Source organism: Salvia miltiorrhiza, chromosome 2 (genome assembly GCF_028751815.1).
Source record: "Salvia miltiorrhiza cultivar Shanhuang (shh) chromosome 2, IMPLAD_Smil_shh, whole genome shotgun sequence".
In the NCBI taxonomy this organism is placed as follows: Eukaryota; Viridiplantae; Streptophyta; class Magnoliopsida; order Lamiales; family Lamiaceae; genus Salvia; species Salvia miltiorrhiza.
In genome coordinates, this window is record NC_080388.1 from 28,562,234 (window position 1) to 28,634,322 (window position 72,089).

At 36.6% G+C, this 72,089-nt stretch overlaps 6 protein-coding genes, 1 long non-coding RNA gene and 1 other non-coding gene across 8 annotated transcripts; 4 read left to right on the forward strand and 4 right to left on the reverse strand.

Moving 5' to 3' along the window:
- Positions 1-107: 107 nt before the first annotated feature.
- Positions 108-4,028, reverse strand: LOC131007746 (uncharacterized). Its single transcript, XM_057934650.1, has 2 exons — positions 2,245-4,028; positions 108-778 (listed from the first exon to the last, which is right to left on the reverse strand). The coding sequence occupies exons 1-2, from the start codon at positions 2,683-2,685 to the stop codon at positions 419-421; spliced, it is 801 nt and encodes a 266-aa protein (XP_057790633.1). The 5' UTR covers positions 2,686-4,028; the 3' UTR covers positions 108-418.
- A 5,712-nt stretch (positions 4,029-9,740) lies between these two features.
- On the reverse strand, positions 9,741-10,913 carry LOC131008237 (uncharacterized). The gene has a single exon (XM_057935129.1). The coding sequence runs from the start codon at positions 10,911-10,913 to the stop codon at positions 9,741-9,743; it is 1,173 nt and encodes a 390-aa protein (XP_057791112.1).
- Positions 10,914-36,314: 25,401 nt separating this feature from the next.
- Positions 36,315-36,792, reverse strand: LOC131007747 (uncharacterized). Its single transcript, XR_009096251.1, has 2 exons — positions 36,681-36,792; positions 36,315-36,550 (listed from the first exon to the last, which is right to left on the reverse strand). It is a non-coding gene; the product is annotated as an uncharacterized LOC131007747 (long non-coding RNA).
- A 1,050-nt stretch (positions 36,793-37,842) lies between these two features.
- On the forward strand, positions 37,843-38,673 carry LOC131013378 (dynein light chain 1, cytoplasmic). The gene is made up of 2 exons (XM_057941444.1): positions 37,843-38,157; positions 38,273-38,673. The coding sequence occupies exons 1-2, from the start codon at positions 38,020-38,022 to the stop codon at positions 38,474-38,476; spliced, it is 342 nt and encodes a 113-aa protein (XP_057797427.1). The 5' UTR covers positions 37,843-38,019; the 3' UTR covers positions 38,477-38,673.
- A 473-nt stretch (positions 38,674-39,146) lies between these two features.
- On the forward strand, positions 39,147-39,219 carry TRNAF-GAA (transfer RNA phenylalanine (anticodon GAA)). The gene has a single exon. It is a non-coding gene; the product is annotated as a tRNA-Phe (tRNA).
- Positions 39,220-41,267: 2,048 nt separating this feature from the next.
- On the forward strand, positions 41,268-42,193 carry LOC131008238 (uncharacterized). Its single transcript, XM_057935130.1, has 2 exons — positions 41,268-41,538; positions 41,802-42,193. Exons 1-2 carry the CDS (start codon positions 41,268-41,270, stop codon positions 42,191-42,193), a joined length of 663 nt encoding a protein of 220 aa, XP_057791113.1.
- Positions 42,194-44,422: 2,229 nt separating this feature from the next.
- On the forward strand, positions 44,423-45,592 carry LOC131007823 (chlorophyll a-b binding protein 13, chloroplastic). The gene is made up of 3 exons (XM_057934738.1): positions 44,423-44,691; positions 44,768-44,929; positions 45,009-45,592. The coding sequence occupies exons 1-3, from the start codon at positions 44,575-44,577 to the stop codon at positions 45,516-45,518; spliced, it is 789 nt and encodes a 262-aa protein (XP_057790721.1). The 5' UTR covers positions 44,423-44,574; the 3' UTR covers positions 45,519-45,592.
- Positions 45,593-45,672: 80 nt separating this feature from the next.
- On the reverse strand, positions 45,673-55,330 carry LOC131007822 (myosin-2-like). The gene is made up of 25 exons (XM_057934737.1): positions 55,075-55,330; positions 54,409-54,941; positions 53,630-53,731; positions 53,404-53,547; positions 53,161-53,311; positions 53,029-53,056; positions 52,675-52,852; positions 52,503-52,566; positions 52,359-52,372; positions 52,185-52,269; positions 51,660-51,763; positions 51,267-51,405; positions 50,832-50,950; positions 50,523-50,675; positions 50,331-50,420; positions 49,975-50,052; positions 49,515-49,673; positions 48,663-48,863; positions 48,211-48,416; positions 47,994-48,129; positions 47,707-47,836; positions 47,328-47,441; positions 47,149-47,252; positions 46,714-46,917; positions 45,673-46,335 (listed from the first exon to the last, which is right to left on the reverse strand). Exons 2-25 carry the CDS (start codon positions 54,817-54,819, stop codon positions 45,859-45,861), a joined length of 3,591 nt encoding a protein of 1,196 aa, XP_057790720.1. The 5' UTR covers positions 54,820-54,941; positions 55,075-55,330; the 3' UTR covers positions 45,673-45,858.
- Positions 55,331-72,089: the final 16,759 nt, after the last annotated feature.

The following is a 72,089-nucleotide window of genomic DNA, read 5'->3' on the forward strand; positions in this document are numbered from 1 at the left end:
AGACAAGGCAGGTATACTTTTTAGGGGACCAAATAAAAAGATCGTGCCTAAAAGTTAGAACAATCCAAACTTGAGTAAAATGAACTCTTCTAAAAGATCATTACACATGCTAAACTTCTTATTTATAGAAAGAAGAAGGTAAAGAAGAATTAGAAAACAATAGAATGAAAAAATCAATGTAATCTAACCACCATTCACGCACACCCTATACAAACAGCACCCAAATAACTTGGCCACAATCCAATCATAGATGTCTTCGCAAAATACAATACGAGCGCTCCTAATCCACGCACACACACATACCTGCGTGTGCACGTCGAGAGTACACACTGTATTTCATCATATGTAGCATCTACGAGACCTTTACAGTCGATAATCTCTCGTACTCAACAAGCCGTAGGCGACAAAAAAGAAAATCTTAAAGCTTCTCCGGCAACTTAAAGCTCTGCGAGCCAAGAATGCGATGAGAGGGAGTCTCAAGGAAGACGGCGAGTCCACATTTGGCAGCATTGAAGCCTTCCCATAGAGGAAAATTGAGGGTCCCTGAGAGAGTTTTCTTGGCGGATATGTCTTTGACGGAGCAGAGCTTCTCGAGGCGTCGGACAACGTAGTCATTGGCGAGGACGCGGCCCTTGTTGACGCCGCCGGAGCAGTCGGTGACCAAGCCCGAATCATAGAGAGCAACCATCACATTCACACCATCATGATCCACATTTGATCGCAGAGCTCCTGTTAGTGTTACTTGCAATGACTCCGGCGTTGGCTTCTCGAAACGAGCCTGTTTTGGTTAGCATTGCCATCATCAACTTTCAAGAACCAATCAAATACAAACATTTGTGTCACAAATATGTACTCAAATAATTGAATTTTTTTGTCAACCATATTCAAATACAAACAATTTTGTTTGTTTGTTGTCATTCTAACTAGCTAAAAGTCAAAAACAACTTCTTCTTATTTATTTCTCAGTTTACTATTCCCCTTAAGCAAGAATTATGGTCTCTTTTTTAAGTGATTAGGCCAAATTTAAAAGCATGAGTACTAGTTAGCAAGATCAAGATGCGTGACTCATGTGATGCACCTGTCTTGACATGCGTGCATCACATGATCACTTTTCATTTAAATAGTCTAATTATGCTCACTCCACATTACTAATTTACTGTATTTGACAATTAAGGATACAAATACAACACAATATTTACATAAAAGATATCCTATGATCTAGTATATAAATCCATTTGTATATCCATGATTTTTGGAGATTGTTTCTACGCTACCAGAAGACATGTATCTTGAAATTTCACAATTTCTATGTACGTATTACTTTGCCTTGAATACACAGATAAAGATTTAACAAACATAATTAAATGTCGACATTAAATTAATATTAATAATGTTGTGTAGCTCATAGTCATATGCGGTGCCACGGTTAGAATCTCGTTGTCAAAAAGTTGGCCAACCCAACAACCAATTTTAAGTTGTTGGCTTTGTCTCCTACCGCAGACCACCCACCAACATAAACCAACGGAGTTGTACATTAATTGTATTAGGAAAAATACAGTCCTTCATTAAAATATTCATGTGATGATTTAGGGGACGTATATTTTAAAAGATTAGTATTGATAGATAGAAATACTAAGGCTAATTCTTTGTTTATTTTGATAAATTGATACTTTTTTATATCCCAAGGCCTTGATTTTTATGGTAGATAGGAGAAATTCTACTATTGAGGATAAAAATATTCAATCATGTATCTTATCAATCATACAAAAAAAAAAAAGTCCCTTGAGACACTATTATTATCCTTTAATATTATTGTTAGGAAAAATTAGGTATCGGTGCGGGATATTGAGCACCAAAATATGTGTGGAATGCTGCTAATGCAGCATATACTTAGATTATCATAATATTGTTATGTTGAAACACCAAAACTCATGTAAACCCGTTTGAGAGATCAAGATTAGTCAAACATACCAAAAATCTAGACTTAAGTCCATATCTAATGCTTGACACATTATAGTATTTGGATCTAAATCATAACATGTCATTAATATTCCATCTTACACAAGCTACACTACCCCTAATCAAAATTCATAATAATCATCAATATTAATGGGATTCTTAACATGTTCAATTAATTATGCAATTGGCCAACCATCGCTAGCTTTTCATGGAGTTGAGATAGCTAGAAAAGCATGAGATCCAATTAATTAAAGGATGATAGTCAGATGAGATTGGAATGGTGACCTGGAAGGAAGGAGCAGGGAAAGTGGGAGCAGAGGCGATGCAGGAGAGCATGGCGTCTTCATCATTGGCGATACACTGGGCGTGGCCCTGAACCACGATCTGAGGGGTGAACATGGTGTCGAGTTGCAGGGCCTCCACGTACGCCTTCTGCCGCACCGTCCATTGGCTGGATCCGAAGGGGTCCTTCCACCCCATATAATCCCAGATGTCCACGTGATACCCCAACAGTATCAACGGCGCCTCCACCGGGAAATCGCCCCTCCCCAGTCGCGAGAACAGCAGCTCCGCCTCCGGCGAGCTCGCGCACCCCTGCGACGAGAACAGCTCCACCACCACCGGCCCGCCTTCTCCACGCTGCTCCTCCGCCGTCACCTTATCGGTCTCGCGGTGGGGGTCGCCGGAGGGTCGCCGCCTGAAACAGCTCAAGAGACGGGGCGCCATTATGTGTAATGTCGTCCCCGATCCAAGGAGATGTCAAACTTTTTTGGTTTTGTTTTTGGATTGGTGGTTTGGGTTTTTGGGGGAGGAGTGTATGAGGAAGAGAGAGAGGGGTGGAGAGAGAAAAGTGGAGAATCGAATCGTTTTGGTTACGTAAAACTTCGCGGAGGTATATTAGATTTAGACAACAACTAATATCTTATTCTTTTCCCCTTCGTTTATAAATTTATCATTAAAAAAAAGATATATTTACAAAAATAAATTTCATTATTTCTTATTCTTTGGATAATATTATTCCTTAATTTTTCGTATAATAATATTATCTCATTTTAAAGTGAAAATCAAGAATGAAAAATAAATTTAAAGGGAGAATTTTTTGTTATTTCTCCTTTTTTTATAATAAATTTATCAATCAAAGATATACTATGAATTTTAATAAATAATTAAAACGTATATTTAAAGTAGAGAAATTGATCAATTAAAGTTAATTTATTAAATAATTTGTATGTGGAATTATTTATAAATACAGTATTAAGTGTAAATTATTTTTATATGTTTGATTCAACATATAAAAATAGAACATCGTATTTGTTGTGAACGCACTAGCCCATGTTTGATTACGCGTAATTGGAGATTGGAAATGAATTCAATTAATTGAATTCATAATTTATTGTTTGGTTTTTGTGATGAGTTAATCATTACTCTTACTTAAGGATAATCAAATCATCCAATTTATTATCCCTCAAAATAGATGAGAAAAATAAAATAAAAAATTCTTAATAGTAATTCCTTTATATTGTTAAATCAAACACTCAATAAAAATAGGTCTAAATGCTGCTAAATATCTCAACTATGACCAATTTTGCGTCTTGTGTATATTTAAAATTTTCTGCCCCAATATACTTCAAGTATGTTATTAAGTTGTTTTTGCATCTGGCAAAGAATTTCAATGAACTAATACATACACATAACAATTTAATTTCTGATGTGAACTAAAATTTAAATGATGTGGAAAATCTGAATAAATTGAAATTGTTTTTAAATGACATGTACCCAATGATGTCGTTTTGCTTCGACCAAAACGATGTAGTTTCTCCTCTAGTCCTTCCCACGTGTCCTTGTACGGCTCCTTCTTCATCTTTCTCTGTGTGAATACTGTTTGAGTTTTTAGCAATTGATACTCTTCTGCTATAGAAGCCGAAGTAGCCGTGTAGCTCTCGTGGGTGGAAACCACACCACCCCCAGATTCTGCAGTCGCTAAACCCTCTTATCCTTCACATCACCCTTTCTTTCTCTATCTAGATTTTTCTTACTGATTTGTAAAATCAAGGCTACTACAATCGAAAAAGATGGACAAATTGGGTCATGCCCGCAGTCTTAAGAGCAGTGGTACAGGGATGTTAATAATGATGAGTCGAATGAGTTTGGATTAGGGCTCAATTCTGAAGCCATTTTCCACAACATTAAAAGCAGCGTTGTATCGTGATCTCTATTAATCCTAGCGGTGGTTCTCGTTGCCCCTTGATCAGCTCGATTATCCTTACAGCCTCCCATGCGTCACCGGTACGATGCGGATTTGACTAATAGGATTGAGAATTTGTTGATTCTACTCTATGATTTGACGACGGAGGGCTTGCTCCAGAAAAGGGACAAGGGTTCGTCCTTGGCGTCTCCATGTATGTGATTATATTTATGCCCTGAGCTTCAGTGCGATTGAGGAGATGTACGGTGCCGCCGTTCGCGACGGTAACTTGGTAATCGCGTCGCTGGGCGGCGACACGGTGGTTGCCCTAATTACAAATTAAGGGCATATGAACCCACCCTAGTTACAACTAAATACTTTAAATTAAGATAAAACGGCAATATTTTATTTTAAAGTAAACGCCGTTGTTGAGTATATCAGCCGATGGTGACACGTCAACTTTTTCGGCTTCCAAGTCAGCTTCAATTTTAAGGTAATTTAATGAAGAGTGCAAAAATAGCTTAATAACATAATTGAGGTATATTGGAGCAGAAAATTTTAAATAAATACAAAATGCAAAAATTATTTTAATTGAGGTATTTAGCGACATTTAGGCTATAAAAATAATAGTTATTGTTATTGTTCCTTCCTTTTATTTAATTCTATCATCTTTTCAATTCTCAACTTGAACCAAATAAACACTAAAATAATAATTAAAAAATCGTAGTTTTCGAATACGAGTACTTCTTTTTATACAAAATACATAATTTCTTAGTATCAATCATCAACTTCAGATTGAATTGACATTTTCTGAAACTAAATGGGATTAGAGATATTTTATCCCATTAATTCAATTATTATTGGGATACCTCTCGACCCTTCTCTGACGTCCAGAATGATTATTACTGAAGGAAATTCCCTTTCTTCTGAACAATTTCGGGCGGTACCCTTTAGGTTCAACTCTGGCATGACCTTTCTCTTAAAGCGAGTAGTGGGGGGTATTCGGGATCTCGGGTCTGTCGAGGAACTCGAACTCCGAGCCCCAAATATCATCCTCATCAATTATTGTTCCTTTCTTTTATTTAATTCTATCCTCTTTTCAATTCTCGACTTGAACCAAATAAACACTAAAATAATAACTAAAAAATTACTTTTCGAATACGAGTACTTCTTTTTATACAAAATACATAATTTCTTAGTATTAATCATCAACTTCATATTGAATTAGCATTTTCTAAAACTAAATGAGATTAGAGATATTTTATCCCAGTAATTCAATTATTTTAATCTATTCAAATTAATTCGACTGTATCAAACTAATTAGCATCCTTTTTTCGAGCTAGCTAATTAATTGACATCCATATGTACTGATGAGGACTAGAATACTCATCAGCGCTGTGCTTGGCAATACAAGAACATTTTACTTGATTATTATTATTGTTATTATTATCAAAGGAACTAACGAGCGCATGTCTAATTAAAAAGACTTGCTAACAAATGAGTATGAAGAGTCAATCAGCCTTGACCAAAGTGCAGAGCTGCGCAGCCAGAGCGGCGCAGACTAGAGCAGTGCAGCAAAGCTGCGTGGCCAGAGCAGAGCAGCGAAGTCCAGAGCTGCGCAGCCAGAACTTGGCAGCGTAGACAAAGAAACGGACTTGGCAGCGTAGACGAAGAAACGGACTTGGCAGCGTAGACGAAGAAACGAACTTGGCAGCGTAGACGAAGAAACGGACTTGGCAGCGTAGACGAAGAAACGGACTTGGCAGTGTAGACGAAGAAACGAACTTGGCAGCGCAGACGAAGGGACCTAGCGGTGCAGACTTGCCTGCGCAGCTCAAGGAACTACTCAACACGGGCAACGAAGGACAGCGCAGATGGGTCAAATCAAGACTAAAGTGTATTAAGGCCTTAAAGGGCCTAAACGCAATTATTAGAATTCATGGGCCTAAGGCCTTTAGGGCTCACTTTCACATCTATAAATAGAAGGTTAGCATTAGCATTGAGGGTCATGATTTATTTCTGAGCAACACTTGTAATATGTAAATACTCTCTCAAAGTATAGTGAAACCAACGAAGAACTCCCGTGGACGTAGATCATTTATGATCGAACCACGTACATCTTGTCTCGTTTATCGTTTCTTAATTAGGGTAAGATTTTATGCTTCACCATGTACAATCATGATTAATTTTTTCGTAAAAAGCTAACCATTCATCTTAAGATTCTGAACTAACACAATTATTATTATTATTATTATTATTATTATTATTATTATTATTATTATTATTATTATTATTATTATTACTATTATTATTATTATTATTATTATTATTATTATTATTATTATTTTGTCCATTAGATTTAAAGATGATGTAAATGTGGACACAACTCAATAATTTTCCCTTTAAATATTAATCACTCTATAATTAAATTGATATAAAGATTATTATTATATTATATTTCCTTCGTCTCATAAAAAAATATCATATTTTTTATTTTTGTTGGTCACATGAAAAAATATCATTTCTATTATAAAATATGACTTCTCTTTTCAACATGATACTCCCTTATGTGATGAAGGGGGTATTATGTTTATGCCGTCATTCCTTGCGGTGTTTACTAATTTACCTTACTTTTATCGCATCTTTTTTTTTTTTTTTTTTTGAGAAACAGAGGAAAATACCATTAACCTTAAGGAGGAAAGTTTACATCAGGCGGCAAACCAAAAGAAGAGCAAACAGGCAAAGCATGTGAAAAGGCATAAGAAGCTAAACAATGAGCAACAGAATTCCCCTCACGAGGAGTCCAACTAAAGACAACTTGACCAGACGTATCCTTAAGCTCAAAAATCTGACTAAGAATATCCCCCAAGGGGGAAAGATCATCCTCCTGTCGTTGAAGAGTCCAGTAAAGCTGTTGATTGTCCATCTCAAAGATGATGTCTGAAGCATTTCTCTCTCTGCACAGATGAAAACTCTCAAGCAAAGCCAACGCTTCCCCTTCAATGACTGAGAACGCACCAGGAAAAAAACCATATCGGCACCCAAGCACTTGCCCCTCCTTATCCCTCATAACAGCACCAATACCCACTCCTTTGCACGCAATCACGGATGCATCAGACGACACCTTGATCTGGCCTTCTCTGGTGCACTCCACACGAAGAGCTTGAGGGATTCTAGAGGAAGAACAGATAGGAGAACACCACAACGCTCGGGTTGCAATACCAAGGCTGTCATAGTGCGACAGTTCTTTCTGCTGAAATAACACCAAATTTCGAGCATACCAGATGGACCAAGCGATGGTAGCGAACTGAGCATGAACCTCTCTGAGGGGATTGGCTCTGATCCTCTCAAACCAATCAAGCAAACTACATCTATCATTCTGATCCATAGGTTGCAGTCGAAGGGGAGACACCTGCCACAACATCCCAGCCCAACTACAGTCGCGAAGAGCATGCTCAATAGATTCTTCGTGTTCACCACAACGTCCACAGACCACATCCACATTAATAGAACGGCTTCGCAGAGCTTGCTTCGTAGGAAGAGCGTTTGCCATGCAGCGCCACATGAACATCTTCACTTTAGGTATAACATCCAGATTCCAAATCCACTTCCAAAGCTTGCCATGAGAGGTCGAACAGGAAGCTTCAGTGCGTCGTTTAAGATCCATCGCCAGCCAATAACCCGATTTAACCGTATACTTGTTCGCTTTACCCCACGGCCAAAATGGCTTGTCACCAACATGGGGATTCACTCGTATTTGAGCCATCACTTTCCACTTATCAGTTGGAGTAAGAATCTCATCCAGCTTTGAAATCTCCCAACCATGGTCCTCGTCTTTTAACAGATCCTGTACCCTCACGTGTTTGAATTCAGAACTCACCGCCGCTGTGTCAAACTTCCCATTTCCATTCGGAAGCCAATGATCGATTCCAACTCTAATACGATCACCATTACCCAATTTCCAGGCAATACCTTTCGCAATTAAATCCCTGCCCACTAGTATGTTTTTCCATGCAAAAGAAGGAGTATGTGCATCACCAGCCAAGAGCAAGTCAGATCTTGGGAAATATCTTGCCTTAAGAGATCGAGCGAGAAGAGAGCCATCATGGAGAAGAAGACGCCAAGCTTGCTTTGCTAGCATTGCTTGATTAAACAGATGAATATCCCTGAAACCCATGCCTCCCTCACTTTTTGCTAAACACAGCTTTTGCCAGCTCCTCCAATGAATACGCCTTTCATCATTTTTCTGTCCCCAAAAGAAACTTGCCGCTATACTATTAAGGCGTTGGCAAATTTGGTCTGGAAGAGCAAAACAACTCATCATATAAGAAGGTATAGACTGTAGAACCGATTTGATAAGAACCGTTTTGCCCGCTCCAGACAAGAACCTCCTCTTCCAGTTCTTTGATTTTTTCCGAGTTCTATCCACCAACATCTGGAAAATCTCCCCTTTTGATCGGCCAATCATGCTCGGAATGCCAAGATAAGTAGAGTTATGAGGAGTCCGGTTCACCCCCATATAATCCGCCAGCTCAACTTTCACATCCTCAGGAACTCCTCTGCTAAAAGAGATGGATGATTTCTCGAAATTGACTAATTGGCCAGACACCTCCTCATAAGCTTTAATTACAGCCTTGACAGTTCCCACTTCCTCTTTGTTTCCACGGCCAAAAATAATACAATCGTCAGCGAATAGAAGGTGGCTCACTCTCGGGGCCGTACGACATAACCGGGCACCATGGAGTAACCGTTGTGTCTCCGCTCTCCTTAGAAGACCAGATAAGGCTTCCGCACAGAACAGGAACAAAAAAGGGGAAATAGGATCTCCTTGTCTCAAGCCCCGGCTCGGCGTAAAAGAATCACCTGGAAAGCCATTAACGAGAACACGAAACGTAACAGAAGAAACACAACGCACGATTAAATCCACAAAAGGGGCGCAGAAACCCAGCTGCAACATGATAGCTTTTAAAAAACACCACTCAACACGATCATAGGCTTTAGCCATATCCAACTTAAAAGCAAAGGTCCCATGATCCTTAGCTTTATTCAACTTCATCATATGAAAAATCTCAAAGGCAAGAAGAGCATTATCAGTTAATAAGGCGACCCGGAACAAAAGCAGACTGACTATCACTGATAATGGAAGGAAGACACAACTTGAGACGATTTGTGATGACTTTAGAGACAATTTTATACACCACATTACAAAGACTAATGGGGCGATAATCCGAAGGAGACACACACTTTTTCTTTTTGGGTATAAGACAGATAAAAGTAGAGTTAAGAGGGCCAGGTGAGACACCATTATTAAGAATATTCAGAAGCATAGGCACAAGATCAGGACAAAGAGAATTCCAGAAGGAAGTATAGAAAAGAACGGGCATACCATCGGGTCCTGGGGCCTTAAGAGGGTGCATCTGTTTGAGAACGTGGATAATCTCCGCCTGAGTGTAAGGAAGCATGATCTCTCTGTTCATCTCAGAAGTAACGACAGGATCGATGGACCGGAGAACATCATCAGGGTTATGAGGATGACCCGAAGTGAAGAGCTGCTGAAAATGAGACCTGAACACCTGATCCATCTCCTCAAAGCGTCTCACTCTAGTACCATCCACTCCCTGAACTTCCTTGATATGGTTTCTTTTTTCCTCCCTCCGGCTACTTTGTGGAAGAAGCCAGTGTTTCTGTCCCCCTCATTCAGCCAATCAGCCCTCGACCTCTGTTTCCACATGATTTCCTCTTGTTTTAAAAGCGTATCCAATTCATTCTCGAGAGCCCTCTGTTCATCCTTTGACCATGCATCAGTGCTTGGCTTCTGAAGATTAGCCAATTCTTTTCTAATCTCGTTGCATCTTATCTTAACATTCCCGAAAGTATTATGCTCCCAGATTTTGAGTTCCTTCCCCATACTTTCCAGCTTGATCTTAATGTCCTCCACCGAGCCGCCCTGGCCACCTGCCATCCATAAGCTTTCGCAAAAGGGTTTACACCTTTCATCCTTGAGCCACATAGCTTCGAAACGGAAGGGTTTAGATCTGTTTTGCGTCACATCCTGTCCACTCTCCAGATAAAGAAAGATCGGGCAGTGGTCGCTCGATTTTCTGAGAAGGTGAGTGACTTCAAACCCTGGGAAACGATGAATCCATTGATTACTCCCAAAGACACGATCAAGTCGCTCCATGATGTTATCAGCACCTTTTTGATTGTTATTCCAAGTAAAAGGATCCCCCGAGAAACCAAGGTCTACGAGGCCACAAACGTCAACAGTTTCGCGGAACCTCTCCAAACGGGCGTCAGATTTAACATTGCCGCCCTTTTTCTCAAAATGGTACATGGTCTCGTTGAAGTCTCCACCACAGATCCACTCATCAGAAACTTGTGAACTAAGAGATCGCATAAGCTCCCACGTTAGCTTATGTTCCTCAGTATTGCTCCAACCATAGATTCCACATAAATCCCAACCGCTATGCACCCCATCCTCCACCGTCGCAAGAATGTGGTTAGCAGAAGAGGATTTCACAGCCAAATTCAAGTCATCAGCCCAAATCAAACAAAGACCTCCTCGTCTACCCCCAGACGAGCAAACACACTCCACAGCATGGAAATTCACAAAGCCAATCTTCAACAGAACAGGTGACCAATCCGACAGAATAAGTTTAGTTTCCATCAAGAAGATCACATCGGGCTTCTTATGTTTGACCAGCCAAACCAGTTGACGAATTGTCGCAGGGTTCCCAAGCCCTCGACAATTCCAAAATAGCGAATTCATTGTGCCCGGCGGGATTGCTCAGAGGCAATCTCCGCCGTTAATGCAGTAGAAGGAGCATCATCATCAAGCATAGTCCCTTTAAGTCGTTTCTGGACAAGCTCGATGACCTCAGGTTTCACCATAGAATCGTCACTTATCTCCTTGTCTAAGTGACGTTTCTTCAGAGCAGAAAAGGGTTTAGTATTATTGGGATTAGGATGGCTGGAGATATATGGGGATCGGGCTTGGTGTTTCCACTTTTTGCTTTTGGGGTTGTTATGGGAAATGCCCGGGGAAGATGGGTTACCGGGGTTAAGGTTAGGCTGTGTTTGGTATTGGGGTTGTAGGTTTAAGAGCTTGATAATTTCGGACGTTGGAGTGAAGGGAGCTGTGGCAAGTTGGGTTGGGACCAGGTCAGCTTTGGAAAGCGAGACAGGAGTGTTTTTAGGCTCATTTTGTTCGGAGGGCCTCTTGATAATGTATTGATCAGAGGGTAAGGGTGGTTTTAGAGTATGGGCTGAAGCGGTTCCTTGGTGTGGCTGGTCGGGGAAGGGTTTGGTGGTGGGCTGGGCAGAGGGTGGGGTCGGATTCTGGTTATGCAGAGAGGTGGGGACTTTTGTTCCTTCATGGCTGGGAGGATTATATGAGAGAGGGGGCGGCCGGGGTTTGTGAGTTTTGTTTAGTTTGGAGAGGGCAGATAGAGACCAATCATCGGTTGAACACAGGTTTTGGGGTGGTATATTAGGGGATTTAGACGTTCTTGGGCCATCTGATGAGGAGGAACGAATACGTTTTAGAGGGGAAGCCTTGAGATTGGGTCCGTAGAGGAGTTCTTCGAACTGCTTCCCATTTCCATCATCATCAGTTTCCTTCTCGCAGGCACGGGTGTGGTGATCCATCATACCACACCGAAAGCAAAAGATAGGGAGATTTTCATATTTCAACGGGATCCAGAGACGTTGGCCTTCGAACGCAATCGTAATTCCTCTCAACAGTGGCTTCATGATATCAATCTTCAATTTGAATCTCACAAAACATCCAGCATAATCATTATCAGTATCCAACTCCTCTACCTCTCCAATCTGGTTGGCAATTTGTCTGACAGTAGTGGGACTCGTACATTTCATTGGGAGATCGTAAGCTCGAATCCAAAAGCTACCAGTGGTGATTTTGATGTTTGAAGGTTGGATTGATCCGTCCAATTGAGCAATCGCGAAGAGGTGACCATCAAAATGCCACGGTTGCCGTTTGAGGACCCAATTCCTGTCATCATCCGACTCGAAGGTAAAGAGGAAAATATTCTTCCGCCATTCCCGTGCAGTGAATCCACTCTTGGTTTTCCATGCTTTTTTCATAATTTCCAAAAGGTGAAAACCATTGGGCGCCTTGACATGGATTAACTTGCCCACCAAACAGAAATCCTGATTGTTTCCTGCTTCACTTCCTCCCTCACTGCCATTCGGAATTTCGATAATAGCCGTCTCACGATCAGTTCGCTCTTCTTCCCCGGGAACAAAGCCATAACCCTGAGATGATTCATACCTGTCCATACCTGCACATCACAAGAGAGCAAACACAGAAAAACACACCAGCGAAACTCAGAAAGAGAAAACCAAGACCCAAACGGTGCGACCCAGAAACGGAACGGGAAGAAACAGCCGAGAGGGAACAGGAGAACCGAGACCCAAACTCACAAGGAGGACAAAACCCTAGAAAAACCTAGAGGACGAAACCCTAGACGCCTAGGGGACTAATCGGCTATGTATAGTGGCTTTTTATCGCATCTTTTACTTGTGCTATAGTTTGGCATCGAGTTTTGAAGAAAAGAAAATCGAATCGATTTTCTATATGTTGAATAATGAGTGTCTCAATTAAACTTTTATTATAGAGTTATTTTTTATTATTATTATTTAAAAGTTACAAACATAAATCCCTCTTAACTTTCGAGACACTGATTATGTGTAGAAGAGAAACGTACTACTGAGAACTTAAGCAGGAGAGTCCCGTGTTCGCGCGTTGACCAAACGGTAAGGGATTAATGCTTAAAGCTAATAATTTTGTCACGACCGGACTTAATTAAAGATAATTAAGCCGAGAAATCGTGACTAAGGGAGGGAGATTAGAAGCGGGGATAGAAAAGGGGTGAGAAAATGATAGGGGATCAAACTTAACTTATTGTTAATGAAGGAAAGAACATGACTTTATAAGATAATTGGAGTTTAATCATAGAGACTCAAATAAGCTTGTAAGTTCGGATGAATCCAACTTAACCTAAAGACATAGTACTTGAGAGTACGCAGCGGAATAAGGTTCTGATTACATGTATGAAGACATGTATCCAAGAGTTCATTCATTTAACTTATGACAAAAGCTCCGCTCATCACTTCATCTTCATCAACCACTGCTCAACCTGCACATTTAGAAATATATGCAGGGCTGAGTACGAGAGTACTCAGTGGGCACGTATGCCTAAGTATAAACATAAACATGCTTCGTGAAACTATAAATTGCCATGCCATCATAAACAGTACAGCAAGGGAGTTTTAGCTAAAAGGCCCAAGCTTACTAAATTCATTTGCGATTCTTAAAGTTCGACTGCAGTCTAAGTTCTCTTGTAATCTATCATATCTGGAACTGTGTGCCGGAGAGGTGGCCACCTCTCACGGTCACTTGACCGGCCAACCCGCTAGATGACTCACGGTCACTGGTGTACACTAGCCCTGGCAGGATAGCTATCAACTGCTCAAGACCCGAATTCGATTACATAACTGGCAAAGCCACATCAGATAGATATCATACTAAAATTTAAACATTTATGGCAAGACAACAATTGAAATAATTTTCAGTTCAATGATTTGTAACGAAATAACTTGTTCAAAGGTAGCATTAAACTCGTTTGATAGATATATAAAACTGAAATTAACAGTTAAATCATCTCATGCATTCATTCGTATAAGAGGCCTACGACACGCAGGGGATCTCTATATACGTATAGTAAAAGTAATGCCCACCTGATAAGCAAAGCTTTGCTACAGATTAGTGACTCCTTGACGAGCTCTTATTCTTGCGCTCGACCTTTAATCCGAGAAAATAACGTAAGACTTTAAATCGAGGAAAATTCTCAATTAAATGAGAATGCGTAATTTAACTATGCATGAATCTCGTATGCATGAACTATTATTCTGAGATAATAATAAGGGAATTTCTACTGTTAATCCAGACTATCGGATTTTAAACAAAAGCTAAGTCTCGTCTCATGAAGCCGAATAATTAACTAAAATTAATCTGTTCTCTTCAGGATGTTCTAATCCGCCAATTAAATAAACCCCGCTCCTCGTAGTCGATAGAAAATAAATAAATACTTCGACTTACTCGCTTTATAACCTCTTAAAACTCAATCGGGCTTAATAAATATGAACGGAATTAATAATATAAGTTCAAATAATTAAAAGGCTCAACATAAGGCAGCCTAATAATTAAATGAAAGTGGCATGAAAGGAATAATAAAAAGCCCAACTGAAATAATCATCCAGCCCATTCTACTTAATTAAAAAAAAAATGGCCCAATTAAAAGAAATAGCCCAATTTGAATAAGCATAACCAAAGGCCCAAAGAATTTAAAATACAACAAGGCCCAGCTTTTCCCATGTTCGGTCCTCTCTCTCTCTCATTTCAGTCGAGCCTTGTTCTCTCAAAGCAGTCGAGAACTCTCGCCTTCTCAAATCAGTCGACAACTTCTCTCTCTCTCCTTCATAATCAGTCGCGATCTCCACCGCCGCCGCATCTTTCTCCGGCTGTTCGAGCTGCCAGCGTCCCATCGTCGACCACGCCGCCTCCTTTCCCTAAAGTCCCTCTTCTCCTCTCCACAAGCAGAGCCCTAATTCTCCCTGAAATCGAAATCGCCGCCGCCGCTGTAACTTCCGGCGAACAGCCGGGTCTCGCTCGACCTCCTGCGTCGGGCTCTTCTTCCCAATCCGCTGAAGGAAAGCAGAAGCCCTAATCTCCCCCGCGGATTTTGAACCGCCTCCCTCAGCTCGGCGCCGCGGCGTTCTGTGAACCCGGTGAATTTCAGTCGCCGTCCAGTTCTCTGTCTACCAATCGGCGAACCGACGTCGTTTCGTCCTCTCCTCTGAGCCATTCACATCCCGACTCAGATGTCACGGCGGGCAGGGAGTGGAGCCCTGTTTCTTTTCCGCCTCTGCCGCCATGGTTCTGCCGCCATCTCCCCCGTCCATTTCAATCGGCGGTTCAGCGTCGTTGCTCCATTCGCGATGCTGCTGTTGCTCTGTAACACGATTTCCGCCGAGGCAGTAGAGCTGCCGCCGTCATCGTCGTCGTCGTCTTGGCTCAACTGAACAGGCAGTCGATCTTATTCATAAAGCTAAGTTATCTAGTCTCGTTTGTTTCTATTACGCGAGTGTTGACGAGTATGCAAACTGAATATTGAAACATCAATGTTGGGACTAGGTGTATCCCTTTTCTATAGTCTGTGAAATCTAATTTCATATGCATAAACTGATCATGCTTGAGGATGTGATATGCGTATGTTGAGAGGGTGGCTGAGATAGTGTAAATACCTCATCTATTTGAGCTTGGTTGACTGATGTGTTTTCTTTTCGAGTTTTGTGGGGATTTACTGAAAGTCTGAAATAAACCATAGATGTTGTTGGCCAAATAATGCAGGCTGAAACTATGGAGGTGATGGAGGAAAAACTTAATTCAGGCTTACCTCTTCGAAGCTCGGTAGCCACCAGACCAACTTTCTCCCTTTTGATTGTTGATGCGTGAATGAAGAACTAGGGGAATTTTGTTGGCTGACCAAATATAAGGGAGAAGGAGTTGTTGAGTTCTACATCTCCTATGACATGCTTGAAAGAGGGCAGCAGGTGTAGGGTGGCTCACTTGACAGCTTGCTTGTCTCCACACGCATGCTTTTCCTTTTCTTTTCTGATTGACAGCTTGCTGCCGTAATAATAGAAATGTAGGGAGTAGGCTAGGAATTGAGTGATGTTTGTAATAGATATTGTAGAGTTGCGGCTGATTGTAAAGTTTGAAAAGTTGTGGTGTGACTAATAAAATCCTTCGGTATCTTGATAAAGCGGTATCTGATATTAATCCCGTGTCTTGCTAATATAGCGTATCTGTAATACTAATCCCAGGTTTTGTTAATAATACTAAATACTCTAATAATTCTCGTATTTCGATAGTTGACTTTTCGTCTATTAATATCGTGACTCGTAGAATCAATCTAAATTAAATCTGTAGATTTAATTCACTTCACAATTCGGAGTAAACTCACGACTCAAGTAATAAAGTTAAATAAATAGAAATAATATTTCTATTGCAAATAAAATAATAACTTGACTTCGCTAAGTCAATTATCATTCTGAAATAAATCATTGACTACTCAATAATTCAATCGTGGTCATCTCAGGTAATGACATCTAATTCAGAACTCTGAGCTGAATTAACTGAATATTAGTCACTGGATTAAATCAACTGAAAGATGTAAAAATAAATATTGCATTTATTGCTCTTAATCATAAAATAAAATAGCGGGCTACTACATACTACCCCTCTTAACAAAAATTTCGTCCCGAAATTTGCATATCATTGCAAAAAGGTTCTGGGTACTCTCTCATCTTGATTTCTGTCAGACTATCTCAATCATCTCATTCATCGTGTCTGGTCCTAAAATTCTCCTTACACCTACTTTATCTCAGTAGAGTGGTGATCTATATTTTCTTCCATGCATTGCCTCATAAGGCGCCATATTGATTGTTGTCTGATAACTATTATTGTAGGCAAACTCAATCAATGACATCACTGTTCATCACTTTCACCTTTTGCCTTCTACTACTTTTAACGTGTCTTCGAGAGTCTGAATTATTCTCTCAACCATCTATATGTTTGTGGGCAAAAGGTGGTACTGAAATTTAACCTTGTGCCTAATTTCTTCTACAAGTTCATACAGAATCTAGATGTAAACTTCGAATCTCAGTCCAAAGTGATTGACACGAGCATACCGTGGAACGCACAATTTCTCAAACATATAATTGTCCTAATTTGTCTGATCTGTATGTGATCGGTATTGATATAAAACGAGCTCATTTCGCAAGTCGCTCCACTATTACCCAGATGACAGCACTCCCACTTTTCGACTTCGTAAACTAGTCACGACATCTGTTGCAAAGTGCTCTAACTCCCATTATGAGATCTCCAATGGTTGTAATTTTCCATATGGTCTATGGTGCAAAGCCTTCACTCGTTGGCATGCTAGGCATCTCTCAACAAGTGTAGCTATATCTTTCCATCGGAATTCTTCTTTCAAGTCTTTGTACATTTTATGCTTCTCGGGTGGCCAGTATATGGCGTGTCATGAGCTTCGCTCATTATCTCATCTCTGAATTGTTCATCGTGTGAACACACACAATCTTTCCTTAAACACCACAACATTACCTGATGCTTTGTAGCAACCTCTAGGTGTGCCTGATCTTATTGCTATACGTAAATTCCCAAGGTCTCATCATTTGTTTGCGCTTCTAAAATCTTTCTTTCCAAATCGAGCGTTACTACCATCGTTGCGATAATCCCTTCTACAGATTCTGGTGGTTAAACAACTTCTAAACTTATTCTACAAAAATCCTTCATGAGTCCCTCATCCCGAGTGAGGAGAGATCCCAACTTAAATTGAGTCTTATGACTCAAGGCATCAACTACCATGTTAGCTTTATCTGGGTGGTAGTTATTAGCACCGCCATCGTCTTTCTCTAGTTCGAGCCATCTCATCTATCTCATGTTAAGATTCATTTGCTCGAAAAAAAATATTTCAAACTTTTATGGTTTGTGAACATCTCACCTCTAAATCCATATAGGTGGTGTCTCTACTACAACTAGTTCTAGATCATGAGTTGGATAGTTCAATTCATGTGGTCTAAGCTTTCATGATGCGTATGCTATCACTCTTCCTTCTTGTTTTAACACGCAATCGAGTACTTTCTTGGACGTGTATACATAATCCACCTATTCTTTGTCAGTCGTTGGAACAGCTAACGCTGGTGCAATGGTTAACTTCTCCTTGAGCTCTTAAAATCTTTTCTCACATCCTTCTGTCCAAGAAAATTTGATTCACTTCTTGAGTAGTTGCGTCGTTAGTCATTCTATTTTAAAAAAAAAATCCTTATACGAACCTCCTATACTAACTTGCTAATCCCAAGAAACTCTTGATCTTCTTAGGGTTAGTAGGCGATCTCTATTTGTGTACAACTTGTATGTTGTCAGGACCCACTTTGATCCCTTCTCATGAGATAATATGTCCCAAAAAATGTGACTTCATTGAGCCAAAATTCGCATTCGTTGGACTTGGCATAGAGACGCTATGTTCTCAACGTTTTTAAGACAATTCTCAAGTGTTTCTCATGGTCTTTCTTGTTTTTCGAGTAGATCAAGACATCATCTCTGAAAATTATGACAAATTTGTCTAAGGATAGATGAAACACTCGGTTCATGAGATCTATGAATACGACTGGTGCATTAGTCAATCCGAATGACACCACTACGAACTCATAATGGCTATATCTAATTCGGAAGGCCATTTTAGGTACATCCTCTGACCAAATCTTTAGTTGATGATACCCAATCCTTAGGTCTATCTTTAAGAATACAGTCATTCCTCTGACCTGATCGAAAAGGTCATTTATCCTTGACAGGGGTACTTGTTCTTAAATGTCTCCTTGTTCAACTCTTTATAGTCTATACACATTCTCAATGTGCCAATCTTCCTCTTTCGACAAGAACGGTTGCACATCGGCGAGATCTTCAGGAACCATCAAGAAATTCTCATTCGATTGTCACGTCTCTAATGCTTTTCTCGGTTCCTTGTTCTCCATGAAAATACACAAGGTAGTCCGAATATTCTTTCCTTATCATCTTTATTGCGTCGAGGGTGGAGATGATTGCCTCCCTCTTGCTCATGTTGATTCCATGGGAAAGTGTCAGTTCATTTTCAAGGGGTCAAAAAGAAATTTGTCTTTTGTTGCAAATGATGGTAGTTTGGTTCACAGCTAGCTAATCCACTCCTAAGATTACACCAATGTCTCCTATTGGTATAACATACGAGTTATTCACCATAGCTTTGAGTGAATTTATGCTCAGCTTTAAGCTCAAGCACACATGTGCTATTGTTGTTGTTGTTGTTGTTGTTGACGTGGTTACTACTCTTGGTGTGGTTGGGGCAAAACATGGATTGCTTGCCGATACGGATCCTGGACAAGCAAGTTCAGCATAGATCATTCCCTTGTTCCTTATTCAGACAACGGTTTGCATAATGCCCTTCTGGCTACTGTGTAACAACCTTCACTTCCACTCTTTCATTATTGCAGCATCTCCCATGGTTCTTGTTACAATTTGGGCAGGGCAGGATTCTTTGTTGGTTATCTCCTATCTGTCTAGAAGTACCCTTTTGGCTTTTGTAGCCTTGTTGCTGGGATGATTGCCCCTGCCATGTTTTTTTTTTTTTTCGTTTGACAATTGTTACTATTGTCCCTTTTTTCTTTTTCCTCAAATGTTCTGAGTTTGTGCCTGTGGAGGTGTTGGCATAGGCATCGTTACTGGTCTTTCTATCGACATCGATGCCCTAACGTTTAATGCTCTTCTAAACGCAGTGTAAGACAATCCACCATGGCTTGCCAAAGCCATCCTAATCTCGTGCCTCAGAGCGGCACAAAGTTTTTCAGCCCTTTTTTTTTTTCCATGTCTACTTGCTCTGGCGCATATCTCGACATATCACAGAACATCCTATCGTACTGAGTAACGATCATTATTCCCTACTTTAGATTGTACAATCTACTTTTCTTCTTCTTGCGATAGCTTTGGGGTATATACTTATCATATATTTCTGTTTAGAATGATCCCGCGTAAAATTTTCTAATTGTTCAACTGTCATCATTTTTCTCTGTGCTTTCCTTCCTGGTATGTAAAACGCAAATGAAATTGAAAATGCACTCAATAGCTCTTACCCAAGTCTCAGCTTTTGCTGGATCTCATGTCCTACTGAAGGCAGGTGGGTTTTGTTGTAGAGATAGTTCCTCTATTCTACGCTCTGGTTACATGGGTGGTGGGGCCATATTTTGTTCTGGCCCTGGTACTGGTACTGGACCTTTTCCACCATCTTGGGAAATTTATCTTCCTTGTCTCGGACGCCCTCATTTTAGTGGATTCCCGATGAGTTGACATATAATCATCAGTGCATTACAAAATGTATTAATGCATATCATCAATTCTGCACACCGATTCTTGATTCTCAATCTCGCTCATACTCTTTCTCACGCAAACATATAATTAACACGGCAGAAGTGACTTGCCGCAAAAGATTGATAAGGTCGCTATATGGACATGGGAAAATTGCTTCGATAAGCACTTTTATATCAACTTCTGAATGTAGATCTATTGATCTATTCAAGCACTACCCATGATGGACTGGGGTCTAGCAAAGCCATCATAAAAGAACTTAGTCACGAACGCCCTGTGGACCAGCATTTTTGTACTAATACTAGTTGAAATAACTAAGCCAACATAGGGGCATACAAAAGCATCGAAACGATCAACGTTTCTTGAATACACAAATAACATTCTATTAAATCTATAATAAATGGTCTAGATGTATGATGTATCGCGTGCTTGACCAATGGTCGAGGCATAAGTGTCTGAGTGATTACTATAGTGAATACGCTCTGTCTTTAGGTCCAAGAAAATATGCTAACAACCAATAAATCACGATGATCGAAAACACAAATGGCAATTAGGCAAAATGTTTAACCAAATTGTTGAACAACCGAAAAGGAATAGCCATAGAGTAGAAATGAATTGACTAAAAGGTCGAAATGAAATGACCTAATAGTCTGAACCCGATTGGCTTTTCAGATGAAGGTTCAAAATATATAGGTTTAGAAACCCATATATGACGACTACCGAGATTTTGATCATGTGGACTGGCCAGGTCCAACATAATCACTTCTCAGTCACACGGAAATACTTTTCCAAACTTGGTAGTTTTTTTTTTTTTGCAAAAGGTGCTTCTGGTTTAAAGTCTCTCGTTCCTTCTTAATATTTAAAATCTATCCTTGAGAATGTTCTGGGGATTCTCAAACTTGCAGTCTGGTTTCTAAATCCTTTCTTAGAATCTTCTATAAACAAAGTAAAACCTCTCAACTGTACTCAAACTTATTCAACCATCTTCGTCTAAATGATCTTAATGTATTACTTCTAGTACTTGTGTTTGTTCACATAGTACTTGGAATGCAACCATATAATTTGAAGCATGCCCCTGCCCTTGCGAAGGATCTTTTAAATCATGACATCTTCCATAATGAAATGAATTTTGCTCATCTGAGCACCTTATAAAGTATGTGTCACCACACATAATACTAAGTCACGGAACGACTTAGTCGACGCTTTCATTTTGGTTACTATGTTGATTGCCTAAACCGAGACGTTGTAACTGGGGCGATGTCTCCAATAGACTAAGGTATGTATACTTAACTTGAGTATACCCTTAGGGCTTCATTAAAATCTCAATCCCTTAACTCCATCATCAAACCCCTGTCGATGCTTGAAGCTCTTATTAAACTTGCAACCACCTTTGGGGACTTATCCCATCTTATGCACTTGCATAGATTTTTCTTTTATCAATCACAATAGTTGGTAACTGCTAGTACCCATGTCACATCTCGTCTTTCTGATTCGTTGCAGGTTATCATACTCAATAGGAGTCCTCAATCATGTTCCCGTATAATGCAATAGGTAACTGTAAGCATAAAGGTTCCGAATATCTAAAACTATAAGTTGACAATTCTAATCGTAATATTATAACATCAAATACAGGGCGTTATAACCCCTTGTGAGTCTAACTCTGTAGTTCAAACATAGATCATGAAGGTTCTTTTCATGCCATAACTGGTGATAATCGAGGGTTAGAAATGAGTCTTAGCTCATTACCCGATAGCTAAATGATTACATAGGTCGCACTCGTCGCTACGAGCAATGACTTACGTGATCCAACATCAAATAAGGCAATAGTCAATTCGGTGTCCCGTCACGCGTGAACAACCTGAATCAAACACTATGCCTGTGTCACTAACTCGTACGTGGCATTCTGCTTGCATTGCTTCCATTGGATTCTCGCGTCTCCTCAAGTGACATTTGATTTTATTCTTCTTTCTTGGCTCATCATTATGGCTATAGTGAGAGATAGCTAAATTTCTAGCTTATAATGTCCTTCTCGTATTAGTGATCATGCATTCTTAACGCATCTAAGGTCATTGAGATATCTAATCAATCAATAAAACATAGAACTTGAATGTAAGCATCAGTACATTCGCATGAAACGTGAACTTTTCGACGTTTGAAAATCATTACCACTTTCTTTCTTGTTGAGCATGACGATGTGACGACGTGCTGAGCTTTTGTCGATTGACTCTTTTATACTAATACTCAAACTAAGACTAATTGGATAACTCTTGGATTCAGAGCAAATGAACTGCTCTGATACCACTCTGTCACGACCGGACTTAATTAAAGATAATTAAGCCGAGAAATCGTGACTAAGGGAGGGAGATTAGAAGCGGGGATAGAAAAGGGGTGAGAAAATGATAGGGGATCAAACTTAACTTATTGTTAATGAAGGAAAGAACATGACTTTATAAGATAATTGGAGTTTAATCATAGAGACTCAAATAAGCTTGTAAGTTCGGATGAATCCAACTTAACCTAAAGACATAGTACTTGAGAGTACGCAGCGGAATAAGGTTCTGATTACATGTATGAAGACATGTATCCAAGAGTTCATTCATTTAACTTATGACAAAAGCTCCGCTCATCACTTCATCTTCATCAACCACTGCTCAACCTGCACATTTAGAAATATATGCAGGGCTGAGTACGAGAGTACTCAGTGGGCACGTATGCCTAAGTATAAACATAAACATGCTTCGTGAAACTATAAATTGCCATGCCATCATAAACAGTACAGCAAGGGAGTTTTAGCTAAAAGGCCCAAGCTTACTAAATTCATTTGCGATTCTTAAAGTTCGACTGCAGTCTAAGTTCTCTTGTAATCTATCATATCTGGAACTGTGTGCCGGAGAGGTGGCCACCTCTCACGGTCACTTGACCGGCCAACCCGCTAGATGACTCACGGTCACTGGTGTACACTAGCCCTGGCAGGATAGCTATCAACTGCTCAAGACCCGAATTCGATTACATAACTGGCAAAGCCACATCAGATAGATATCATACTAAAATTTAAACATTTATGGCAAGACAACAATTGAAATAATTTTCAGTTCAATGATTTGTAACGAAATAACTTGTTCAAAGGTAGCATTAAACTCGTTTGATAGATATATAAAACTGAAATTAACAGTTAAATCATCTCATGCATTCATTCGTATAAGAGGCCTACGACACGCAGGGGATCTCTATATACGTATAGTAAAAGTAATGCCCACCTGATAAGCAAAGCTTTGCTACAGATTAGTGACTCCTTGACGAGCTCTTATTCTTGCGCTCGACCTTTAATCCGAGAAAATAACGTAAGACTTTAAATCGAGGAAAATTCTCAATTAAATGAGAATGCGTAATTTAACTATGCATGAATCTCGTATGCATGAACTATTATTCTGAGATAATAATAAGGGAATTTCTACTGTTAATCCAGACTATCGGATTTTAAACAAAAGCTAAGTCTCGTCTCATGAAGCCGAATAATTAACTAAAATTAATCTGTTCTCTTCAGGATGTTCTAATCCGCCAATTAAATAAACCCCGCTCCTCGTAGTCGATAGAAAATAAATAAATACTTCGACTTACTCGCTTTATAACCTCTTAAAACTCAATCGGGCTTAATAAATATGAACGGAATTAATAATATAAGTTCAAATAATTAAAAGGCTCAACATAAGGCAGCCTAATAATTAAATGAAAGTGGCATGAAAGGAATAATAAAAAGCCCAACTGAAATAATCATCCAGCCCATTCTACTTAATTAAAAAAAAAACGGCCCAATTAAAAGAAATAGCCCAATTTGAATAAGCATAACCAAAGGCCCAAAGAATTTAAAATACAACAAGGCCCAGCTTTTCCCATGTTCGGTCCTCTCTCTCTCTCATTTCAGTCGAGCCTTGTTCTCTCAAAGCAGTCGAGAACTCTCGCCTTCTCAAATCAGTCGACAACTTCTCTCTCTCTCCTTCATAATCAGTCGCGATCTCCACCGCCGCCGCATCTTTCTCCGGCTGTTCGAGCTGCCAGCGTCCCATCGTCGACCACGCCGCCTCCTTTCCCTAAAGTCCCTCTTCTCCTCTCCACAAGCAGAGCCCTAATTCTCCCTGAAATCGAAATCGCCGCCGCCGCTGTAACTTCCGGCGAACAGCCGGGTCTCGCTCGACCTCCTGCGTCGGGCTCTTCTTCCCAATCCGCTGAAGGAAAGCAGAAGCCCTAATCTCCCCCGCGGATTTTGAACCGCCTCCCTCAGCTCGGCGCCGCGGCGTTCTGTGAACCCGGTGAATTTCAGTCGCCGTCCAGTTCTCTGTCTACCAATCGGCGAACCGACGTCGTTTCGTCCTCTCCTCTGAGCCATTCACATCCCGACTCAGATGTCACGGCGGGCAGGGAGTGGAGCCCTGTTTCTTTTCCGCCTCTGCCGCCATGGTTCTGCCGCCATCTCCCCCGTCCATTTCAATCGGCGGTTCAGCGTCGTTGCTCCATTCGCGATGCTGCTGTTGCTCTGTAACACGATTTCCGCCGAGGCAGTAGAGCTGCCGCCGTCATCGTCGTCGTCGTCTTGGCTCAACTGAACAGGCAGTCGATCTTATTCATAAAGCTAAGTTATCTAGTCTCGTTTGTTTCTATTACGCGAGTGTTGACGAGTATGCAAACTGAATATTGAAACATCAATGTTGGGACTAGGTGTATCCCTTTTCTATAGTCTGTGAAATCTAATTTCATATGCATAAACTGATCATGCTTGAGGATGTGATATGCGTATGTTGAGAGGGTGGCTGAGATAGTGTAAATACCTCATCTATTTGAGCTTGGTTGACTGATGTGTTTTCTTTTCGAGTTTTGTGGGGATTTACTGAAAGTCTGAAATAAACCATAGATGTTGTTGGCCAAATAATGCAGGCTGAAACTATGGAGGTGATGGAGGAAAAACTTAATTCAGGCTTACCTCTTCGAAGCTCGGTAGCCACCAGACCAACTTTCTCCCTTTTGATTGTTGATGCGTGAATGAAGAACTAGGGGAATTTTGTTGGCTGACCAAATATAAGGGAGAAGGAGTTGTTGAGTTCTACATCTCCTATGACATGCTTGAAAGAGGGCAGCAGGTGTAGGGTGGCTCACTTGACAGCTTGCTTGTCTCCACACGCATGCTTTTCCTTTTCTTTTCTGATTGACAGCTTGCTGCCGTAATAATAGAAATGTAGGGAGTAGGCTAGGAATTGAGTGATGTTTGTAATAGATATTGTAGAGTTGCGGCTGATTGTAAAGTTTGAAAAGTTGTGGTGTGACTAATAAAATCCTTCGGTATCTTGATAAAGCGGTATCTGATATTAATCTCGTGTCTTGCTAATATAGCGTATCTGTAATACTAATCCCAGGTTTTGTTAATAATACTAAATACTCTAATAATTCTCGTATTTCGATAGTTGACTTTTCGTCTATTAATATCGTGACTCGTAGAATCAATCTAAATTAAATCTGTAGATTTAATTCACTTCACAATTCGGAGTAAACTCACGACTCAAGTAATAAAGTTAAATAAATAGAAATAATATTTCTATTGAAAATAAAATAATAACTTGACTTCGCTAAGTCAATTATCATTCTGAAATAAATCATTGACTACTCAATAATTCAATCGTGGTCATCTCAGGTAATGACATCTAATTCAGAACTCTGAGCTGAATTAACTGAATATTAGTCACTGGATTAAATCAACTGAAAGATGTAAAAATAAATATTGCATTTATTGCTCTTAATCATAAAATAAAATAGCGGGCTACTACAAATTTTGGGTTTGAATTTTCTGTAGCGCGATCTTTAAATTTCTGTATTTAATACTATTAATTTATCAAAAAAAAAAGTAGGAGAGCTTAAAATTTGAAAGATAAAAATTGTTAATATAGAATTGAAAAACAACGTACTCCCCCGTCCGACTTGACTTGACCTGCTTTTTTTTTATTGTTCCATTCGACTCAATCTATTTTTTATGGTAATTAATTTTCACTACAATAAATATAGACCCACACATTTTTATACTATAATTTTACTTTTTTAAATATCCGTGCCGAAAAGAATTAGATCAGGTGAGACGGGACGGAGGGAATACATAAAAAAGAAGTGTTTCAGTTTTTTGTCCTTCATTTTTAACGTTTTTCAAAAATTATGAATAAATTTCATATTTTATGCAAAGGGTTAATTGAATGATAATACAGAATTATAGTCACTTTTTCATTTTGCACACCGACTTTGAAACTTACAAATTTAATCATGAACTTTGCATTTGTTCCAATCTTTCCATAAAATTAATTAACCCCCAATTTGATGATGATGTGGCGCATATGTGGCAGCCGAAAGTGTGCCATTTAAACCGTCGTCCGAAAAATTAAACGACGTCGTTTTTATAAGTGTAAAACGACGTCGTTTTGCTCCAAAAATGGTTGAAAAAATAAGGTGGAGGTTGTTGATGGGTGGCGGTGGTGGCTGTTACTGCTGCTGTCGTCGGGCAAGGGGGAGGAGAAGAGACGACTGGCGGTGTTTGAGGAGAGTCGACTGGTGCTGCTGTTGTACGGTTCAGCGTGAGAAAAAGAAGCGACTGGTGGTGTTTGAGGGGAAAGATTTCTGATTTGGGGCTTTAGGTGGAGGAGAGTCAGGCGAGATGGAGGTGTTGAAGGGGCGGCGACGCCGACAATTTTAGTCGGGTGGCTGTCGTTGGAATTGGGAGAGAGGGCTGTGAAATTGAGGGAATTAGGGTTTTCAAGTTGAAGGTTTTGTTGGGTAGAGGGTCATAATAGAGAGGGAGAGAAGATGGCGCCGGTGACCGGCGCTGCATGTGCAGCCGCGATCCGTGACCGTGCGCGGTGATGGAAGAGAGTCAGGCGAGAGGAAGGTGTCGAAGGGACGGCGGCACCGACAATTTTCGCCGAGTGGCTGTTGTTGGAATTGGGATTGAGGGAGCTAGGGTTTTCAATTTGGGGCGAGGGGCGGAGGCGAGGCGCCGCGGCGTGGCTGCTGATGGCAGCCCTCGCCGGAGATGGAGGCGGCAAAGCAAGGACAGACCAGTATTAAAACGACGTTGTTTTCGTGCCATGACATTTTAATTAATGATGTGTTACATATGCGTGTCATGTTTAAAGACACGTCAGCTTTCCGGCTGCCGGACTTCAATTTTATGGAAAAATTGTAACAAATGCAAAGTTCATGATTAAAAATGTAAGTTTCAAAGTTCGTGTGCAGAATGAAAAAGTGACTATAGTTCGTGTATTTTCATGCAATTAACCCTTATACAAAATATCAATTTTCTACATTATCTAAAAAATGCTATGACGAGTCACCTCATCGAATTCTTAGGTGTAATATCTATTTTAACCCTATTCAATAAAACATTGTCGTTTCATCTAACAATCCGATGAGGTGGCTCATCAAATTGTTTATATTAAATAATTTGTGAGATCAATTATTTGTAAATATTAAGTTTGATTGATTGAAAATATAAAGTCTATGTACAAAAATGGAACATCATATTTGTTGTGGACGCACTAAAGTGATAATAATAATAATAATAATAATAATAATAATAATAATAATAATAATAATAATAATAATAATAATAATAATAATAATAATAATAATAATAATAATAATAATAATAACAACAACCACAACTTTTATGGATGGATGGAGTAATTTTTTTATATAAAAAATATATATATTTCTTCTTATGAATCAATAGTTTCAAATTGAATTGACATTTTTATAACTAACTCATCTAATTCTCGATAAACTCTATCAATGTGTTAGAGCATCTAGAGCGAGGCTCGTTAGGCGGCCTTGAGCCCCGTGCCAACGATCCTCGCCTCGCTAGCGCGTCCCCGGGCTTGATTTCACAAGCCCGGCTCGATGAGAATTAAAAAAAAATGAAATTAAAGTTTAAAATAATCGTTGTATTTTTTTTCTTATTTTCATTTTAGCTATTGAATGACTTTTTTTAAATTTTTATAGGGGTTATGGCAATAAAATATGCGAACTTTAAAAAAAATTGTAATTTTTACCTGAGCTTTCAATTAAGCCAAAAAATAAATGAATTTATATTTTTGTTGTGATTTTCTCGTGAGTTTGACTTTTGACAAAATTAGAGCTTAATTGGTAGTCGGAAGTTCACCTGATGTTGATCTAATTTATGATGACGAGGTGTATTTAGAAGCTCGGAAGTCCAAGAAGTGAAAAATTAATATATTTGATTTAATTTCGACTATCAATTAGGCTCCAATTTCGTTGAAAGTCAAACTTAGGTGAAAATTGCAACAAAAATATAAATTCATGTATTTTTTAGCCTAATTGAAATTCAATTTTTTCAAAGTTCATGTGTTTTTTTTTTGTCATAACCCATTTTTTTTATACCACATTTTTCCTATTACTACATCCCACTTCACTCATTTTGACATCTTTTATCTCAAATACTTTTTAAATAATTTAATTTTACACAAAATTTAAGTATAATTGATTGTACTGCACAATCGAATTGCACCCTGATTCGCATTTTAATATGCATTTTGACCTACATCCTAATTCAAACAGTGTAAATAACATTATTCGGTTATACAAATGATACAACCTATAATAAACACTATACAGTTATACAAATGATATTGTCTATAATTAACACTATTCGATTATACAAATGACACTGTAACATTGTAAATGATACTATTCAGTTATACAAATGACACTATGACATTTTAGAATGTTATAGTGCCATTTGTAAAACCGAATAATGTCAATTATAAACACTGTCATTCGTATAACCGAATAACATCATTTACACGATTAGTGTCATTTGTATAATCGAATAGTGTCAATTACAGACGGTATCATTTACAATGTTATAGTATCATTTATACGCAGTATCATTTGTATAATCGAATAGTGTCATTTGCATAACCGAATAGTGTCATTTACATGATTCGAATCAGGATACGGGTTCGGGTCAGAGTGCAACCTGATTGTACAGTATAATCGATTGTACCCAAGACCAGCTCTTAATTTTAAACATTAATCACTCTATTATTATATCAATATACATTGAGTTTTAAATTAAGAAAGCCAGGAAAGATTAAAGTAAAAAACTTAACTCTTTTAGAGAGTTTTACAGAACAAAGTTGGCACATAAAGCTAAGTTTGCACATTTTGAAATGTATCGCCACTACGAGTTAAGCCACGCCTCCACTTGTTGCCGTCCTAATTATTTGGAATAGGGATGATGCAAATGCAATGACGACAAATTAAGAGTGGGCCAACAGCTAAGTTGTTTCCCTTAATTCTTCGGCAAGCCTCCTTCAACTTGTCATTTTCACTGTCTACAAATTGATCTGAAGAAAGAATTGCCGGAGAAGGATGGAAGATAGTCGGCGATCGATCTATGTGATGTGAATATTCTCTCTCCTGATTTTACAAATTATTATTATATCAATATACAAATTATTGTCTTATTATGTTATGTTTATGCGACATTCCCTACACTGTTTATAAAGGTTTCACCTTACTTTTATCGCATTTTCTACTTGTGTTACACTTTGACTCGACTTATTTTTTATGCGACAATATTCGATTTTCTATATTAACTAGTACATCCTCCCGTGCGATGTACGGGCCACGATATATTTATTTATTTTTAAAATTTTAATTTATATAAATATATTACTCCCTCCGTCCCATTCTAATAGGTTCGTTTTCCTTTTTGAGACGTTTCACTCCAATATGCTCGATTTTCATTTTCAGTAAAGAAAATGTACTTAATTGGTCGCCACTTACTCCTGAAAAGTAAGTTTCTTAATAACAAAAAAATTCTGTTAATTTAAATATTAGTATTTGATAATTTATCAATTTAATGAGTAGGAGTATAAGTATTAAATTTGATGAGTATTGTATAATAATTAAATTTACTGATTATAAAGCATATAATTTAAGTGAATCTCATTTTGAGCAAATAACACTAAAACTATCAATAACAATATTAATAGACGTCACATAATAATTTTGGGCTCTTAAAAATACGAACTGCATTATTATTAAAAGTTCATATTTAAATAGCCCAAAAATAATTACAAAAATAGAAAAATACGAATAATATGAAAACAAAATATAACAACAAATATGTTTATACAAACAAATAAATAATTTGTACATATTATTAAATAAATCTATATTACAATTTAAATTCTAATTTTAAGATAAATAACTATTTTTTTACAAATTCATATTGAAATTTCCTTTTCCTTAATTGCATTAAATTAAAATAATTATAATCAAAAGAGAAGAGAACTTGATAAATTTTGTGGAGAGAGATTAGTATATAGATAATATAATAACGTGGAGTGAATAAGGAGAGAGGGGGGAAAAATGAAAGAATATAGAAAAAGAAAGAGGAGAGAGAAATATAATTACTTTAAATTTTTAAATTATAATAACTTATTTATTTCAGATTCACATTTAATGATTTTTATATCAAATCAAAAATCTTGTCATGATCTTTAATTTAATATACATATCGAATATATTTTCATAAATTAAATTTAAAGATTTTTAGAAAATCATCTAAATATGAAAAATAGGTTAGAAGAGAGAAAAATTTGGAATTGAGAAAAAATGGGTGAATGTATAAGAAAATGAGGAGAGAGAAAATGTGGGAAAAAATGATGTAGATGAAGAGTAACTTATCTCACATTTCTACTTTTCTCTCTCCTCTCACCCCACTCTCTTTTAATTTCTAAACTTTTATCCTTAATTGACATTATAATTGCAAAAATGCCATTAAATTGGGGGGAAGAAAACTGGTGTTTTATATTATATATAGATTTGAAATAGTGAGTGTTTCAATTTGACTTTATTTCAGAGTTATTTTTTATTTAAAAGTTACAAACCAGGGGGCTTAGCCCACTGGCCACCGGGTCCTCACTTAAGTGAAGTGACCCGGGTTCGATCCCTCTTGGGAACGAATTGGTGATTGGAGATATAAGGTGGAGTTTGGTGAATGGAGAGATAAGGTGGTTCTTGGAGTGGATGGGGAACTAACTACTAACATCTAACATGACTTTGCCCGATCAAAAAAAAAAAAAAAAAAATATGAAGAATGGCTCATTATTCCGTCTTTGAACTCTATATTGTAATATTTCTGGGAAAAAGTAAAAAATGGAGGGTTTCAAATAGCAAAAGAAATTTAGAGATATTTTTTGAAAAATATTTAACGTTTAAGGTAATTTATGAAAAATACAAAAATTTGAGAATTCTTTAATAAAGAATAAAAATTGGGATATTTAACGATAAATGCTTAATGTTTTTTGAAAAAAAAAGAGTGTCTATTTTTTACTTATTTTTGTATTAAAGTTATAAAAAATGATTAAAAAAAAAATTCATTCGTCCACAAAAAATAGTCTTTCTTTGTCATTTTGAAATATTCACAAAAAATAGTCTTTTTTTATTTTTGGAAAGTTTCCACTCACAATATAATTAATTATCATTAGTATTAGCGTGCGTGTATTGGCCAAACGGTAATAAGTTAATGCCTAAAACCAAATGTTTTGGGTTTAAGTCTCCTATGGCGCAACCTTTTAATTTATTTATTTAATATTATAAATTTATCAAAAAAATAAATTATCAATAGTATGTACATTTTTTATTTATAATATACTTAAAATTTTTATTAAAAATTGTATTATCATCTTTTAGAACTATTTTTTAACGAGCCAGGAATAAAAAGAATCAAAATATGCAGAAATTTATTCACAATGATGGGAGGAGAAAAAATATCAATGAGTCGGTGACACGTTGATAATTTCAAATGAAGAAGGTGTTGTGACAGGCTGACAGCGGAATCTTAACCAAATGGGCAAAATCCCAATGCCAATGCCACGCATATTAATCATATCATTCCACCCGTCTCACTATCTTCTCCGCCACCCATAACTTTAATACTTTCTAGAAAAAGTATTCATTTCTCAAATTTCTTTTATGAATGGATATGGATATCAATCTTCAAAACAAAATTGAATGTTTCCATCATATGGAGGTATAGGTTTTAGATACTCAAGAATTTTGTCTGACCATATCATAAAATATTTAGATTCAGATGGTCTTTTAGTAAAATAATACTCCTTCCATCTTTAAATAAGTGTCATAATGTAGAATTTTTTTTAATCTCTTTTTAAGTGTCATATTGTAGAATTTTAGACTAAAATTGAGCTAAACTTCCAACTCTATCCATATCTTACTATTATAATTAAATGAAACCTTGAAGTTAGAAAATATAACGAAGAGTATGCATATAAAGTTATACTCTTTCTTGATATGTGTAATTTTGTATCATATGACACTTATTTAAAGATGGAATGGAGGGAGTATACTCTATTCGTCTCTCAAACATCTTTCTTTCTTTTTATTTTAATCTGTCCCCAAAATATCTTTTTAATCTATTTTTGAAAATAATTTTAGTAACTAATACTTTTACAATCTTCATTTTTATGGGAATCATTCTCCACTTATCAAATAGACAATTATTTTTTATTAAAATTCGTGTCATCTTAAAAAGATATTTGAAGAGGGGATGGGGTAATATGTGTTCTTCAATAACATTTGAACGAAATGTATACTTCATCAAATGGGGCATGTTTCTTGTATTCATACTTAAAAAGTTTTTTCATAATTAAAAGGTTAAGTTCATTTTAAAGATCTTATAAATGTTAATATTTACAAATACTTTAAAAGTTTAGATGTAATATTTCAAATGTTTTACAAAATGTTTAGATAATTAAATTTATCCGAGTAAGAGACAATAGCAAATTAGCAAAAGAATCGTGAATGAAGGAGAGATGAAATAGAAAAGGTATAGATTGGAAATAACAAAATATAATAAGATTGCTTTTGTAAATTTATTATTGCTAATAAAATTAAAAATAAAAATAAAATAATGTTTTATTCAATTTTATTTAAAATTTATAAATTATTAAAGCTTATTTTTAAATCTTATAAGCCATAATGTCTTATGTGGGAATTATCACATATAGCCATCTTTCACAAAAACATAAGTTTTATAGCCCTAGTTTATAATACATAGGTTATATAGTCATTTTAGACTTAAAAGATTATAAAACCCTTTGACTTTTTTGTACTCGATGGCACCATCGAGTATACAATCGAGTAATGAAAAAACTGAAAATTTTCTATAACACCATCGAGTAATCGAAGTATTCGATGGTGTACACGATGGCACCACCGTGTACACCATTGACTATTTCGAGTACTTGATGTTGTACACGGTGGTGCCATCGTGTACACCATCGAGTACAAAAAAGTCAAAGGATGTTATAGTCTTTTAAACTTAAAATGGCTATATAACTTATCTATTATAAACTAGGGCTTTAAAACTTATGTTTTTATGAAAGATGGCTATAATAAGATTTCCCTCTTAAAAAATTGTCAATGATTTTCATTACTCGATGGTGTATTCGATGGCACCATTGAGTACAAGGTGTACTTGATGGCACCACCGAGTACACCATCGAGTAGAGAAGAACAATAACAAATTTTTATAATTGTTTAGATTATAAACTATGTCACAAAATTATTTTTTCCTCAAAAAACTATTATTGTTCATGTTTATTCGATTGTGTACTCGATGGCACCATGGTGTACTCCATCAAGTACAAGGTGTACTCGATGGCACCACCGAGTACACCATCGAGTAGAAAAAAACAATAACAAATTTTTGTAATTGTTTAGATTATAAATGATGTTACATAATTATTTTTTTCATTAAAAAACTAGCATTGTTCATTTTTATTTGATGGTGTACTCAATGGCACCACAGAGTACACCATCGAGTAGAAAAGAACACTAACATTTTTTGTAATTGTTTGGATTAAAAATGATGTTACATGATTATTTTTTCATTAAAAAACTATTATTGTTCTTCACTACTCGATAGAGTACTCAATGGTGAGCGCCATCGAGTACACCATCGTGTAGTGAAGAACAATATTGGTTTTATTTCAATTATTGTGATTTCAATCCACGTTTTTTTTTCAATTATTATCGAGTACACCATCGTGTAGTGAACAATAGTGAAGAACAACACGATGGTATGTGGAAAGAGTGTACGATATCGGATCAAGTACTCCATCGCGTACTCCATCGAGTACTCGATACAGAGTGACTCGATAAGTATTCGATGAAGTACTCGATCATGTACTCAACCGAGTACTCGACTCGATGGGTACTCGATCGGGTACTCCACCGAGTACTTCATCTAGTAGTTGGCAATGAGTTTAATTTGATTTTGTGTTTAGGTTACTCATCGAGTACTCAATGGAGTACTCGTTGTCGTTCCATGGAGTAGTGAAGAACAATAATTGATGTAACGCTTCATATCATTAAAAGTAACGAGAAAAATAGCAAAATTCAAAATAGTTCTTCACTACTCGATGGCGTTCACCATCGAGTAGTGAAGAACAATGGTGATTTTTTTTTTATCAATTATTGTGATTTCAATCCACGTTTCTTGTTTGTAACGTCAACGAGAGTATATTTGGCTATTATATAACACGAGGTGTGATAATCATTGTCGGTATTACATGTTTCATTTGAACATGTGACACATATTCAAATTTTGAAAATAAAAGTCCACACTATCTCTTATGTAGTAAATATACTACACTTCAATCATTTACTCAAGTGCAATAGCTAAATACATTTAATATTTTTATTTTTTATTGAATTTAGCATAAGTACGTTACTTAAGATCGATGGAACGCTTCATATCATTAAAAATTACGAGAAACATAGCAAAATTCAAGATTGTTCTTCACTACTCGATAGAGTACTCGATGGCGTTCACCATCGAGTACTCGATCGAGTAGGGAAGAACAATGATGGTTTTTTTTATCAATTATTGTGATTTCAATCCATGTTTCTTGCTTGTGACGTCAACGAGAGTTTATTTGGCTATTATATAAAACGAAGTGTGATAATCATTGTCGGTATTACACGTTTCATTTGAACATGTGACACATATTCAAATTTTGAAAATAAAAGTCCACACTATCTCTTATGTTTCTTGTTTGTAATGTCAACGAGAGTATATTCGGCTATTCTAAAACACAATAGATGATAATCATTGTCAGTATTACATGTTTCATTTGAACATGTGTCACATATTTTGATTTTCAAAATAAAAGTCCACACTATCTCTTGTGCAGTAGATATACTACATTTCAATCATTTACTCAAGTGCAATAGCTAATTACACTTAATATGTTTATATTTCATTGAATTTAACGTAAACATGTTACTTAAGATCGACGGAAAGCTTCATATCATTACAAATCTCGAGAAAAAGAGCAAAATTGAAGATTATTCTTCACTACTCGATGGAGTACTCAATGGTGAACGCCATCGGGTACTCCATCGAGTAGTGAAGAACAATGATTATTTTTTCTCAATTATTGTGATTTCGATCCACGTTTCTTGTTTGTAACGTCAACGGGAATACATTCGGCTATTCTAAAACACGATAGATGATAATCATTGTCAGTATTGTTCTTCACTACTCGATGGAATACTCGATGGTGAATGTCATCGAGTAATGAAGAACATGATTGAGTACACAATCGAGTACACGACCGAGTAGTGAAGAACAACCCTAATTTTTTTTAATATTATCACGAGAAACCTTGTTTAAGTACTTTAGAATCATGCTTTTGGGAAGGTTTTTTCATGTATGAAATACTATAACCTTTTTTCATTAACAAATCATGTATTCGTCACGTGGCTCCTATCGAGTAATGAAGAACTCGATCGAGTACACGCACGATCGAGTTGTGAAGAATAACCCTAATTTTTTTCAATATTATCACGATAAACCTTGTTTAAGTACTTTATAATCATGCTTTTGGGTAGGTTTTTTCATGTATGAAATACTAGAACCTTTTTTTCATTAACAAATCATGTATTCGTCACGTGGCTCCTATCGAGTAATGAAGAACTCGATCGAGTACATGACCGAGTAGTGAAGAACAACCCTATTTTTTTTTTAATATTATTACGATAAACCTTGTTTAGGTACTTTAAAATCATGCTTTTGAGAAGCTATTTTCATGTATGAAATACTAGAACTTTTTTTTCATTAACAAATCATGTATTCGTCACATGGCTCCTATCGAGTAATGAAGAACTCGATCGAGTACACGACCGAATAGTGAAGAATAGACAGCAGCTTCATTGATGGCGTGTGACTGGAGACGGCGGGTGGTGACGTTGCTGCAACGACGCGAACAACGGCGGCGCGGACGGACGGCTGCTGCTGCTGCAATCAACGGCGGCTGCATTCACGGCTACACAGACGGCGGTGACGTGGTGAACGACGACTTGAAGAAGAAAGGTAAAAAACAACGACAACGACTTGAAAAAAATAATAATAAGAAGAAAATAAAGAAATTGTAAAAATGTTAGGAACCGGCTAACCGACGACGGCAGGAACCGGTGGCGGTAGATATCGGCTGCTGTTGGTGAGCTTCAATGGCTGCCATGGAAGATAATATACATACATACGTAGAGAGAGAAAGAGTTTAAAGAGAGATATATATAATTTTAAATGTTAAATAAAGATATAAGAAAGTCAAAGGGTGTAAATGTCTTTTAAGCTTAAAATGAATATATAACTTATGTATTACAAACTAGGGCTATAAAACTTATGTTTTTATGAAAAATGGTTATATGTGATAATTTTCACCAAAAGGATATTACCGACGGCGAGGACTACCCTCGGTGATTACCGATGGCAAGGTCTACCCTTAGTGATTACCGAGGGTAGACCTTGCCCTTGGTATCCGACGGTAAGTGTATTACAACCGACCCGTCTTTTTTGCCCTCGGTAAGTAGTCGGTAATTACCGAGGGCAAGCTTGCCCTCGGTAATTTTCTTCGGTATTTGACATGTTTTTTGTAGTGAAACAATCATATTACAAATATAACAATAATTTTACAAATATTATTCAAATGTGATTTATTATTTTCATCATATACCTTTAATTATAATTTCATTCTTTTTTTATTTTCTCTATCTAATAAAATTTTTCTCTTTCTAATAAAAAATTCTCTCTTTAACTTATAAAATTAATTATTCAAATACTTTAATTACTTATGATTTCTTGATAAACTATATATCTTGTATATTATTTATAATTTTTTTTAAATAAGCTTAAGCAAACACGGGTAGCTTTTAAAATTGGGCAATATATTATAAGACGTGTGTTGTTTGGAGAGGAGAGCAAATGAGAAAAATGTGAAAGTGGGAAAGTAGCATCCACAAGAAAGTAGGCACGTCGTGGTTAAAGATGGATCAGCCATCCTCTTCTGAATTTTTCAAAACTGCCAAACATCTTACGTGTTAAAAACCTTTTTTCTTTTTGTTTTCTTCAAATATCACAGGTCAGTTAATAGATGTTATCTCAGTACGTACTCGCTCAGGACCGACATTATTTAGAGGCAAGACCCATTTATGAAATTATTAATTTGGAATAATAAGTACTTGCAATTAATATATATAATATTTACTTTATATGGCTTGTACTGCATTTCAAGCGGATAGAATAAAGAATATGCAGTTCACATGCCAAAATCTTGGACACCACATAAAAGGAATCCTCATTTTAGGAATTTAAATCCATATATAGGACCACTCCTCCACGTACAAATAGCAAGCCCACATGAATTGAGATCACCCAGACGAATATTTATTTTCCAAAAGAGGAAGAAGAAGTTGATAAATTTGATCACAATAGTTGAGAAATTATCGATCGAGTATGTTGGAAGGGAAGGCAGTTGTAGGTGAGACTGATATGCTGGAGGCCATGCAGCATGATGCTCTTCATTTAGCAGCTAAGGCACTCGACTCCTTTGATGTCACTGACGCCACCGAAATTGCTCGATTCATTAAGAAGGTATATATATATATATTCTTTTTTCTAATATGAATTTTGCAAGCTAGAACTGATAATTTTAGGATGTTATATATTCCCACCATTGTTATATCTTTTGAGATTAATTGTATTGCAGGAATTTGACAGGATATATGGAAATGGTTGGCAATGTATTGTGGGGACGGACTTTGGTTCATTTGTGACTCATTGCTCAGGCTGTTTCATCCATTTTTGCATAGGCAGTCTTGCTATTTTGCTCTTCAAAGGATCTACTGCCCTTCAAACCGAATCCCAATCCCAACCAATACTAGAAGCTTCCACTCTCAACCCCAAAGCCTAATCATTCATCTTCTACTACCTTAACCAATACTAGCTAGAGGCTTTCTGTTTTTTTTTTTTTTTTAATGTTAATATGAATTAGATTTCTAATTTCAGCAGTGCCTGTTTGTTATACTTCTTGTTTATGTGGTTTTTGTTAGAAATTGGAGCTGTACAGTATTCTACTTTTCTGATTCCAAAATCAACACTTCCTCTCTACATTACTTTCTTAGAGAAGAAATGCATCAGAGGCGCCGGCATAGCTGGATTTTTAGCTCAATACTTTTATTCAAGGAATGGTCAATAATTAATTATGAGAGTTACCTACATGCAAGAAATGAAGAAATATCAACCGGAAAATTGAGTAAATTTGTTCTCGGCGTTGCCCGTTTCTTTCATTTTCTACACCAAATTTGTGAAAAATGTATTTGAATTTTTATTTTCCATGATTGCGTAGTAATGATAATGTTGCGGCCCAATTGAATAGACAAAACATTACACGTCATTAGAATAAATTCCCAAATTAGGGATGATTGGTACAAATATATGTGGTTATCTTGGAATATAATACAAACTCTTATCCAATCAAAAGTTGTATAATAAATTCCTTTGGACAAGAGGTACACCAACTATGAAAATTTTCTTGCCAAAACCATTTATTAATTATTAATAATTATAAATAAAAATATGTTGCGGGGATAGCTCAGTTGGGAGAGCGTCAGACTGAAGATCTGAAGGTCGCGTGTTCGATCCACGCTCACCGCAATTTTTGAAATTTTTACTTGTTTTTGTTGGGCTTCGCTATCCCTTTTTGCCCTTTGTTGTATTTGGGCCATTTCACAATTTCTTTTTTCTAATGAATAATGTTTTGATATTTTGGGCCCATTTTGCTTGTTTCTGTTGGGTTTTCGTTATTATTTATTCCCTTTGTTATATTCGGCCCATTTCACCATTTTTTCCCTTTTCTCAAAATCTATATAAAAATTATTTATATAGTATTAATTTTAACTCATTTTTTATAATCGTTCATTTTTCGTCGTGATGACATAGCACAAATACACTCGCTTGACATAAATATGCTCATGGGCCATAATATGACTGTGTGAAAAAATAGAATCGATGCCGTATTGTAAATTGGATGGAAACGTCGTCATTTCAGGGCCAAAGTTTGGCCAAAAAATTGGTGAATATTCAAAATGAGAAAAAATAAATAATTGAGTAATTTTAATACAAATTTTTAAGTTCATATGCAAAAATTTGTATTAAAATTACTCAGATCAGATCAGATCTGCCATGGCTGAAATCGAAGAAGGCGGAGATCAGATCTGCCGATGGAGGAGGCGGCGCAACGATCAGATCAGATCCACTGCCGCCGCCTCATCAGACCAGATCTGCCGCCGCCGCCTCATCCTCTACTCCGACGAATTCTGCCCAGGCGGCGCGCTGAAGAGAGAGAGAGGGAGATGAGAAAGAGAGAGGAGAGAGCGGCAGCCGCTGGAGAGAGAGAGAGGGGGAGGATCTCCTCCACCACCGCCGCGAGAGCTCCGATGAATTCTCCAAGCTCGGCGCCGCTGCCGCGCAGCCGCTGGAGAGAGAGAGAGAGAGGGAGATGAGAAAGAGTGAGGAGCCGCTGGAGCAGAGAAAGGAAGATGAGAAAGAGAGAGGAGCCGCTGGAGAGAGAGAGAGGGAGATGAGAAAGAGAGAGGAGAGAGAGAGAATGGTAGAATAGTCATGACATACAAAAAATGACCAAAATTTATGTTTTTTCAAATGGTGGATAAAATTTGATCTTGTATGTTGAATAGGGTCATTCGGCCCTATTGTTTCATATTATATTTAGATATTAGTCTATAGGATTGAATTTCAGTACAAACTCATTTAATGTAAAAATTAATAATTTTGTATTTAATCTATGGAATTAATGTACTTCATGTATAAAGTAACTATATTTTAGTGATAATATATTATCCTATAATTGTACTCCATTCGAGATCGAAGTTAAGTACAATGAATTTTTAATTTGTATGTTAAGAGAGATTTTTGTTTGATCTCAATCCTTTAGCCTATAAATAGAAGTATTATATTCAAATGTAAAGAGATGCCTTCATTCATTAAGAGCACCTCCAATGGCAAGGTAGAAGGGAGGGGTCGATCCGGCTTGAGGCCCGGGCGCTGGACACCCACGCTGCGTCAAAGCGGGGTCGAGCTGGAGATCTGGGACGTTGGCGGAAATTGGCTGGCGCGTGTAATACACGCGCTGGTTAAAAAAAATTAAAATTCGACCGTTTGAAATTTTAAGGGGTATCAGATTTTGGACCGTTGCTCTGCAACGGCTAAAATCGATTTTTTTTTTTAAATTATCTATATATACTTCCTCTCATTCACTCTCAATTCACTTCAAAAATTAATCTTCATCTCCTTCAAATTCTCTCTACAAAATGTCTTCATCTACATCAAGTGGCATCGACGAGGAACACATCCAAAAATTCGACCAACTCCTTCAACAATTTTATCAAATTGTTGAAGCTATTGGTGAACCGGAGCCGGATCAACCACGCCCTCGAAGAAGGCCGACCAAGAAAGCGTACATTCGTCGGGACCATGAAGCCGGAACTTTACGATTGTACGAGGATTATTTTGCAGAAAATCCGGTCTACACCGATACTATTTTTTGGTGCCGATTTCGTATGCGTCGTCCTTTATTTTTGCGCATCGTCGACGAGGTGCAGTCAGATCCATACTTCCAACAGCGAGAGGATGCTACAGGGAGACCCGGCTTCACACCGTTGTAGAAATGCACGGTTGCTATTCGTATGCTAGAAAATGGTGGAGCAGCTGACCAGTACGACGAGTACCTACGGATTGCGAAGTCTACTTCGTTGGATTGCATGCGCCGCTTCTGTGCGGTGGTCATCCAACGCTTCGGCACGGAGTACTTGAGAAGACCAACCCCTGCCGACTGCCAAAGGCTTATGGCAATGCACGAGGCGAAACACGGCTTCCCAGGAATGCTTGGAAGTCTTGATTGCATGCACTGGGCGTGGAAGAATTGTCCAGTGGCATGGCACGGAGCATACACTCGAGGTGATCAGGGGGAGTGACTATAATCCTCGAAGCTGTCATCTCCCAAGATTTATGGATCTGGCACGCATTCTTTGGGACTCCTGGTGCAAACAACGACATCAACGTGCTCAACTCTTCGACGTTGTTTCACGATCAACTCGAAGGAAGGGCTCCACCGGTCACGTTTCAGGTCAACAACTCATTCTATCAGAAGGGATACTACTTGACCGATGACATCTACCCCAATTGACCTATGTTCGTGAAGAGTCCTATACATCCTACAGACGAGAAGAGCAAGAGATTCAAGATGATGCAGGAAGTTGCTCGCAAGGATATTGAACTAGCATTCGGTGTTCTTCAAGCTCGGTGGGCTATCATCAAAGGACCAGCGTGTCTTTGGAGCAAGGCGGAGTTGAGCGACATCATGTTCACATGCATCATTTTGCACAATATGATCGTCCAAGACGAAGGTGACCATGCTACGGAATGGGCAAACGAGGGCAATGACGAAGCTTCGAGTAGCTCTACCGCAACTCGTCCACGCAGAGGGGCTCCGCCGGAGTTTCGCCAATATGTCGCACGCCAAGTATCCATGCGAGACACGAAGATGCATGCTCACCTCACTTTGGACTTGAAGGAGCACATTTGGTCTCAATTTGGTCCGATTGACCACTAGAAAATTATTGTAATTCTAATTTTTATTATTGTATTTGAATTAAGTAATTTAAATTATGTTGTTTATTTTAGGGTAAATTTGGTCTAAAACCATAATAAATTGTCAAATTTTGGTTTTTCCCACAATCTTTTATTCTTGCTTCAAAATACATAATAAATCAATTTTTTTGGAATATCCCATCGCATCACTTTTCGGTGAACTTTTAAATGATATGGCGCCAGACTTGAAAGATGTGGCATATTTAACGGTAGAGACTAGAAACGACGTCATTTTGATACTTACTCATTTAAAATCTTGAAACAAATTGCCTAGATTACCGAGTTCATACATTTTAATTATTTTTTATTAAGTTTTTATTTGGGTAAAATTCCTTTTTATTAAGTTATAAGATTTAGAAATTCCTTGTCATTTATTTTGGGGTCTAAGTATGTGTTAATTGAATGTCATGTAACTTATCCATGTAATTACAATACAAGTGCCACGTCATTTAAGTTTTTGGTCAGAATCTGTCATCATGGGAAATTCCAAAAAAATTGATTTATTATGTATTTTAAAACAAGAATGAAAGATTGTGGGAAAAACCAAAATTTGACAATTTATTATGGTTTTAGACCAAATTTACCCTTTATTTTAATGTAATGTTTGATTTATTTTCAATGAAAATTAAACATTTGGGCAAAATTGTGTTGAAATTGAAATTTTGGTGGAAATGGAGATTTTAGACCCAAATGAAGACCTCACCATTGGAGAGGGGTGAGTCTTAGGTGGGAACCATCTTCTAAGACCCAAACTAGGACCCACCATGATTCATTTTTTTCCCTACATGGTGTTCTTAGCTCGATTCACAGATGCGATAGCCCAATATCCATTAACAAAAATGCAGTCGGTCCGATTTGCATTGATTCAGTCTGATTCGATTTTTTTCTTTTTCCAAAAGTATTATTTACATGCATTAAAAATATTATTTTTTATGCATTATTTATTTTTATATAATATATCAATTAATCTTATAAAAAATATTATTTGTGAAGTATCATTTACATACATTACAAGTGTCATTTGCAATGTATCATTTGTTTTTTTAAAAAATATTATTGGTTAAAGTATCATTTGTATTTAATAAAGATATCATTTATCTCCCTAGTAAAATGCATTCAGTGGTCGAGTATTAGAGCATCCATAGTAGCGATTCGATCCGGCTTACTCGAGTAAGCTGGAGATCGAGTCACCCACTGCTGCCCCCCATGACCCGAACATTACTCGATAAATCGAGTATGACTCGACGGTTGAAAATCAAAGATGTGTGTCTTCACGCGCCATAATAATAATAATAATAATAAATATATTAAATTTCGAAATTTGAAAACAAACGGCTCTTTTATCCAATTTTGAAGACTTTTTTTTTCTTCATTCTTTTAAATTTGTGCAATTAAAATTAAATGAAAAATATAAAAATCAAAACTAAAAAAATAGAGTAAGAGAATGAGTCATCCCAGTATAAATGATCCCCCTTTATAGAGTAAACTCCTTACTCAACCACTGTGGATGCTGTTAGAGCTACACTGAATGTTGTATTTCCATTTTATGACCAGACAGTCATCTTTTACAATGAAGTGATTTTTCTTGATAGATAGTAGCAACGTAGTTTAAATCATAACAAATCTAAAGAACAATTCTCTTTAGCTATAGTCGAAGACGTGCATTTAATTATTTAATTTATTGGTATGGTCACTCGGTATTGCTTCTCTCTAGAAAATTGTACCCCAAAATCCTAGCATGAAAGGAAAAGGAAAAAAAAAAGGTCGATCCAGAAAGTCATGAAATCCTTCAACTCCTCCCGATCATCTTAATTCGTTTTTATTTTTATTTTTTTTGTGGTTCTACCTCCTTGACATTTTTTGGTGGCACAATTATAATGGGAATATATATATAAAAATTATCCTTTAAATTAAATATATAATAGAGATATAATAGATGATTTATATTTTGTGCCAATGCACTTTTTATATTAGTATAAATTTATTTTGTTACTTTTTGTTATTGTTGAATCGGGATCAAGACCTCATTCTTTGTTCCACAAGCCACAATTTACAACAATCATGAATTAACAATAATTCATTTTATGGCAGTGAAGGAAAAAACCTCCTATTTGAAAAGATAAATTTCGGATAGAAAGGATATGATATGAAGATACTTAAAATCCTTAAAGGGCTTCTGATTGGCTGGTTGATGCACTTGTCATCATCAGCAGCCACAATTCACACATGCAATCTTCACCACTCATCTCGCTCTCTCTACACATAAAACCTTGCTCATCACAACCTCCAATTTACAGCCTTCCATCATAGACAAAAAACACCAACTCCAAAAATCTCAAAGAAATGGCATCAATGGCTAGCTCCACAACCCTTGTGAAAGCAACCCCATTCTTGGGCCAAACCAAGAATGCCAATCCTCTTAGAGATGTTGTCTCAATGGGCAATGCCAAATACACCATGGTAACAATCCACTAATCATAATTTACTTACACATTACATTACTATTACAATAAAATGATGATGATCTTTTCAACAGAGCAATGACTTGTGGTACGGCCCCGACCGTGTTAAGTACTTGGGACCCTTCTCAGCTCAGACTCCCTCGTACCTCACCGGAGAATTCCCCGGTGACTACGGCTGGGACACGGCCGGTCTGTCTGCCGATCCCGAGGCCTTTGCCAAGAACAGGGCTCTCGAGGTATTCTTGACCCGCCAGACAGTCTGACACGAGTTTTTTTTTTTATTCATTTTTACTTAGATGTTGATAAACCATGCAGGTTATTCATGGGAGATGGGCCATGCTTGGAGCTCTAGGATGCATCACACCGGAGGTTCTTCAGAAATATGTGAGTGTGGACTTCAAGGAGCCAGTGTGGTTCAAGGCCGGTTCGCAGATCTTCTCCGAGGGCGGGCTCGACTATTTGGGCAACCCGAATTTGGTCCATGCTCAGAGCATTCTAGCAGTTCTGGGCTTCCAAGTTGTGCTCATGGGACTCGTGGAAGGATTCAGAATCAACGGCCTTGATGGCGTGGGAGAGGGGAACGACCTCTACCCGGGCGGGCAGTACTTCGACCCGCTCGGCCTGGCTGACGACCCGGTCACGTTTGCTGAGCTGAAGGTGAAGGAGATCAAGAACGGGAGACTGGCCATGTTTTCCATGTTCGGATTCTTCGTGCAGGCCATCGTCACCGGAAAAGGGCCCCTCGAGAACCTCTTGGATCATCTCGACAACCCTGTTGCTAACAATGCCTGGGTCTACGCCACCAAATTCGTCCCTGGATCATAATCAAGCATAATGGATAGAGATATAATGTGTACATTATGTATTTGAGTGCATCAACGTTTTGCTATTTTCCTCAACTCATTTGTTCCATTCACTGATTTCAACAAATGCTATTCATCTTATGATGGCTGCTGCAAAAGGAGGAAGGAAACACAGATACACATAACCTGAAACTTCATCTCTTTCCAAATGTGTTTTCTTTCAACGTGCGACACGAGCTTCGTCCGATACATTAATTACATCGCTAACACGGTGGATAGGATACTATACACGAAACAGAGTGGAGCGATCGAGACTTGCAATGCAACAACAAAATTGATATATACAGATTTATTACTGGGTGCTAGCTTCTCTTGCTTTTCTTCCCCCACCATTTCCGTCTGTGTTTCTCTGCTTCGTTTCGCCCCAGTTTGTACACTTTCGCCTTTGCTTCCTTCAACTTCCCCTTGTAGTCTTTCTTCCATGCTTCGAACCTGTGTTTCAGTCTCCGGAATTCCTCTACAGCGTGTATAGGTGACTGGTCCGACTTCACCTCTACAACTGCTAGTGCTTCCTCATCGAAAGCTCGTCTTCTGTCCTCAAACTCCTTGGTGAGATGGCTCACAGGGTTCAAACTTCCATTCGTGTCTCGGTCTCGACAAGGCAACTCATCGGTACCATTGTTAGCGTATCTGATTGGAGTGCTACCACCCGGCGTCTGAGTTCCCATAGATGTGTCCTCAGATTCGTAAAATTGAGGCGACTGCGCTCCATCGAGCCTTCTTGCTGGGTTTATAGCATTGTCGGCAACAAGACTCTTCTTGGCTGCAGCCAAGCTCATCTGCCCAGAAAAACGAGGATGTTTATTAGTATACTAAATATTTCTCGAGGCCTTAATAAAACAAATAAAACAACCGGTGACAGTTTAGATAAAAAAGAATAATATAGAATAATTAACTACACACTTCGATGGATTGAACAATTTTTAGCTTTGTTTGACTGTGTAATCCTTCAATACTCAACATCATATATATCGTCAATCTAATCTATCGCCCAAAATAAGCAGCCCCTAGTAGTAGTACATAAGGAAGTAGAAGACGACTATTCATTTATTTTCCGTTGCTTCATCCTATATGTGCAAAATTACGACTAATAATTTCACTTGACCAAAAGAATTTTATGTCACCCAATCTACTTGTGAGTTCACAAACAAACTCACTTGTAAAGATGTGATCTGCTTTTGCCAAATCTCTTCCATGGATTTCATCTTGGCTTCATATTCCGACCATCGTGCTTCATACTGTACCAGCTGCTCTCTCAAAGCCATATTTTCTGTTTCCTTCTGTCCAAAGGTCGCTTCCGCCAATGACACACGCTTTTGTAGCTCTTCGACAACCAACGACAGTCTTTCTGGTTGCAGATCCTGTTTACCCAAATAATGGATCATTTAGAGAAGAGTGAGGGGAGGGGAGACTCATGCCCAAATATATTACTATCAACCATCATTTTTCTTTTCTATGATCACGTGCAGATAATTCATAGGAGGAAGAAGTACCTACTCAAGATATACAGTAACAAAAGAAAAATTATAATAAAAAGGAGTTGGTCCTATAAAAAGTGCTGATTTTAAGACATGGCTTTTGCAACAAAGTACCTTGACTTCAGAAATTCTCCTGCTGTGCTTCGGATTACTATCATTCAACTGTCTAGAGTTCCTGAGGTGATTAACTTGTTTACGGGCCAACCATCCACGAATTACTGCAGAAGCCATTTACTTATATTAGGAGGGCACCATATCGTAATTCATCAGCAATTCCTAAAACAGAAGTTTACCAGATTGTATCTGCACAATTGCCATAAACTGCTCATCCGGCCTCCCACAGATAACCTGCTTTTTCAACCCGAGTAATGCACCATACTCCTTTCTAGCAATTTCACCACGAATATCTGCATATGTTTAATAATCAACAAAAGTATAAGTCAGATGATAATTTGATAAACTGGTGCATCTAGCTGGTAAGAGAACAGAGAGAAAGAACACATCATAATGTGATAAGTATTTTTTAAAGAACTGATAATTTGATTTTCGGTGGCTTTCTAAGAAATCCTAACAAAAGGAGTGTTCTTTAAAAGAAATTTAAAGAAAAAATCATTTTCACCGAGGGAAATATTAATCTGTAGTAAGAAACCAAGCAATAGGAGCTAGCCTCACATGACTGCAATGTAACTACTTCTTCCTTGAGTTTTCGGAAGTCCTGGCAAGCATGATGACCACTGAAACACTTCTGCACCTCAAGAGTACCTTGGATAACTTGTTTTCTAGCATCTTCCAAGATATCAATCTGTCTTCCACCACAGCAGAATATCAGGAAATTTAACAGAAACACAATGTTCAGCTTCCAGAAGCAATGTTCACAAATGTTATTTTGTAGATGTAACAGACAGCCAATGAAGTGCTTTAGAAAGTTAAACAAATACTAAAAATATACTCAAAATCACCTGTCTTTTTCGAAAGTATAACTTTGTATAACCAACTTGGTACATCTCTGGCAGGACACCAAACTTCTGCAGAATGGCGATTGACATACTTAATGGATCTTGACAATCCATAGTTTCCCCAAGTAGGGACCCGTACCTGGAAGTTACACCAGCACATCTTCAAATAACTGTACAATAATCATACGGAGTGAATGGAAATTAAGATTTGATGCTTCACCTTCTTGTAAACTCTTGATGAGTCATCCTGGCCGGATACCCAGACCTCGAAATCCTGACAACTTGCAGAATCCCACAGCAACGAAGCTGCTTCAAGGCAATATCTTTTTCGAATGCACCAGGAATCTGCTTATTATTTGGTCTTATGCAACGAATAAAATGTGGTTTTGTGCTTTCCAGATGTTGTATTAATTTGAACAGTTGCCCCTGCAATAGTGTGCAGAAGTAACCGCAAATTTAGAAGAACATATATGGTGATAACTGATAAGTTCTTGCTTCCTAACTAGTACAAAGATAAGAGAACATAGTTCAATGAAAACCGTTATTTTAATAAAGGGAAACATAATGCTTTAATAGAATCCGATCACTTTTCCCAGCATTATTCCTTTGTTTCTGCAGTGTCCCATGAGCAACATGAGATTGCAAGAAGACTGAAAGAACAAGCTTTATCACCTTGAATTTTGTGGCAACACTTAGCTTCTTACAAACCGACAACCCTGACTGCACTGATGCACTATCTAGATTCTGGGATAGCTTAAGTAGGGCAGCAAAAGATTGAGGAAGTCGACCAGTGCAAGATGAGAGTAGCTCAATGATTTCAGAATGTATTGGATCCCGATTCTTTTCCAAGAATTTTTCCGTCTCATAGAGAACCTATAGTACAAAGCTCATATCAATATAAATTAATTAAAATAAGCTTTAATTATAATTTTAAAATACCTAAATTATAACATAAATGTTAACAATTTCTATATCCAGAATCAACTGGCCTGTGTAATAGATCAGAAAGACTTTTCCATCACTATGACAAGGATATTCTAATCATAAGTTGCACCATGGCCTCAAACAATTGTGCATAACAAGCACAACTAGCATGTATGGATCAACCTTCCATCATTACAATTAAAGTAAAAAATGTTACAATAAAATCTATGGATTTCTCATATTTATCCCTTCACCCGTAATATCAGAACCCCCCCCCCCCACCAAACCCACCACCACCACACAGACATAAACAATCCATCTTTTACAATCTCCAGTCAAAATCAAATTATATAAATTGACTTTTCCTAAGATACATGAACACTATTTGTAGCTACAATTTCACTGAGCTGGTCAACAGTTAACGAATACATTCATGAGCACCACCATAATAACTGATTACCAGCATATGATGATCCACACACAATATGGACAGGTACTTACTACAGTCAAATTCCAAATCTACTTGAGGTTCATTTGCTCTAGCTAAATTGTTGGATGTGTACAGAGATTCCACAAAAGTACAATGACAAGTAAACTGACCTCCCCGGCATGATGGCGAACGCTGAATGTTCCACCTCTTTCTCCTTTAAAGCAACGGTTAGTACTTAAGTGATGCTTAAGTTTAGCAGCAAATGTTAAATCTGTAGCTTTGGGAAGATTTGATAATTCATCCAGTATAGATATCAGTCCGATAGGTTTCTGTTCGAGCACACCATTGTGAACATAAGAATAAGGCGACATAATTTGTTCAATACTAATATATATCTCCAACAAAAGCAGGTAAAAGTCGGATATTATAAAATTTAGCAGATAAGAAAAAGATTAGGGAGCAGTTTTATGGTTCAGATTAATGTGTATTAGTGATTAATAGAAAATGGCTTTAGTGGCCCTTCTCCCAATGTCACCCGCAGACAGGAACAGAACTATGTCAAATCAGAATGCTGCATGGAAAAGGAAAACTACTTTACAACAGTAAAAACACTGCTATGTATAGGAGCACCTTCTCAAAAAGATCCACACAGTCTTGGTTGTCTTCAAAATCTACTTTTTTCCAGTCAATACCATCTAACTCATACTCCTGCAATCAGAAATATTCCACCGGCACCAAGAATGAAATTCCAATATCAGAAGGGTTATGCTAAAATATTTAATGCACAATTTGCAAACCAGTCTGCATTAAGCTAATTTGCTTATTCAGATAATTAAGGCAGAAGCGTTTAATTATGGATTTCACAAATAATAATCCTTATATGCATTATTGTGCGAAGTAAAACCAGAGAAGGAAATAAATGTATGAAGTAGCCCCAATAATGCCTTCTGAAAACCTAAAGATTGGAAGACATGTATGATGCTTACTTCTTGCTCAAGTTTGACGAGATGTTGATTGAAATGTTGCTGGAGCCGCTCATTAGCATAATTGATGCAAAACTGTTCAAAGCTATTGTTCTAGTGCAAAAAAAGGCAGTCAAAGACTTCAAGTAAGACTATTTAAAGAGGGAAACAGTTGCACCATAATATATGCAAAGGAAAATATCAATCATTATATACCTTAAGTGATTCAAATCCATACGTATCAAGAATGCTTACTGAGCGCCCCATATTATCTTTCCCTGCGGAAAGTGATAAGTTGATCTGCTCCACAAGCCAGTCGAACAAGCTCACATAAATACACCTTGCCAATGCATCTCTTGTGTTCATTGCCTATTATGAGGGAAAACCGACATAGCATAAGTGTGATGGTTTTGCAAACAAACCATCCTGTAAAATATGCAAGTAACCATGAAGAACTAGCATGAAATATTTGTAATGTTGAAATCAGGTGTGTTCAAGAAATTATCGATCTTTGAAATTATGAACCTGATCAAGTGTAAGAGATTTGGTGACCTCATCCTTTCCAGCTCGTACCCTCCGGGTTGACAGAGTAAGTATCAGGTCTTGCTCACTACAGCCTATCAAGCCAGCAGCATTTGTAACAGCTGGAGATAAGGAAATCAATTTAGATAGTTAAGTCAACAGATAAGTGTAAACCTAATCTTTAAATTCCATGATGTTCTGTATTTATGATGATCACAAAGGTTATTGGTGGGGGGAGGGGACTTTTAACCATTTGCTCTAAAGGAAATTAGAAATGCAAACAATTCCTTTGGTACAATTACTGAGTTTCCTATAGCAAATCCCCAACAGGAATTCCCTTCAACATAACTATATTATTCCCAAAAATAAATAATAAAAAGGGAAGTTGTAAAAGGATAATGACTAATAAAAGAGGAATGAATTAGAACATGCAGATACCTTCATCAGAAACAACCTCGATGTGCTTTTGATTGTCAATTACAAGAAACGATATGTTCCCCAGCCACAGAACTGCAGCAAGCATCTCGAAGGCATGCTCCTGATCTTCTTTACAGATTCTGATAGAATCTAAGGCTCCCTAGGGAGAGAAAACATATTCTGGACTTAATAACTTTATTACAGATAAAAAAATATACTGAAAAGACTAGAAACTTCTATAGCAACTATGCTCGATCTGGTCTTTTATTTTGCCCACCAGTGCAGCAGTTTCCTCACTAAAGATTCAAACCTCTTCTGATACAAGTTGGCTGGTTGCGTAACGAATGAGTAAGTACAATACAAATCGCAGCAGTTAACCAAATATACAACTCATGTGCAAGACCAGTCATTTACCATAAGATTATGAAACTTCTGAGCATCATCAATGTTGGGGATCGCCAAACATTCACTCTGATTGAGATAGCTGTATTCAGAAGCACTTCTTAACCTCAGCCTACCTGAAAAAAAAAAAAAAAAAAAGAACAATGTGCCATATCATCCAATCTTTGTATTTGAAGAAAAACTACAAATGTATTATAGGTAATAGGTGATAAAATAAAGTGCAAAGAATTGTGCACCATTAAAAATATACTATATTTTAACTGGAAGATGCAAGAAAAGGATTCAGCAGCTGCTATATAAGCTACGCTCATGCTTTGGTATGACTTCTTAACCATGAAACTCCAACTAGTATGTAAAACTGATACCAGCTGATAACAGAGATTTTTCATATGCCACACATATAGTAATAGAAGAAAATATTTCAGAGTAATCACCAAGTCAAAACATATTTGAACTATTCTCATAATTTTCATTTACGTACAAGAAAAAAGAACAGATACAGGAGAACTGATGAGTGGGGAAAAGCTGAGAACAAACCTCGGAGAGCAGAAGGAGCACCGGAGCAGAGCTGATAGAAAATGTGATAGGACCGCTCTCCTTGGGCCAACTGAACAACTCTTGACTGGTCCAACATGGAATCATGTCAATCCCAGTCCATTATAAATATGCAGACTAGAGAAGGAACTCACTGATTTTGATACACATACTGACCTTTTCAAAGAGAACTGTTCGTAATTGAGGAATTTCACATTGTACATGAACAAAATAGCAAAGCCATATCAGAAAAATATGACTAAGAATAGACTAAACTAATAACTTTCCAAAGTTCAACTTGACCATTAAAAGCATGCTTACAGGTTTGTATTTTAGCACCAGATATTTTCCCAGCAGCACTGAAGTGGATTTCAATTAATTTTCCCTGCACGGATCTTGAGTGTTACCAGACCAGTCTTCCCTACGTTGATTGCCAAAAACTAACATAGGATACCTCTTCAAGTAGTAGGAAAGAAATTCAGAGAGAACTCACAAATCGGCTGGAGTTGTTGTTCCTGGTTGTTTTGGCATTACCAAAAGCCTCCAGTATACAGCTTGTTTGAATAAATTTAGATTCTATTCCACCACCACCACCACCACCTCCACCAAGAGCTGCCAAATATTGCATTGCAATCTTAGCTGTCTCAGTCTTGCCAGCACCACTTTCTCCACTAAAGATCAAAACAAGAAATTATTTCACTTTCATGAAGCATTCATGTACTACATTTAACTCAAACCAAGCACCAAACCCGATAGTGAAGAATAAAGTTAATCAAACAAAAATTATTATAAAAAAAGTTACAGTATGGAGCAATGGAAGAAGATCAGTATAGAAACTGCAGCTAACCTGATAATGATAGACTGGTTTACTTCATCTGCAAATTTCAAAACGAAGCAAAGGGAAAGGGTAAATTAGCATCTTGACCAAAGCAATATATCAACAAGGCAAGCATTTCTCCGAGTATTAAAGGTACATCACCTACTATCATTGCATTGTATGCTGCATCAGCAATGGCATAAACATGAGGACTGTCCAGAAGCTTCTTTCTGTAAGCAGTAACTATATCATCCCCATATAGCTGGACATTTTTAAAAGGATTGACTGCTAGTAGTACGGGGCCTGCCTTACTCTATGTAAAGCAAAGAAGAGAAAATTTTTAGGTTAGAAACAATGTTATTTTATAAACAGATAATATGAGAAGGATTTCCAATAGAGAATTACATATATATTATCTTGTGAATATCTATACTGAAGATTGTGAAGAACTGAAGGCTCGTTCAAATAACTTAGTTGTCCAAGATCATCAACTTCATCAAGTATATGCGGATTGGCTGGTAGAAGGTCTTGTGTGGGAACTGTCGCAACCTACAGTGATAATGCAGTGAGTGCAAAATTCTTGTAGAATGCAACAAAAGCAGTGAACAGTTGACAAATCAAATGAACTAACACTTCCGTCCGATAGCAGAACCGAAGCTGTCTCCCCTGAGTTTGATCTTATTTGCCCAGATTCCCAGAGGTCATCATGTCGCCGACACCAAACACGAAGCTTCTAAAATTACAATCATCACTAACAATCAGTAGCTGAGTGCCAAACATTTGGGTAAGATAAAAATACAAGATACTGGCCATTGTTACAAATAATCATGTGCCTCACTATTATTTGATATAATGTACAAACAATCCGGAGCGCTTCAACTTCCCCAGCCAAATGCTTTAGTGTCCAGCACAACAAAAGGCAAGTAAACCAGACACGATATAACAAAAAGAGAGACAGGAAAAGTTGCATTTCAACATAATCTAGCTAAGCTCGCAGGCAAGAAAACAGAAGTTACAGATCTGACTTATCTTAGAGAACGTCTAATCTCAGGTAATGAAACCAGCACCATAAACCATAAATCAAGAATCCAATCTCACAAATTATGTCGGTGAAAATTATAAAAAAGGTCACCAGGTACAAGCTAGAATTCAAGTATGACAATACAATTGTGAAATACAGAAGTCTAACTATATAACATGTTGCATCATTTAAACCCTTAGGAACAAAATAAACAAATTTCACAAAACTTGATGGGCATAAAAATAATAATTTCCTCATAAACCCATTATAAAACCCACAGTTCTTGACTTTCTGTTTTTCTTTTTTTGTAGCATTAAAATTAGAAAATTCTCAACCAGATATGAAAGAATATTAGCAACCAGAAAACAAATTCGAACAAAATAGTCTACCTTTTTCATGGGACGCCCCATGTCATCATCCGCCGCCAACTCCCTAAAACTCGAGACAGATCCCGGCGCCACGTGTCCGAGCTTGCCATTGCCTTTCTCCTCCAACATCTGGTTGCCCTCATTCTCATCCGCCGCCGCTACACATAGCGACTCTACATCTTCCATTTCCTCAACTTTTTTAGCCCCAAAATAATTCCCTCTCTGTCCTTGCCTTTCTTCCTTATTCAGAACACAACTCGACGAGCTCATAGGCAACGGCCTCTTGGCCGACGGCAGGCGCGCACGAGATGTCGCCTTTGGCCTCGGAGGCAGCGCCGGCGGCAAGTCCCTCGGCGTCTGGGTCTCTTCTTCTCGCCGGAGAGACTCCAGCATTTCCTCCAAGGAGCTCCGAGCTGTCGATAAAGACAGCATTTTTCCTTGTCCCACAAAAACCCTACACTTGCAAAAACCCAAAAATCTTCACTCTGCCCCCGAATTTAACTCTGCCATCGCCGAGATTGCATTGCTCTAAAAATCTCCGAATTCGATCCCATCTTCAGGTGAAAAAAAACTGGAAATCATTAAATCCGCGACCACCAACAAAGCAAACTCGAAAGCAAAAGCAAAGCCACGAGCTTGTCCGCAACCGAAAAGCTTCCCGCATAAAAAAAACACACAATCCGTTACCGTGAAAGCGAAGTCTAATGAAGATGCCAGACTTGGAGATTTCGCCTCACTAATCTCGGAGAGAGAGAAAGACGTTAATTTCGAACACCGAGAAACTGATAATTATCTGAAATTAGCAGTTAGGAGTTTTCATGAATTGGGCAGAGTTCTAGATTAGATTCAAGTAAACGTGGGATTTCTGAAAATAAGTATTTTCCATTTGCCCAAAATTTAAATTAAGACCGTTGAATCTTGTAAGAAAATAAGGTGTTTTGAAATTTAAATTTGGTAATATTAGTTGAAAAGTGAAATAATTTAGGGGTTATGAAGTGTTAGTGGGGGGGCCCGGATCGGGATAGGAATGTTTCTGTGTAGGCATGGCCCCTTTCTGAAATGACGCTTTTAGACATCTGCCGCTTTGGTTTCTATCTATTTGTTGGGGTATGCACAGAAGTCCATCACAAATTTTGACTAAATTTGCCTAAAATTCAATAATCGACTTTTTTGTTTTTCACATAGTATTTAGTTTTGGAGGGATTTCTTTTTTTTTTTTTTTTCAAAATTTGAACTTCTATATGCGCTCTCAAATCAACTCATTAAAATATTGGTGCTAAACGTTAGTGAGGGATAAGATTATATTGATGTTTTTCAAGAATTATTTCATGAACTCCCTCCGTCTCATCAAGCATGATCTAATTCTTTTCGACACGAGAATTAAGAAATTGGTATTTTGTGTGTAAAATGCGGTATGTGAAAAAGTGAAAAGGTGAATAACGGATAAATTTTTTGCTATTTTTAGAAACAGGTCAAGCTTCGTAGGGCAAACCAAAAAGGAAACTAGGTCATGCTTCGTGGAACGGATGGAGTATCATATAAATATAATATATGTGAGTATTTTTCTTTAAAGATGTGTTTATTTTGATAGATAAATTTATCAACAGAAAATTATGGATAATCAAAATTTATGTCTTTAAATATCTCATTTCTTTTCCCATATTTTTACACAAAAAAGAAATTCATCATTTTTCCTTCCTTATTTTCACTTCAAAAATGGATAATATTATCACACCAAAAATGGAGGGATAATATTATCCATCCTTGAAGTGAAAATAAGGAAGGAAGAATGATGAACTTCTCTTTTGTGTAAAATTTGGGGAAAAAAATGAGACATTTAAAGACATAAATTTTTGTTTTCCATCCTTTTCTATGAATAAATTTATCCATCAAAGAAAACACACTCTAAATATATTATTGATATTTTTCAAGAATTGTTTCATGTATCATATTTATATATATGAGTATTTTTCTTTAAATATATGAGTACATGAAAGTATGAAGAGATTCAAATAAGAACCATTAAATAAAATAGGAACGGATAACCATTTTCAGTCATTCGATCATCAAGATTTATGATGGTTACAAAATCTTAGTGGATGAATGCTACATTTGGGTTCGAATTCTGAAGGAGCGAAAATTTTATTTTTCTCGAATGCAATAAATTTAACAATAAATGCATTTATTTTTATAGCAGATGCAATAAATTGAATGGTTCTCACGTTATCACGAAAAATGTAGTTCTCACTATAACCACACACTATGAAAGTATGCATAGGAAAATAGAAGTTTTATATTGAGCAATTGTATAACTATAATTCCATGCTAGTCATAACTTATGAGACAGAATATATATGACTTGCGTTGTAAATTTGATATCATTAACATGAGGGAAGTTAATCTTTCCTTGAGTTGTGCCGAAATTCTTTAAATTTCTTGTGTTCTTTGTTTTCTCATGGCATAATGACTTTCACAATCTTGTTGGCAAGTAATAGTAATAGTTAAGTTTCACGTGATTGATACCATAACAATTTGTGGTCTTCATCATGAATTTGTCAAGTTTGATATTCATTTATTTAGTATATAAAAAGTTATGGAACTTTATTAAAGCGTTATTTATGAATATTAATTTATTCATTAAATTGGCAAAACTATATACATTAAGGCGTTCACCTACCAATGACTTTGCTCCGGGAAATATTCCTAAATATCCAAGATGAGTAATATTTAGAGACAACTATGTTGCATAGGTGTGTGGGTGCGGATGTGGGGGCGATACGATACGAGTACGGGGATACGGATTTCTAAAAAATTTAGGGTGCGATTCGGCAAGGATACATCTAATTATTAAAATTTTATTATATATAATGCTTATAAAATATATACAATTTAAATTTTCTTAAATTAATTATATGTAATTTACATTTTATTTTACTCAAAAGTTAAGCATTTTCAATTATATAAGTTAATTGGGCAACAATATAACGATTCAAATATTATTAGTCCAATAAAATTATCAAAATCAACCTTGTGTAGGCCTTTCGTGCAAGAGATACGTGAATTTCGCCTATGGAATTTGCGAATCCGGTTTATTTTTATAAATTATTTTAAAAGATACGCCACGTGGCGAATCGGGTGTGAATCCGACAAGAATCCGAGAGAATCGCACCCCAAAAGAATCCGATTCGCCGTACATGCTAATTTTTAAAGAATCCGTGCATCATAGAGAGACAGTTTCTTGAATTAATGGTGTATAAGGAAATAAAAATGTGAACGGCCTAGGATGCGACAAGCTTTATTGTTTAGGCGGTCTTGGGTGCAGTCGGCTTCGCGCCAATATTTGCATTGATCTCAGTGGACAATGGTATTTAAACAGTGTTAATATATCGATAAATTCGAATTGTATTAAAATCAATTTTAATTTATCAATATCGAGTTTTGGGATAAAATGAATCAATAATTGTAAAAGTTTTTAAAAAATTCAAATTTTCGAATTAATCGAATCGATTAGTGAAACTAAAAACCCAATTTTTTTATTAATAATATCATGGGTCGGTCTCTGGTGCGACGGTCGCACTCTAGTGCGACGGGTCCGCCCCGACCCGGCCCGCGCTCCAGACCCGAAACCCTGAATCCTAAATTATTACATTTGTTTATAATACTTGTTACTTTTAATAAGCATGACATATACATTTGTTCGCACAAATGTATACTTATATAAATATAAGTATTTACCTTCATTTAATATAAAGTATTATATTTTCTAAACCCTAAATTCTGTAAACTAAACCCTAAACCCTGTAAGCTAAACCCTAAATATGAACACTAAACCCTAATAGGAGTATTTACTTTTAATAATCATAAGATATACATTTGGCCGCACACATGTATACTTATGTTAATATAAATATTTACCTTCATTCAATATAAAACATTATACATATCAATAATTACTTTTTCGCACGATAATAATTATTTGATCAAATAATAATGTAATTATTTATGCTTATTAAAAGTAATCATTGTTATAATAAAAAGTAATATTTGATATGGAGAAATGTAATGTTTCAAAAATATTATATTAATTGTAATTATTATTGTAATAAAAATTATTATTATTATTATAAAGAAAGGTAATGTTTTTAAAATATTATATTTCTTCACAATATTAATGTTAACTACTTATATTAACATAAATATACATTTATGTGTACAAGTGTATATATTATGTTTATTAAAAGTAACAATTATTATAAACAAATGTAATAATTAGGAACATGGATCAAACCCACGCGGGTCAGGGTTCCGGGTCAGGAGGGCGGGTTTGGAGCCGGGTCGTGCGACGTTCGCACCCAATAATCCGCGTAATATCATTTATGATTAAGTAGTTATATACTCCCTCCGTCCATGAAATAACTTCCTAGGAGGGAGTGACACGAGTTTTAAGGAAAAATATTGTTGAGTGTATTGAGATTGGATAAAAGGTAGTTGAGTATATTGGGAGTGGTGAAAAGGTGTTATAATTAATATTGGGAGTTGTGAAAAGTGAAAAGTAAAAGGATTATAAGTGGTGGGGTATAGTCCAAAAATAGGTAGGAAGTTCTTTTGTGGACGTCCCAAAAAGGAAATATAGAATTTCTTTCGTGGACAGAGGGAGTATATAATTAGTGATTTTGAATTATTTTTAAGTATAAAATCTAAATTAATTAATCTGATTTTGTTTTTAAATTCAACCCAACCCCCCTCCCCTTCCCGAACCCATCTTCTTCCCTAGTAACCAGCTTAGCGCCACCCACCGATTTTTCTCCTCCACAACCTCCGCCGTCGTTGCCTCTGTCAAGGAATCACCGCCATTTCTTCAACTCATTTAAAACCTCCAATTCCAGAAAAAATCAAGAAAAATTGAAAACAAAATCAGGTAATTCAAACCACACAATACATATATTCATCATTTACAAATGAAAACGAAGAAGGTTAGAGGCGACAGTGCCTTCGCCATCACCAAAGAAGGAGACGACGTCATGTTGGTGGATTGAGGGTGGATGAGGGTCATCTGCTCTCGATTCAAGATCCCCAAATCCAAACCATCAAATCAAACCTCCATATCCAAATCCCTAAAATCGACGACAAGCTCTCTGGCTTCGGAGAGAGAAAATATGAAGAATCAATGAACAAGATGAAGATAGATGAAAAAGACGTCGGCACTGCTCCTGTAACTCCGTGTTGGGTATCGGTCCTCGACGTCGTTGGCATATGACTTCCACTTGAGGCAATAGCGAAGCAACAACGCAACATCAATAATGAAATAACAGCAACGCAGCAACACACCAATAATTCTGCAATGAAGATTCACAAAGAAGAAAGGAAAAACAAGAAGCACAAAGAAGAATCAAGAGACTCTCGGCTCAGGTACAACCCTCTTGATCACGCACACACACAGCCACGAAGAATCACAATAGAACGTTTCTCTCGCCAGCTCGTCAATAGCCCAACAGCCTTTCACGCCCTCACTGGTAGCACCTCCGCAAAGGATGAATCACAAAGTTGCAGCAAGTACGAAGGGAAGAACACAAAACTATCTCTCTTACCATATACTCACTCACCTACAACTGCAGCAACGGGCTCCTTTAAAAACCCAAAGGAAAGCTGCAAAAGGAAGGTTGCAGAGAATGAAAGAAGTGCAGCGGTGCAACCGCTAGGACACCAAATGAGAACAGGGGGAGAAAAAGGAGGCTGCCAAAATTACAAGGTATGGGTTGGGCCTATTGGGCTATTGGGCCAACAAACAATATCTTCACCTTTGGCCCAATCGTGGTGTTGTGCGCATCAAAGAGGAAACTGTACCAATAATCATCATCGCCGAGCCCATTGTAAGATCACAAAGATAAAACAGGGGAACACAAGACCACAAAGGCCAAAGGGTAAACAAACCATGTCAACTCCTGCAAAACACATACAAGAGAGAGACAACCACAAAGCACGAAGCAAACTAACACAAAGTTAGTCGAACACAAAAGATCACAAAGAGAGCTAGCACAAATCACAAAGCACATAGGTTCACAAAGATAACAAGCGATTAAAAAAATCATCACAAAAGAAAATCCACAAAGCTACTAAGCCTCACAAAGTCACTAAGCCACAAAGACAAAACAATCACAAAGAACAATTACTAAGAGCAATAAGCAAGGGAAGAAGCTCCACCTCAAAGTGAGCAACAACAGAGACTCATAGAAAACAAATTCCTAAACTCATGCACCCTAAACTTAAAAACAAACACAAGCTCCACCTTAGAACAAATCACTAATTGTTTCATTAGTGTTAACCACATTACTAACTACATTAACGTGCTCAACTTGTTGATTTTTCTTAGGGTGAGGGCAATCCTTAATATAGTGACCAGTTTCACCACAGTTATAGCACTTTCTAGGCTTATATCTATGTTTAGACTTATCATTAAATTTCTTTTCACCCCTAACATGCATGACCTTGTCCAGTTCTTGAGCACTGCTATCAGATTTTAAATCCAATTCCTTATTCTTTAAAGCATTCACAACAGTGTCAAGCGTCACATTATCTCTACCATTCTTAATAGCATATTTAATATCACTGTAAGAGTCAAGAATAGCATTTAAAATAGCAAACGGAGCATACTCATCAATGTGTTTATCACCCGTCAGTTTTATATCTTGAACTAACATAGTGAACTCATCAACATTTTCATCAATTTTCCTAGACAAATCAAAGCTTGAAGCGGAAAAACCTTTCAATCAAAAACATTTTAGAAGGTAAAGAGGTTTCAGTATACAACTCCTCTAACTTGGACCATAATTCTTTAGTAGAAGCCGTTCTCCCTACTTTTCTAAGCACACACTCAGACAAGTTGAGAATAATAGCGAACAAAGCAAGACGATTCATGTGAATTTTCTTTTTCTCATCAATATCTTTTTCAAACGAATCATCAATGACTTGATAAACATTTCGTTGAATTAAAATACATTCCATTTTCTGCTGCCAGAAACCAAAGTCCGTCTTACCATTAAAAGAAGCTAGACCATAATTTTCCAGAGAAGACATCGCAACACAAAGAAAGTAACCACAAAGGCTCACAAAAAAAAAACTTAACATCCACAAAATTGAGACACAACAATTCAAGGTAAATATAAAAAAACCTAACGCAGCGAAAATAAAACAGAATAACAGAGATCAAGCCAAATAAAAAATTCGAACTTAGCCACAAAGGCAACAAACACACGTAGAAAAATAAATAAACAGAAGCAAAGCCCAAACCTATACTGCGCCAATTGGCAATGATCTAGAATTTTTAAAAAAAATGAAAGAGGTTTAAGCCGCTTTACCAGAGCAGGATCCTAAGATCAGGACCTCGACTTACCAATGCGACGACGAGGTCAACCGTGGCTCTGATACCACTGTTGGGTATCGGTCATTGACGTCGTTGGCATATGACTTCCACTTAAGGCAATAGCAAAGCAGCAATACTGAAATAACAGCAACGCAACAACACGCTAATAATTCTGCAATGAAGAATCACAAAGGAGAAAGAAAAAACAAGAAGCACAAAGAAGAATCAAGAGACGCTCGGCTTAGGTACAGCCCTCTTGATCACGCACACACACAGCCACGAAGAATCACGATGGAACGTTTCTCTCGTTGGCTCGTCAATAGCCCAACAGTCTTTCACGCCCTCACCGGTAGCACCTCCACAAAGGATGAATCACAAAGTTGCAGCAAGTACGAAGGGAAGAACACAAAACTATCTCTCTTACCATATACTCACTCACACAGCTGCAGCAACGGGCTCCTTAAAAAACCCAAAGGAAAGCTGCAAAAGGAAGGTTGCAGAGAAGGAAAGAAGTGCAGCGGCGCAGCCGCTAGGGCACCAAACGAGAACAGGGGGAAAGGAGGCTACCAAAATTACAAGGTAGGGGTTGGGCCTATTGGGCTATTGGGCCAACAAACAACACTCCGGCATCTGGAAACAGCTTCACCAGCCGCGGCATTTCTAGATCTACACCAGTTACATGTTCTCTACCACCTCCCCGGCCGGTCCCCCAATAGTGGCGGCGACGATTGTGGTGCAGAGAGGGCGGTCAGAAGGCAGAATCGAAGAGAACATGGGGGCGAGGGCTCAATTTGGGTTAGAGAGTAGGAGAGGGTTTGATCAACAAAAATAGAGAGAGAAAGCGATGTTGCAGAAATAAGTTGAGTGATGGAACCTAATTGCTTAATTGAGTTGATTAACAAAAAATAAGGAGTATAATCAGTTTTGTTAATTGAAACTTTAAATTACCTAATTTTTGCTAAAAAGGGAAACACATCAACTTTGACGGGACTAAAGAAGTACTCCCTCCGTCCGCTAAAAGTGGATCACTTTTACTATATCGGGCGTCCCCAAAGAGTATACTACTTTCCTTTTATAGAAATGGTCCTACCATTCACTTTAATCTTTTATCCTTACAAACACTTTTTATTTACAAAAAAATCACCCCAAATTCAATTTCAACCACACATCTCATAAAGTGGTGGGACCATTTCTCCACTACATCAAAATTATCACCCATTTTATTAATTCCCGTGCCTAGCCAAAGTGGTCCACTTTTGGGGGACGGAGGGAGTAATATATTATAATTAATTAATTAAATTTTATAAACAACCCAAACCCACGACCACGACCACGACCACGACCACGATTATGATCGACCCCCACCTTTTGGCCGGCTTACACAATACTCAATACATCACTACAAAAACTGAAAGTTTCAATTTGAAATCGCTTAACTGAAAGTTTCAATTTGAAATGAGCGAGTCAATTTATTTATTTAAGTTAATTTGATTAAATATTGAAAATGGTATTAATTAGGATTTGTTGATTAACTACTTATTGAAAATGGCATTAATTAGGATTTGTTGATTTGTTGGTTCGTGACTTAATAATATAATTGTGAATTAGAATTTATTTGTGGCTTTATTGGTTGATGAATGATGACTAAATAGTATAATCGTTATATTAATTAGGATTTATTGATTAATGATGATTTATTGGTTAATTAGGATTTCATTTGCAAGGTTTATAATTTAATGATGATATATTGATAACATTTTGTTGTGATATTATTGTTGTGTTAATTATTGATTTTTAAAAATTTTGTACCAAATAAAAAATAATTACAATATAGTATTTTTTTTAAATATTCATTTTTTTGGTTTATCAAAAATCGAAGTCGGTTAATCGCTCATTCTAATAAGTGTTTTAATCCGCCCTCCCCTATAGCTAAATTTATAGAACACGTATGAATTCGCTTTGTAAATGTATGAATTGCGAAAAATAAATTTTTTATTAACTATGGAATTTGAACTCGGGACTATGAATTCATCCAACAAGGTGATGAATCAACCGTAGATCTTCATGATCCAAGGGTTGAAAATAGTTCCTATTTTATATTCTAAGAGGTGTTTATTTTATCTCACCCCTATAAAATATAAAGTAGGAATCATTTTCAGCCTTTAATCATCAAGATCTACGGTTGATTAATCACCTTATTAGATGAATTCATGGTCCTGAGTTCGAATCTCATAGTTAGCAAAAAAATTATTTTTCGCAATTCATACATTTACAAAACGAATTCATACATGTTCTACACATAATTCATACATGTTAGGTAGTTCGTATTTTATATGTTAAGAAGTATTTATACCGTAGCCCTCCATCTCATATATATATATATATATACATACATATATATATATATATAGGGGGCGGTTATTCAATAAACCACCCTTATTTTAAGAATTACGAACCAGCAAAAATGCATGAATTTTATGTATAACACGCATGAATAAACTGTATAAAGGCATGAATTGCGAAAAATAATTTTTTGCTACCTTTGGGATTCGAACTCAGGACCATGGATTTCATTCAACATGATGATGAATCAACCTTAGATCTTGATGATCTAAGGGCTGAAAATGATTCTTATTTTATATCTTAAAAAGTGTATTTATTTTAGCCTCCCTATATATATATATATATATAGGGGAAGGCTAAAATAAGAACGCTTCTTAAAATATAAATTAGGAACCATTTTCAGCCCTTAGATCATCAAGATCTACGGTTGATTCATCACCTTGTTGGATAAATTCATGGTCCTGAGTTCGAATCCCAAAGGTAGCAAAAATTTATTTTTCACAATTCATACATTTATACAACGAATTAATACGTGTTCTACATAAAATTCATACATTTTTCCTGATTCTTATTTCTTATTTTAAGAGGTGCTCTTATGGTAGCCATTTCTCATATATATATATATATATAGGGGCGCGCTCCAGTGAGACCCCCTATTTTTCGTGTAACATGAGTACAATGAATAAGACATATAATACTAATGAACAAAACGTACATCTAATGAACAAGATGTATATATACTGTTGAAAAATAAAATTTAAAAAATTCGTAATGAATAAGACATATATACTAATGAACAGGGCCGTATATACTGATGAATAATGCAGTATATACTGATGAATAACAAAATTTAAAATATTCTGCTCCCTCCAAGATTCGAACCCTGCGAAAAAAAATCACCCTCCAGATACAATATCAGCCATAGGATTGATAAAATAAACGCACCAGATCGTGTCCTATATCTCACTAAAATTAGGGGGTCTCATTGGAGCGGCCCCCTATATATATATATAGGGTTGAGTTCAACAGAGAATTATTTTTTTATTCATCATGAACAAATCTATATATTTTACGAACAGTTCAACATAACTAATGAACAGACGTATTTAGTAAAAATATAGAAAAACTCGCCACCAGCAGGATTCGAACCCGGGGCAAATTGTTGTTCATGCGGTACATTGATCTGTTCATTAAAATTATAGATCTGTTCGTTTTTATTTTACGAATTCTCTATTCTCCACAATATTTAGCTTCTCTGTTGAACCCTTCTCTCTCTCTCTCTCTCTCTCTCTATATATATATATATATATATATATATATATATATATGTGTGTGTGTGTGTGTGTGTGTGTGTGTGTGTGTGTGTTAAAATAAAAACTCCTTCTAATATAAAATATGAACCATTTTCAGCTTTTGGATCTACAATTAGATGAATTCAAGTTCTGAGTTCTAATCTCATAGGGAGCGAAAACTTTAATTTTCGAATACATTTACACAACGAATTCAAATGCATTCTACATAAAATTTAGATATTTGCACTACAACTGTCTAATGATTAAATCTCAATCGTTAAATTATGGGTTTATCAATAGTGTAAATTTGTTCCTAGTTTATACTCTCAAAGTAATTTATAACTAACTTGTAGAACCTCTCTAGGTCTCATTTGGTACAGGTGATTAGGGTGTATAATATACCTATGACATCCTAATATCTTGTTTGGTAAGATGTAATACGAAACACACGATCCTTTATAAATTAAAAGCCCGAAAATGTTATACTCCCTCCGTCCGCCAAGATTATGTAAAAATTACTATATTTGGCGTCCGCCAAGATTACGTCACTTTCCTTTTATGGCAATGGTCCCACCATCCTCTTTAATATTTTATCCTTACTAACACTTTTTATTTACAAAAAATCCACTCAAAATTCAATCTCAACCACACATCTCATAAAGTGGTGGGACCCTTTCTCCACTACATCAAAATCATCACCAATTTTATTAAATCCCGTGCCCAAACAATTTTACATAATTTTGGCGGACGGAGGGAGTACTAATTTGAGGGATTCTGTATACCATCTCCGTAGGTGGTATACGTAATACAAATCTTAATTATAACTATTATTAATTTTATATAATCTTAATACATCGTACTAAATAACATATTATATTTTAAAACACAGTATGAAGTAATTTAAATGAGATGCATTGTGGGGGGATCCCCTGTAGAATTTATCCCAATGTATAAAACAAGCATAGTGTAGTACATTAATGATGCCATTCCATGTTACAAACTATCAATACCTGGAATTTGTGACTAAGCAATCCAACTCAGATTTGGTTCAATCCGATCTACATTCCCTTTATATTAATATTGCTATTTTATATCAACAATATTTCGAATATTTTTGCCCTACACTCTGAAAATGATTTTGAACTGACTAGAGCAAACATTTTTCTTTCTCTTTTATATTAAGTGTTAAAAAAAATGTAGTATTCTCCAATGTATCATGACTACATATATGTTCGTAGTCGGTACATATGCATTATTAACACAAAAATTGAAATATATAGTTAAATGAATTAATAAAGGAAATAACATTTTTTAACCACTTTCTGCAAATATTACAGCATGGAGTTGCTTTAAGCACCATATACGAAGAAATGATTTTTCATCATTTTCCTCTCAAGATCAAGGATCCATACGTATATATTTGTTATATATTTGTAAATTAATACTCTCTTAATCCCATTTGACTTGCATGAATTTACACTATCAAATATGAATCATATATTTTTACATTATATTCTTATATATATATATATATATATATATATATATATATATATATATTTTAAATAATTCGATCTAGGATCCAAACATAAATATTTTGTATATATATTTTGTAAATTTAATAAGTTTTTGCACCTTTTTAATTCGCCCGCTCAAATAAAAACCTAAAACAAAAGTTTGTCGACAACTTTCCATTATTATCACTTTCAGACTTTCAGTTCACTCTCTTTTTCGACAATAATTGTTCTTTCCATAGAAAGATAAAGAAAATAAAAAGTAGTACTCAAATATGTATAGGAAAATAAAAAAACTTAAATATGGATTAAGTCAAACTTTGCCTTTGAGATTTATTATTAAACACAAAATTACTTGACTTAACTTTAAATTATTGTATTTTCCTCTTTGGTTGAGTCATGCAGCATGTCTCGGGCAACCGCCGCACAAATGTTGAAAACTATAGGCGTTGCGTGGCTCCTTTGGGTTTGATGATTTTTTTTATTTTATTTTTTTGAGAAATTAATATAGATAAAATATATTCCCTCCGTCCACGAAAGAACTTCTTATCTTTTCTTTTTGGGACTTCTACAAAAGCACTTCCTACCTATTTTTGGATTATACCCACCACTTATAATCCTCTTGCTTTTCACTTTTCACAACTCTCAATATTAATTATAACACATTTTCACCACTCCCAATACACTCAACTACCTTTTATCCACTCTCAACAGACTCAATAATATTTTTTCTTAAAACTCGTGCCACTCCCTCCTAGGAAGTTCTTTCATGGACGGAGGGAGTATAAATAAAGAGTATAAAGGGTACTCAATCCTTACACAGTACAATCTCACAATCAAATAAAATATAATTACAATTTAGAAGAAATACAATCTCTTGAACATAAGCAGCAATCGCTAACGGAGTAGCAAAATGAGCACGTAGCCATTTCCAGGAAGTAACCTTCACGAATTCCACAGTCTTAGTGATAACCGAATCAATTCCATTAAAAATGAAACCATTTCTCATCTTTCATATTCTTCATGTATATAATGTATTGCCCGATTAAATTAAATATCTTTGTTTCCTCCTTTCCTCGGCCTTCCAGAATGAAAGTAGTCTCAAAGTGGTTACAACAGTTAATTGGGGAATTTTGAGAGCAACTTAACCACATCCTCATCAGTGCCCAAATTTGTGCTGCAAATTAGCACTCAATCATCAATGAGACGTAGTTTCGGGACTTTCTGAGTTAAGTAGGAATTCTATCTTGAAGCAACTTCAGACACTTTAATTGAAATTGCTTTCTAGCACACCTTTGAAAGGGAAGAAGCATTAGTAGAAACCAAAGCATCAGTTAGCAAAGCAACGTACATTAAACGAGTTGAGAAGTGCCCATTCGAAGGGTTAATCCAATTGATAGAATCGTTCTTGTGAGCCAAAATTTTAAACCTACAATTACAGTTTCATATCTCCAAGAAATCAAATCAAGCAAATCATTAATATTAAAATACCGTCCCAATCTAAAAGACCAATATTAAGACTCACCATTGAAAAGTCTCATATCTTTGATGATTTAATAAGTAATGTGTTTAATTTACCGAATTTTAGTGATGTAAGATAAATTGTTAATATTCCCATTTTGGTGGGGGATTATAAATTTATAATTAACGGTTAGGAAATCTAAACTGTCGTCCACATAAAGTAGCTACAAATATTTTAAAAACTTACTCCCTTCCTTTCAATTATGTATGCTTATTTTATTTTTTCAAATATCTCGAATACATAAATTGACTTTTATAAAAAATACTAATATTTTATAAAATTCATTTACTGACATATCACTCTTTAATTGTTTGATTGACTCTAACATTAATTTATTATCAAAAAATAAATATGGGAATAATAAAGAGCTTGTTTGTTAATTTTCTTTTTCAATACTTTCTTAATCCTTATGCAAATTTCAATCAGTTTATATAATTGGGACGGAGGGAATATTAAACAGTGGAAATTAAACAAAATGGTTACTTCATTATAAATGTAAATGTTTATTGATGGGATTTGAAATGAATAATTTTTCAAGTTGCAATTATTTTTATTGAAATTGTAATTAATAAAAGTATAATTATCTTTTACAAAATATAATTAAGAAATCAATTTAGTTTGCCCTAACGGCCTAACCAGCTTAAAAATCCCTCTCTCTCTCTTCGCGAGATGGTGTGATTTTTCATGTGTTTTTAGACAAATAAGTGTATTTTAAGTTACACATGTACTTCCACATTATATATCGATGAATTATGTCGACACTTTCATGTGCTACGTAGGCTTGAATTTGTTTCTAATGAAAACATACAACAAATGAAAATTCTTTTTATTGGTACTACGATCTAATTAAGTTTCATGGAAAAGTTAAATTATGATAAAGGTTTATGGTTTTATATATAGAGAATTATTTTGTATCGTGTGGGTTGTAATTTTTATATATTTAATTATTTTGATTATTAAATGTAAGTTATTTAATTATTTGATTTTACTATATATTTAATTTTATAATATAGTAGTAATATGTATTTTGTATATAAAGAAACATCAAATGTAGATAGACTATCTAATTTGAAAATGAGAGAGTGGCCCCGTCAATTGGGGAGAAAAGGTGGAGACAGCAAAATTTGAAAATGATTGGGCCCACACAAACACTACCTAATCCCCATGCTCTTAAATAATCCTAATCCATGCTACTATTATTTATTTATTTATTTTCATTTTTTGTTTGCTCTGCTGCATTTTCTTCCATTTGGTGTTTCTAGACTATGCTTGCCACTTCTCGCTATCGACAAATATCAATTATTTATTCAATTTTTCTTCTTTATACTTGTCTTTTCTTTTTGATTTTACGCTTACCTTGTGTCAAGCTGTGCCTTTTAAGTTTTATCATATTCTCACCCCTCACCTAATCTAATTTTATTCTTCTAAATAATTTTCTCTATTATAAAATATTTTCATTAATTAAAAAATTATGCTATGATATGATATAATTTGGGGAATTTTATTTTTTCATAATTGATATTTCCTCCGTCCATAAAAAATGGAGCACTTACATGTAAAAATATTTTTAAAATTATAAAATGATTTAAAATTATAATATGATATTTTGAGGGATTTTACTTTTTCATAATTGATACTCCCTCTGTCTACAAAAAATGGGGTACTTTTTGTTTTTGATGAAAAATACGTTTATTAAAATAAAGGAAAAGTAAATCAAACAAATAAATTACAAACTATCTTCTTGGGCATACTCAAGTGGGGAGACAACTGCTACAATCCAATGAATTGGGGGCAGGGGTGAGAGGGACTCAAAGTCATGAGTCTTTAAGAAAAATAAAAAGAGTCTTTGCAAAAGATTTTATTACAAGTTGATAATAACAGTGATTATGTGCTTTCGTGGTATTGTTTGTTCAAATGCGCTAGGTGCAATAGGTATAAACAAGACACAAAGTCTAGTTTATACTTATCCCCTATTTTCCAAGCCGAGAGCCGATCTAGGGTGCATGGATATTTGGACATTGCTCGTCAAGCCCTGGTCGAAGGCCAAGTGCCAGTCTAATTGGACAGGAGCTAATAATGCCATCGGGTTATGCTCCCTTGTATTTGCTACGAGAGCGTTAAGTTCCATATGAGCTCGTACTTCTTCCAGATGAAAGATTTCGTTGAGGCATCTATAAGTATCACTCTGGATGTTCTTGATAATCATTCTGACATCGAAAGGGTTCGTCCTCAAAGATGACTTGGTTGCGGGCAAACCAAAAGTGATTGACTGTGATAGCTAATGCCACCGGCTTAGCTTTTTGGATTATTGCGAATCCTTGTTTTTTAGCTGTGAGGTGTTTGATAACACTAGGGATCGTGCTCATTTGTTGCCTAAGCTTTAGCCATTCACGGATGAGATCCCATACTTTTTTGGTTCCTGCACATTTAAAAATCAAGTGGTCATGTGTTTCATTGTGCATATTAGAAATGGAAGACAGTTTAGACACTCCCTCGATACGGTCCATTATTTTAAGTCTTCCTTGTAGGGCAAACCGCATAGTTATTGAGCAGCGCGGTGGAATGAAACTCTTCCAGATTACTTTGTGCCAGAAAAGTTTTTCTCATTTGGAGAGAAAGAACTCATAAGCTTCAGCAATAAGGTTGTTGGTTGCCCATGATTCTAATCGGGCTATGGCCTGTTGTTCTTCATTATTGTGTTTCGCCAACAGAGTGTCCCTCATTTTCTGATGATTCTTAACAAGTGGTGAGTCACACCGATGTTCCAAAATTTGCCAGAAATTGCGGTCCTTAATATATTCAACATTCATTGAATCCAAAGGGACTCGACTTTTGATTGAATGTTCCAAAGGTTCTTGATCAACAATGCTTCATTCCAGATGGTGAGATCTCTTAGTGCAAGGCCACATTCTTCTTTTGGTCTACACATTTTTTTCCATGCCACTGGGCTGGAAGAGGTGCCCCATACAAACTTGCAGACCATTCTATTGATCTGGTCGATGACACCTGAGGGAAGTGAGAAAATTTGTAGCCATTAACACTCAATCCTTTGAAGGACTGATCTGGCTAGCTCAAGTCTACCTGCCAAAGACAAGCTTATGTTAATCCCATTCATTGATCGAATCGGAATTTTTCTTAATAAATGGCTCATATTGATTAACAAGTAGCTTTTTTTATGCAAGGGGGATCTCAAGATATTTGATCGGAAGATGGTCAAGGGAAAAATCAAAGAGATCAAGGATCTCTTGCTTATCCGGTTCTGAGACACCTCCAATGAACACTTGTGACTTTTCCTTGTTAATTTTGAGTCATCAAGCCCTGCAAATTCATTAAGGGCGTCATCAAGAATTTTCATTGATCCTACATTTCCCCTTCCAAAAAACGAGGGGATCATCGGTGGAGTACTTTTATGTACAATATATGATTGAGTAATTTTTATCTTCGTTATTAAGATTTCTTCAATTCTATTATTTAAATTATGTATAAATCAAACAAAATTAGTTTAAATAATAGAAATTATTAAAGATCTTGAGATATTTCAAAGTTTAATTCTATCTTGTTAGTAATAAATTAACTTATACTATTTAACCTTAAAAATAAATGCTCCCGAATTAAATGTTAATAAACTTAAATATAAATTAATAATTTTAATTGAAGATTGATAACTCGTA

Excerpts from the sequence above, each read along its gene's own strand:
- LOC131007822 (XM_057934737.1), bottom strand. The coding sequence starts at position 54,819 with ATGCTGTCTTTATCGACAGCTCGGAGCTCCTTGGAGGAAATGCTGGAG. Across the intron at positions 53,057-53,160 it reads ATACAATGCAATGATAGTAG|ATGAAGTAAACCAGTCTATC; the intron begins GTGATGTACCTT and ends TGAAATTTGCAG. Across the intron at positions 52,853-53,028 it reads AACCAGTCTATCATTATCAG|TGGAGAAAGTGGTGCTGGCA; the intron begins GTTAGCTGCAGT and ends TTTGATCTTTAG.
- LOC131007746 (XM_057934650.1), bottom strand. The coding sequence starts at position 2,685 with ATGGCGCCCCGTCTCTTGAGCTGTTTCAGGCGGCGACCCTCCGGCGAC. Across the intron at positions 779-2,244 it reads TCCCTGCTCCTTCCTTCCAG|GCTCGTTTCGAGAAGCCAAC; the intron begins GTCACCATTCCA and ends TAACCAAAACAG.
- LOC131008237 (XM_057935129.1), bottom strand. The coding sequence starts at position 10,913 with ATGAATTCGCTATTTTGGAATTGTCGAGGGCTTGGGAACCCTGCGACA.
- LOC131013378 (XM_057941444.1), top strand. The coding sequence starts at position 38,020 with ATGTTGGAAGGGAAGGCAGTTGTAGGTGAGACTGATATGCTGGAGGCC. Across the intron at positions 38,158-38,272 it reads TTGCTCGATTCATTAAGAAG|GAATTTGACAGGATATATGG; the intron begins GTATATATATAT and ends ATTGTATTGCAG.
- LOC131008238 (XM_057935130.1), top strand. The coding sequence starts at position 41,268 with ATGCTAGAAAATGGTGGAGCAGCTGACCAGTACGACGAGTACCTACGG. Across the intron at positions 41,539-41,801 it reads GCACGGAGCATACACTCGAG|ACGAGAAGAGCAAGAGATTC; the intron begins GTGATCAGGGGG and ends TACATCCTACAG.
- LOC131007823 (XM_057934738.1), top strand. The coding sequence starts at position 44,575 with ATGGCATCAATGGCTAGCTCCACAACCCTTGTGAAAGCAACCCCATTC. Across the intron at positions 44,692-44,767 it reads GCAATGCCAAATACACCATG|AGCAATGACTTGTGGTACGG; the intron begins GTAACAATCCAC and ends TCTTTTCAACAG. Across the intron at positions 44,930-45,008 it reads CCAAGAACAGGGCTCTCGAG|GTTATTCATGGGAGATGGGC; the intron begins GTATTCTTGACC and ends TAAACCATGCAG.